This window comes from Phacochoerus africanus, chromosome X, assembly GCF_016906955.1.
Source record: "Phacochoerus africanus isolate WHEZ1 chromosome X, ROS_Pafr_v1, whole genome shotgun sequence".
In the NCBI taxonomy this organism is placed as follows: Eukaryota; Metazoa; Chordata; class Mammalia; order Artiodactyla; family Suidae; genus Phacochoerus; species Phacochoerus africanus.
The window spans coordinates 100270224-100342312 of record NC_062560.1 but is presented as its reverse complement, the minus strand read 5'-3'; the positions used below and the strand labels follow the sequence as shown (position 1 = coordinate 100342312).

Sequence of the window (72089 nt, the reverse complement as noted above, 5' to 3'; positions counted from 1 at the left end):
TTTTTTTTCTTGAAATATGAAAAATATCAGAGCTAGACCTGAAAGCTTTTAATTACATAGAAATGCTAGCACATTGTGCAAAATATACAGGAAAGTTCACTGCACTACTACATGCAATAGTGAAAAACTGAAAACAAACTATGAGTACCTGAGACTATGTAAAATACATAAGGTACTAGGAGAATACTGTGTAGCTATTTAAATGAATGAGGTAGGCATACATAAATGCACTGATAGGCTGTGATCTCTAAGACATATTGTTACATGAGAAAAGCGAGCATCCTTGCTTGTTACCGCACTTGGAGGAAAAACTTTCAGCTTTTCACAATTACATATAATAGCTGTGGGCTTGTCATATGTGGCCTTTCTATGTTGAGGTATGTTCCCTCTATACCCACTTTGTTTAGGGCTTTTAATTATAAGTGGATGTTGACTTTTGTCAAAGCTTTTGCTGATGTGGTATATCACATTTATTGATTTGCAAAAGTTGAACCACCCTTGCATCCTTAGAATAACTCCCACTTGATCATGCTGTATGATCAGTTCAAAGTATTATTTAATTTAGTTTGCTAGCCTTCTGCTGGAGATTTTTGCATCTATGTTCATCAGGGGTATTGGCCTGTAATTTTTTTTTTTTCTTGTGGTTTCTTTGTCTTGTTTTGGTATCAGGGTAATACTGGCCTCATAAAGTGAATTTGGAAGTATTCCCTCCTCTTCTATTTTTTGAAAGATTTTGAGAATGATTTGTTTTAATTCTTTGAATGTTTGCTAGAATTTACCAGTGAAGTCATCTGATCCTAGACTTGTTTGTTGGGAAGTTTTAAAATAATGATTCAATCTCTTTACTAGTAATTGTTCTGTTCACATTTTCTATTTCTTCATGATTCAATCTTGGTAGGTTTCAGGTTTCTAGGAATGTATCTGTTTCTTATAGGTTGTCCAATTTGTTTGTATATCATTGTTTAAAGTACTCTTGTGATCCTTTTATATTTCTGTTCTATAAGCTGTAATGCCTCTGCATTCATTTCTGATTTTGAGTCTTCTTTTTCTTAGGTGAGCCTAGCTAAAAGTTTGTCAATTTTGTTTATCTTTTCAAAGACCTAGCTTTTTTTTTATTGACCTTGTCTATTGTCTTTTTTTTTTTTTTAATTTATTTCCTTCCTTCTACTTTGGCATAATGTTAAGTTGTTTGAGGGGTTTGTTGTTGTTGTTTCTTGATGTAGGCATTTGTCACCTGTAGGTAGCATATAGATGAATCTTGTTTTTTAATCCACTCAGGCACTCTTTTTCAATTGTCGATATACAGTATTATGTAAGTTTCAGGTGTACAACATAGTGATTCACAAATTTTTAAAGGTTACACTCCATTTATAGTTATTGTAAGCTATTGGCTATATTCCCTGTGGTGTACAATATATTCCTGCAGCTTATTTATTTTATACATAGTACTTTTTTTTTTTTTTTTTTTTTTTTTGCTTTTTAGGGCTGCACCCTTGGCATAGGGAAGTTCCCAGGTTAGGGGTGGAATCAGAGCTGTAGCTGTAGGCCTATGCCACAGCCACAGCATTGCGGGATCAGAGCTGCCTCTGCAACCCACACCACAGCTTGGAGCAACACGGGATCCTTAACCCACTGAGCAAGGCCCGGGATTGAAAAGGAATCCTCACGGATCCTAGTCAGGCTCGTTTCTGCTGAGCTGCAATGGGAGCTACCTATACACAGTACTTTGTATCTCTTAATCTCCTACCCCTATCTTGCCCCTTCCTCTTTCTCTCTTCCCATTGGTAACCACTGGTTTATTCTATCTGTGAGTCTGCTTTTCTTTGCTTTTATTTTAATTTTTATTTTCTATTAGAGTATATATAGTTGATTTATAATTTTGTGTTAATTTCAACTGCACCACAAAGTGATTCAGTTATACATATATCCATTCTTTTTCTGCTTCTTTTCCCATATAGGTTAGTATACAATATTGAGTGTTCCCTATAATATATAGTACGTCTTTGTTAACTAACTATATAATATGTATATATATATATATATATATATATATATAAAATATATATATGCATATATGTAATAGTATGCATATGTTAATCCCAAACTCCGGATTTCTCTCTCCCTGCCCATCTTTTTCTTTTGGTAACTATGTTTTTGAAATCTGTGAGTCTGTTTCTGTTTTATAAATTAGCTCATTTGTATCATTTTTTTTTAGCTTTCACATGCAAATGATGTCATATAGTATTTGTCTTTCTTTGTCTGACTTCATTTAGTATGATAATCTCTAGGTCCATCCATTTTGCTGCAAATGGTATTTTTCATTCTTTTTATGGCTGAGTAATAGTCCATTGTGTGTACACCCCCCCCATCTTCTTTATCCATCCTTCTGTCTATGGATATTTAGCTTGTTTCCATGTCTTGGCTATTAAAAATAGTGCTGTCATCAACATTGGGGTGCAAGTATCTTTTTGAATTATGCTCTTCTTCGCATATAGGCCCATGGGTGGGATTGCTGGATCATATGGTAGTTATATTTTTAGAGTTTTGAAGACCCTTGATATTGTTTTCCATAGTGGTTGTACCAATTTACATTCCCACCAACAGTGTGGGAAGCTTCCCTTTTCCTTACACCCTCTCCAGCTTTTATTGTTTGTAGATTTTTTGACTGGTGTGAGGTGATACCTCATGGTAATTTTGATTTGCATTTCTCTATTAGTGATGTTGAACACCTCTTCATGTGCTTTTGGACTGTCTGTCTTTAGAGCAATGTCTGTTTAGATCTTTCTCCCCCTTTTTTGATTGGGTTGTTTGAGGGTTTTTTTGATAGAGCTGCAGGAGCTGTTTGTATATTTTGAAGAGTAATCCCTTGTTGGTCACTTTGTTTGCAAAGATTTTTTTTTCCCCCATTCTGTGAGTTGTCATTTTATTTATGGTTTCCTTTGCTGTACAAAGGCTTTTATGTTGAATTAGGTCTTATTTGTTCATATTTGCTTTTATTTTCATTATTCTAGGAGGTGGATCTGAAAAGATAGTGCTATGATTTATGTCAAAGAGTATTCTGCCTATGTTTCCCTCTAAGAGTTTTATACTATCCATTCTTATTTACATTTATGCCTTTAATCTATTTTGAGTTTATTTTTGTGTATGGTGTTAGAGAATGTTCTAATTCCATTCTTTTACATGTAGCTGTCCAGTTTTCCCAGCATCACTTATTGAAGAGGCTCTCTTCTCCATTGTATATTCTTGCCTCCTCTGTTGTATATTTTGTATATCACCTTTATTATGTTGAGCTGTGTTCCCTCTATGCCCACTTTCTGGAGAATTTTTATATAAAGGGATGTTGAGTGTTGTCAAAAGCTTTTTCAGCATTTAATGACATGATCTCATAGTTTTTATTTTTCCATTTGTGGATATTGAAAAATCCTTGGGTCCCTGGGATAAATCCCACTTGATTGTGGTGTATGATTCTTTGAATGTATCGTTGGAGTTGTTTTGCTAGTATTTTGTTGAGGATTTTTGGATCTATGTTCATCAGTGATATTGCTTGTAATCTTATCATGATATTTTTGTATGGTTTTGGTATCAGGGTGATGCTGGCCTCATAGAATGCATTTGGAAGCCTTCCTCTGCAGTTTTTTGATACAGTTTAAGAGTGGGTATTAACTCTTCTGTGAAAGTTTGATAGAACTCACTGAGAATTCATCTGGTCCTGGATTTTTGTTTATTCATAATTTCTATTTTAATTACTGATTCAATGACACTAGTGGCATTTGGTCTCTTCAAGTTTTCTATTTCTTCCTAGTTCAGTCTTGGGGGAGTGCACATTTCTAGGAATTTATTTCTTCTAGGTTGTCCATTTTCATTGGCATATAGTTGCTTGCAGTATCTTAGGATCCTTTGTATTTCTGTGGTGGTGGTTGTTAACTTTTCCTTTTTCATTTCTAATTTTATTGATTTGACCCCTCTCCCCACCCCTTTTCTCGGTGAGTCCAGCTAAAGTTTTATCAATCTTGTTTATCTTTTCAAAGAACAGTTCTTAGTTTCATTGATCTTTCCTATTGTCTTTTTTTAGTCTGTATTTTTTCCTGCTCTGATCTTTATGATTCCTTTCCTTCTGCTAACTTTTTTATTTTGTTTGTTGTACTTTTCCTAGTTCTTTTAGGTGTAAAGTGAGGTTGTTTATTTGAGATGTTTCATGTTTCCTGAGGCAAGCTTTTATTGCTATAAAACTTCCATTTTAGAATTGCTGTTGCTGAGTCCCAAAGATTTTGGATTGTTCTGTTTTGCTTTCATTTTTCTCTGGGTATTTTTTTTCCCTCTGATTTCTTCAGTGTGTGTGTGTGTGTGTGTATTAACCCATTCAACCACTCTTTTTTTTTTGGGGGGGGGTCTATTTTAGGGCCGCACCCGTGGCATGTGGAAGTTCCCAGGCTAGGGATGGAATCAGAGCTGTAGCTGCTGGCCTACACCACAGCCACAACCATGTCAGATCTGAGCTGCATCTGCAACCTACACCACAGCTCATGACCATGCCAGATCCTTAGCCCACTGAGCAAGGCCAGGGATTGAACCTGTATCCTCATGGATGCTAGTCAGATTCGTTTCCATTGAGGCATGTTGGGAACTCCAACCACTCTTTTTTTTTTTTTTTTTGGTCTTTTTGTCTTTCTAGGGCTGCACCCTCGGCATATGGAGGTTCCCAGGCTAGGGGTCCAATCTGAGCTGTAGCTGCTGGCCTACACCACAGCCACACCAGATCCATGCCACATCTGCGACCTCCACCACAGCTCATGGCAACACTGGATCGTTAACCCACTGAGCAAGGCCAGGGATCGAACCCAGGACATTATGGTTCCTAGTTGGATTCGTTTCCACTGTGCTACAACGGGAACTCCAACCACTCTATTTTGATTAGAGAATTCCATCTATTTACATTTCTGTGTATTTATTGGCTTTGTTCCTTGTCTCCTTGATGCTTCGTGGTTCCTCTGTTCCATTTTTCTGTACTTGCTCTCTTACATTGTGATATAATGATTTTTGCATTGGTATGCTTAGATTATCTTTTTTTAAATGATTTTTATTTTTTTCCATTATAGCTGATTTACCGTGTTCTGTCAATTTCCTACTGTACAGCAAGTTGACCCAGTCACACATACATACATACATTCTTTTTCTCACATTATCAGGCTCCATCAGATTCTTTATCTTTTGCTTATCTACTACAGGTTTTTGCTTGATGATTTACCATGAGGCTTACATACAAGACTTACATTTATAACACTGTGTTTTAAATTGGAAAAACTTAAATTTGAATTAGCAATGAGATCCTGCTGTGTAGCACTGAGGACTATGTCTAGTCACTTATGATGGCCATGATGGAGCATGATAATGGGAGAAAAAAGAATGTATACATGTATCTGTAACTGGGTCACCATGCTATACAGCAGGGAAAAAATTGTATTGGGGAAATAATTTAAAAAAAAATTTTTTTAATTTGAATGCCTCTTTTTGTTTTTTTGAGGAGCTAGTGGCAGGCATTGCTGAGAAAGGGAACCTCCTAAGTCCTCTGACCCTCCTTCTTTTAGCAGCAGCATTGTTGGCTGCACAATCCAACATGGCCTGAATGCGTCTTAATGCTTTACATTTTTCCTCTCCCTTACCCACCTACCCCATTTTATGTTCTTTATCTTGTTTATCCTCTAACTATACTTATTCCTTAATTAACTATAAGTAGTTATACTTATTTTAGTCTTCATACTAGCTTTATAAGTGATTAATCCACTACCTTTCCTATATATATTTGCCCTGAGTGTTACACACTCATGTTTTCTTGTTTTTAATTAGTGCCCTTTCTTTTTAACTTAGAGGTCCTTTTATTATTCCTTGTAAGGCTGGTTTCTTGTTGATGAAATCCTTTAGCTTTTGTTAAGCAAACTCTTTAATTCTGAATGATCATTTTGCCGGGTAGTGTATTCTCTCTCTCTCTCTTTTTTTTTTTTTTTTGCTATTTTAGGGCCACACCTGCGGCATAGGGAGGTTTCCAGGCTAGGGGTCAAATCAGAGCTACAGCTGCTGGCCTACACCACAGCCACAGTCACTAGATCTGAGCCACATCTGTGACCTATACCACAGCTCAGGGCAATACCAGATCCTTAACCCACTGAGCAAGGCCAGGGATTGAACCCTCATCCTCATGGATCCTAATCAGGTTCTTTAACTGCTCAGCCACGAAGGGAACTCCGGCCAGGTAGTGTATTCTTGATTGGAAGTTATTTTTTTTTCTTTCAGCATTTGAACGTATCATGCCATTCCCAAACTTTCTATTGAAAAATCTGCTTATAGTAATGGGTAGGTTCCCTTGTCCATAACGTGTTGTTTTTCTCTTGTGTTTAACATTTTCATTATAATGTGTCTGTGTGCATCTCTTTGGGATCATCAATTGATTGCTTTTAAGCTAGGCCCTAGGGCAGTGAGTCTGAGCACCTTATGAGTCTGAGCCATTTATGAGCTGTTTCTCAGTTCACTATAGCTCCGGGAGTCTTGTGGGCACAAGCCTTGATAGTTTTCAAAAGTAGACATTTTGAGGGTGAAGGTATTGAAATATGGAGTGCCTGATGTGAGGTTCAAATCATTCAGACCCTCCTCATTGAGGGTCACCATCATGGGTGGGATTTGTAGCAAAATTGTGTCTCTGCCTCTCTTATCCACTTTGATATGTTTTTTCTTCTTGTTTGCCTACCATCTGGGAGTTATTCAACTAGTTGATTTTTTTTTTTTCCATAGGAAACTTCCATATGTATCTGTACATTTCATGAATAGTGGGAGGTAATTTTAGGATCTTCCAGTGTCACCGTCTTGAAAAGAATCCTCTTGTTTTCTTGATGATAGCAATTCTAACAGGTATGAGGTGACAAACCATTGTGGTTTTGATTTGCAGTTTCCTGATGATTACTGATGCTGAACATCTTTTCATGTACCTGCTGGCCATGTGGATGTCTTCTTCGGAAAAATGTCTATTCAGGTCTTCTGCCCATTTTTAAGTTAAGTGTTTTTCTTAATATATTGAGTTGTATGAGCTGTTTATATATCTTGAATATTAATCCTTTATCTGATATATAGTTTGTAAAATTTTTCTCCAATTCTTTACCTTTTCATTCTGTTTCTTTTGCTATGTGGAAGCTTTTAAACTTGATGTAGTCCCAGTGGTTAGTTTTTGCTTTTGATGTCCCATCCAAAAAAAATCATTGCCAAGACCAATGTCAAGGAGCTTCTCCAGGGAGTTTTATGGTATCACTGACTCTTACGTTTAAGTCTTTGATCCATTTTGAGCAAATGTCTCTGACTGCTGCAAGACAGGGGTCCACTTTCATTGTTCTGCCCACGTTTATCTTGAGCTTGCCTTTACATAGCCAGCACATCATTTTGGTTTAAAAGTATTCTTATTCAGGGGGTAACCATCTATGTAAGGGACTCTTGGAGATTATGCAAGAGGTAATCTTTCTCCTTGGCACTGCCACTCCTTAGCTTTCTCATGTGTAACCGAGGAAGAAACTACTAGAGCTGGTTTAATTTTCCTTCTTTCCTTTATATGTCCTAAACTTTCAGTACAAAATCTCTCTCTACCCTTACTCTTTCATTTGCTTTGTTTTCTATTGTCAGGTGTAATCCATAGTTCCTCCTCCTATGTATAGTTATCCTAATCAGGTATGATTTGAAATTCAGATAAATCCTTGAACCAAAATTCTCATGGCTGAGGAAGAGGGAAGCAGGAGTTCATGTGCACTATAATTACACACATGGAAAACTAATTCTACAGAGATCAGTATATCCTCACAATTTATTTGTTGTTGTTGTTGTTTTCTCATTTGTAAAGGAAGTGTCAGAAAAAGTTAAGGAACTTGCCTAGAATCATAGTGTGGTGGAGCGCAAATTGGTCTCTTTCGAAACTCCATGTTTTTTAGGCGATACACAATACGGATGCCACACAGTCGGCACATTGTGGGAAAAACGAGGCCAGATTTGACACAGTTCTTTGAGACAAAAAGACCAGTCAGAAGAAAAAAAAAAAGTGATTGAAATCATGGGTTATTTTTCATTGTCTTTTTATAATGTCTTTTTTGAGTGCCTTGCATGAAGGAGAAGGGCCAGAAAGCCCTTTTGTCTGTTCATTAACTTATTAGCATCAATAGAAAGCTTTTGAACCATGACTAGCCGGTCTGTCTCCTACTTCTGTATTTGTTGTGTTAAAAGCTGCATGACACTGGAAGGAAGGGAAGAAGCTGCTGAGTAGGAGCTATTTCTTATGTAATGGATAGTGTTTAGTTTCTTTTATATGGACAGTAATATCAATTCCTCCATCCTCCCACAACAGAGACACGTTAACAGACACATTAATAGAGACCCCACTGTGTCTTACATCATACAGTGCCCTTTCCCAAATCCGACGTCTTCCATCAATGATTAATTGGTTCATCTGAGGCCATGTTGTGTTCAGGCACACATTTTGAATTATATGGATTCTGCAGACCCTGTTTCAAGTTACTAGCTCATCATTTTCATATAGATTAACACATCATCAAACACATCTCAAAATCATGCTAAGGGATCTGATTAGCTGAAGATAGTTAGGTTATTTGTAATTTTATTCCTCCAAAAAGATTTTCAAAGTACACCACTAATTTGAATCATTCAATAACATAACTCTCTAAAATTTAATCAGCAGCTCTCTCAAATCACTATTTTTGTCTGATCACTCTGTTTAATAATATATACTTAGCATTTCTGTAGTAGAAGGCATGGGACATGCCTATTTGTCAGAGCCACTGTATAAAAATGGCTATATAAAGTGCCACATTTTCTCAGAGACCTCCCCCTGTTTTTCTAGTTTTCTCTGGGCTAATATAGCAAATATTTACAAAAAGAAATCCAACATTTTTTATTTCATTAAATTTTGAGCCTTATAACTAGTGAAACTCCCTAAAGGGTTGGAACAAGTTACTCAATCAGCTAAATTTGAGATGACATGGTCCTAGCTTTCAAGAAAGAAATATAAGTGATGGATTTATAAATGTCGAAAAATTACTCTATGCATTGGATTTAAAAGCAGATGAGAGGAAAAAATAGCTTCCTACTACCAGGTTAATGTGCAGCCCTACAACTGAGATAAAATAATGTTTTGTGCTACAGATATGCTTACTCTGTTCCACATTGTTCTATAAACAGGCAGTGATGGCAGAGCAGTCTCTTCAGGCAAAACAATGTCCTGGCCAGAAACATCGTCTATATTTACATACCTGCCCAACTCATATCAAGCTCCAAATCATATCAATGATTTTAAAGTCAAATAAAGACTTTTGTTACATATCTCGAGGTTGATTCAGTCCTGGGTATTTTTAGAACTATTTTTCCTCAGAATGAGAACAATATTTTTTTTCTCTCTTTTTTGTTTTTTTTAGGGCTGCACCCATGGTACATGGATGTTCCCAGGCTAGGGGTCTAATCGGAGGTACAGCTGCTGGCCTGTGCCAGAGCCATAGCAACGGAGGATCCGAGCTGTGTCTGTGGCGTACACCACAGCTCACGTCAACGCGGGACCCTTAACCCACTGAGCGAGGCTAGGGATCGAACCCACAACCTCATGGTTCCTAGTCGGATTCATTTCTACTGCACCATGATAGGAACTCTTTTCTTAGTTGCTGAATTTAATTATGTATTAAAATATACACTATTCTCTCCTGTTATGAGTAATCAGGTCATGCAGATAGATGTAGGGGTTTTATCCTTACATCTAAACATGTTTCATTGGAGATAAGCAATGATACTTTTTTTTTTGTTTTCTCATATTATCTGCCTGGAGGAAAACATTTGATCCTTGATGATTAAGGACCTCAGGGTTTAGTTATTATATCATTAGGTAAGAGTACTTTTTACTAACCTATCACAAACTTAAAGGAAAAATTTAGATCATACCAATATATTCTATAAGTCAATATAGAACTTCTATATTGCATCTGCTTCATTAAGCTCCCTCCCTTCCCATCCTACCCTAGTTGGTCTCTAGCTGTTGACTCAGAAAGTAACTCTAAAATCTAAATGGACCTTTCTTCACTCCAAATTACATCAGATGCTCTTTCTGCAGCATCCTAGGCAATATATGATAATGAACTCTTGTTGAGCCTTTATATAGGTGCTAAGCATTTTATACTCATTATCTTATTTTATGTAAACTCTACCCATAATTCTCCTTTTTGAACACCAAATAAATAGATTGCTCTCAGGCAGTTTTTTTCTCAATTCATTCAGCTTGTGTTTTCTCCAGTGATAGTTTTTGTCTGAAGCACTAAAACTGGACTAGGAGGGCCTAGTTCCCATGAAATAGGCATAGGAAATGTGTCACATCAATTGTTTTATGTCATTGGGCAAAAGAACAATGTCTAGAAGCAAAAAAATACAGTAAGGCTCTATCACTTGCATATAGTGTAAAAATCTTATTATCTTCCTTCCAAATAAATCCTAAAGTTTATTAGGCAATCAAGAGTTTAAATGGAGAAAAAAATATGACAAAGGTAATACAATAGATAAATGTGGAAATAAGCATGCGAGAGGGTAATTTTACGTATTGTCTGAGGAAGTCAGGCTCGCAAAGGCTACCAAGAACAGCTTGAGTAGAGCTGGATGTCCAAGAATGGACATGATCACTGGAATGTGGAAGAAGAGTGCTAGGAAGAAAAAATTGAGAACTTAAGATGACCTTACCAATGTCATGTCCAGTTAGTACTGCTGACTCATCTCGTTGGGCCCTGAAAGATTTTTTCCCAGGCAAAGTGTACAATATAGTGGAAAGATGAGCTTTTGTGTCAGACAGACTGCAGTGTAACTTGGAAGTTGCTTAAATCTCCCATTTCCTCATCTACTGACAGTTGATAGCAGCTCCTCATGATTGTGTGAAGACGGTATGAAACAGCACACGCCCAACCTTTAGCACTATACTTGGCACACAGGGTTGCCTGCCCACTAATAGCAGCTGTCCCTCTGATTTCATAAAGTTTGCTTTCTATAGTGCTTGTCCATTGTGTCACACTGTATTATCAGACAGGAGTACTTAACAAGAGTACTAAAAGAAAGAGTCAGGAAACCTGGATTCTAGTACTGGCTTTCCTATTCGCTTGTTCATCCTTCAGCAAGTCATTCACTCTCAAAGGTTGCTTATATTATCACACCATTTTTAATAGGTTTCCTAAATCTTACATTCTGTGATTCCTCCCAAAAAAGGCATTCTAGTAGAGGAAAGATTGATTAGACATATTTCATTTTTAACAGCAGAAAATAAGCTTTAAATGAACCATGTAACAACATACTTTAACTGGATTATAAAAGAGTAACTTTTAAGAGGTAAAACTATTGCAACCCATCAATGTTCCCCCAAAATTAAATCTGCATTTCATACAAATAATTTAATTTTCTTCAAAAGTATAGCCCTCTCAGCCTAGTTAGGAACGTTCGTTATTGTGACTGTTCTTGTATAAATTCATTTGGGGTTCTCTTTTCATTGCAGGATCCCTGCGCAATTTTCAAAATATCATGAAGGCATAAACATGATTACAGCTTTCTCATTTTACAGGTGAATAACTAAACTATGATGCAGAAAAGTTAAATAAATTACCCAGTGCCCACCCATGAGGGACAGAGCTGGAGTAGAGCATCCTTATTCTGATGCCCAAAATACCATTTCTCTGCTGCATCCCCCACCATCATTACTCACTCCCAGATTCCCAAAGGACTGATTTGCTTTTGGTAAGCTCAGACATGTCATTTCCTCTCTCTAAGGTGCTGCTTCAATCTTTTGAAGGGAGAGGACATCTCTAGTTAAAATTCAGTCCAAATGACACAATCTCAAGTGAGAAGATCACTTACACCCACCCAACATGTGCACTACTTTACTTTCTAGTCCATAGTTTGGCACTTTGTGAATAAAATTGATCTTTTACAGCCACTTAGTAGCATTTTCAAAGTCCTAGGGCAGTACTGTGCTAAATGGCATCCAGCTCATCTGGATGTGTGGAGTTTCCAGATCATAAATTCCTAAAGGGCAGAGTCTACAATTATTTGGCTAGCTTTATATCACTTGCAACTGTGGATGCTTAATAAATACTCTTTCATGGTAATGAAGATGATGACAAGTTAATGCTCTTCAAAGTGCCAACCAACCAGTCAATTCAGTGAAAGTCAAACTGGTCATTTGATGCCCTGAAAAGATCTAGTTACTTGATGGGATGCATTATTCAAATTGTTGTTGGTTGCTTTTATGCTTATATAGACATAGTGTTAACATTGCTTCCATATTGAGAAGAGTTAAGAGAATGGGGCCATGTATACAGTAGTAGTCACTTTTATCTCATCAGATTAATAAATTATAAGCATATAGTGGCATGGAATCTCAGGAATTTCCTCTAGGTAGCCCTTCTCAGCCAAGAACTTATGTCACAATATTCTTGGCAGATAAATGCCCTGGGCTAAACTTCATTAATGTTGGCCTAGTGTGATTAAAATTGAGTACCTCAATACCACTCACACCGGTCATAATGGCCATCATTAAAAAGTCTACAAATAACACATGTTGGTAGGGATGTAGAGAAAAGGGACTCCTCCTACAGCATGTGTGTGAATGTAAGTTGGTACAACCACTATCGAAAACTGTATAGAGGTCCTTCAGCAAACTAAAGATAGAACTACCATATGTCCCAGTAATCCCACTCCTGAGCAGATATCCAGACAAAACTGTAATTCAAAAGGATACATGCACCCCTATGTTGTTCATAGCAGCACTATTCACAGCAGCCAAGACATGGAAACAACCTGAAATGTCTATCGACAGATGAATGGATTAAGAAAATGAGGTACATATATACAAATGCGATACTACTCAGCCACAAAGAACAAAATAATGCCATTTGCAGCAACATGGATGGAACTAGAGATTCTCATACCAAGTGAAGTCAGGCAGAAAGAGAAAGACAAATGCCATATGATATCACTTATGTGTGGAATCTAAGTGAATCTATCTACAAAACAGAAACACATTCATGGACAAAGAGAAGAGACTTGTGGTTGCCGAGGGGGAGGGATGGAATGAGAGGTTGGGTTTAGCATGTGTAAGCTATTATACACAGAGTGAATAAACAACGACAGGTTCCTGCTATTTAACACACAGAACTATATTCAATGTCCTATGATAAACCATAATGGACAAGAATATTTAAAATAACTGAACCAGTTTATTTTTGCTTTTTAGGGCCTCACCCATGGCATATGGAGGTTCCCAGGCTAGGGGTCAAATTGGAGCTACAGCTGCTGGCCTACGCCACAGACACAGCAACACGGGATCCGAGCCATGTCTGCAACCTACACCACAGCTCACAGCAACACCAGATCCTTCACCCACTGAGTGAGGCCAGGGATTGAACCTGCAACCTCACAGTTCCTAGTTGGATTCATTTCCACTGCGCCACAACAGGAACTACCTGAATCACTTTGATGTACAGTAGAAATTAACACAATATTGTAGATCAACTACAATTCAATAAAAATAAAAATTTAAAAATACAATCGAATACCTCAAGAAGGAAGCTTCCATGTACCATTTTTTGCTTTACGTAACCTTCACTTCCATATCTGTACTTGGAAAATAAAGTGGAAAAATAAGCCCACTGAAGACAATGAACGGCAGATATTATCAGAAATGGAATACTGAGGATCATCAGAATTATCTTGATAACTGCTTTAGTGTACCTCTTTACTCATATATTAATATATTATAAAATTTGAAAAAAAGGAATAAAGTTGGAGGACTTTCTGCCTGACTTCTTGACTTACTGCGGATCTGAAATATTCTTACCACAACAAGCAGCACCAATTACTGGGAACCTCCATCTGCTGTGGGTATGGCCCTGAAAAAGCAAAAGAAATGGCAATTATGTGATGTGATAGACGTATTAACTAAGGTTATGGTTAGAAATCACTTTGCACTGTATAAGTATCAAATCAGCATATTGTACACCTTAAGCTTATACAATGTTATTCTGACAAATCTCAAAAAAACTGAAAAAAGCTATAGTAATTAGGAAAATATTTTGCCTACGGATGTACAAAAACACATAGATCAATGGGACAGAAGAGATTCTATATAGAGATTTAGTCATACATAGTCAATTGAGTTTTGATAAATTTGCCAAGATAATATCTGGTGGAAAGATCTTTTGATGGTGCTGGAAATATCAGATAGACATATGCAAAAAAAAAAAAAAAAAAAAACACAAACCTTCAACCTTAATCACACCATACATAAAAATTAACAGAAATGCATCACAATCCAAATAGATGAAAACAAGGGATAGTCTTTTTTGGTGTGCGTGTGTGTTTATATGTGTTTTAGGGTTACACCACAGCATATGGAGATTCCCAGGATAGGGATCGAATAAGAGCTACAGCTGCCAGCCCTACACCACAGCCATAGCAACACCAGAACACTCATCTGTCACCTACACCACAGCTCACGACAGCACTGGATCCTCAACCGACTGAGCGAGGCCAGGGATCAAAAACTGCATCCTCATGGATGCTAGTCAGATTCCTTTCCCCTGAGCTACAACTGGAACTCCAGCAAGGGATTGTCTTAACCTTGGATATAGCAAAGATTTCTTAAGTACAACAACAAGTACATTAATTAAAAAATATACAACTAGAGGGAGTTCGTGTCATGGCTCAGTGGTTAACGGACCAAACTAGTATCCACGAGGTTGCAGTTTTGATCCCTGGCCTCGCTCAGTGGGTTTAGGATCCGGCGTTGCTGTGAGCTGTGATGTAGGTCACAGACGAGGCTCGGATCCCACGTTGCTGTGGCTGTGGTGTAAGGCTGGCAGTTGTAGCTCCGATTCGACCCCTAGCCTGGGAACCTCCATATGCCATGGTGTAACCCTAAAAGACAAAAAATATATATATACAGCTAGATATTATTCATACTAAGGGAAGTCATTTAGAAAGACAAATACCGTATCACTTATATGTGGAATCTAAAATACAAGACAAATGAACATATCTATGAAACAGAAACAAACTCACAGACATGGAGAACAGATTTGTGGTTGCCAAGGGAGAGGGATGGGCTGGTACTTTGGGGTTAATAGATGAAAACTATGATATTTAGAACAGGTAAACAAGGTCCGAATGTATATAGCACAGGAAACTATATCCAATCTTCTGGGATAGACTATGATAGAAAAGAATTTTAAAAACAATGTATGTATGTGTATATATGTATGTGTTTGTGTCTGTGTGTGTGTTGTATGACCAAGTCACTTTGCTGTACAGTACAAAGTGGCACAACATTGTATATCAACTATAATTCAATTAAAAATAATAAAGAATAAAAAAATACTAAGTAAATTATAGTTCATCAAAACTATGTCTTAAAAAGCCAATTCATGTTACAAATATGAAGAGATGAGCCACAGACTTGGGGAAAATATTTGTAAAGCAAATACCTGACAAAAAGTTTTATCTAAAATATCTAAAAACACTTTACAACTTGTTAGAATAGAAATCATTGAATTAAAAATGGGCAAAATATTTGAAAAGGTATGAAAAGAAACTCAGCAAGTAAGCATATTAATTAAGCTCAAGATCACTAGCTATAAATAATCTATTAAAACCATAATAAGATACTGCTACATATCCATTAGAAAGGCTAAAATTAAAAAGACTGAAAATACCAAGCATTGGTAAGGATGCAGAAATCAGATGCACTGCTGATGGAATGCAAAATTACACAACCACTTTGAAAACAGCAATTTATTATAATGTTAAAAAATACACCTGCCATACAAATCAGCCTTTGCTTTCCTAGGTATTTACCCAACAGAAATTAAAGCATATGTCCACACAAAGATTTGTACATAAGTGTTCACAGCAGCTCCATTTGTAACAATCTCAAACTGGAAACAACCCAAAGGTCTTGTTGACATAAGTGAATGAATGAACACATTTTCGTGTATCCATATAATGGAATGCTACTCAGCAATAACAGTAAATTATTGATGTGGGCAACAACAGAGATGAATCTTAAAATAATTCCGCTGAGTGACAAAAGCAGAAAATGAAATGTACAAACCAATCTACAGCGATAGGAAGTAGATCAGTGGTTGCTTGAGGATAGTGGTTGGCTAGGAAAGAAAGATTACAAGGGGACACCAGCAGACTTTGGGAAGTGAAGGATATATTCATTATCTTGATTGTGGTGATGGCATACATATACAACACACATTTTATACTATAAATATTCAGGATAGAGATGTGTATATTTATATATACACATATGCATACATACCTATATATTAGTAATCTGTGTACATGTGGTAATTGAAATCATGGTAAGGATTATAGAATCAGAAGCCAGTGGGAACACTCTTGATTATAACCTAACAGCAGGGTAGAAGGATTTGCAAAGGAGAAGAGAAGGAATGGGCAGAGAAGCAGAAAAGTAAAATAAGCATTGTAGAACCTAAAAGAAAAAGAGTGGTCTAGCAAGGATTAAGTATTCTAGCAACAGTAAACATTGTTAAGAGGTCAAATAAAATGAGAAATAGTAAAGTCTATTTAATTTAGAGACAGTGGTGACCTTGGCCGTATCTTTTTATGGAGGAATGGGGCAGAAAGCCAAATTGTAGAGGGTCAGTGGGAGATGATGCAATCTGGACAGTGAATAAAAGAAACTGAGAGATTTTTTGGCTGCTAAAAATTGAAGACAAATACAGATGAAAGTGGCCAGAGGGAGAAGCAGAGTTTGGGAAGGCATTTTTAAAAATGGAGGACCAGGAGTTCCCATTGTGACTCAGTGGTTCACGAACCCGACTAGCATCCATGAGGACACGGGTTTGATCCCTGGCCTTGCTCAGTGGGTTAAGGATCTGGCATTGCCTTGAGCTGTGATGTAGGTCACACAGACGTGGCTCGGATCTGGCGTGGCTGTGCGTAGCAGCTGCAGCTCCAATTAGACCCCTAGCCTGGGAACCTCCATATGCCGAAGGTATAGCCCTAAAAAGAAAAAAAATTCATGATGGAACTACACTTGCTTTTTAATTACCGGCACAGACTGCTAAGAATACACAAGTCACCAAAAGCAATGCTAGCATTCAGTAAGAATCAATTGCGTGGAGTTTATGATAAAGTGTATAGTTTATTAGTTTATTTGTAAATTGTGTGCTATACTTGTTAGTAAAATGTATAATACATCATGCACATATATGCATGAATGCATTTTTCTAGATAGCCAGGTATTAAACATTTATTAGCCCATTTATATGTCTATAAGCCATAATAAAACACATCAGCAAAATTCCATCTATATTTGTTTAATTACTCTTGAGAATGTGAAATGGCCTCAAAGCATGGACAAGACAATATGGGCCTGGTACAAGAATCAGAATAGTGTTATAAAATATATATGTGAGAGGTATCCAATATAGTAAGGGACATGGCTGGGGAAAGGTTCCGAAGACACTGAATTTACAAACCTGGATCAATAAAGTAGACTCATACCAAACCATGATTAAAACTCAAACAGTTCATTTCACTTGTCATTCAATTAAGGCTCTATAATAAAAAGTCATAAATACTTAATGTGCACCAGACACTGTGCTAAATATTTTAAGAATCCTTATGCAATAGGTATTATTAATATCGCCATTATATGAGCAAAGTGAGGCTCACGGAGATTTATTTATTTGCACAAACTAGTTAGTAGAGGAGCTAGCATTTGAACCAAGTTTTGCCTGTCACCAGTTGTAAAGTTGCTGGGACACCCAACCACTGTATACCACTGCCTCTCTAATCTTTTTTCCAGCTTTATTAAGGTATAAGTAACCAGTAAATGTTGAATATATTTAAAGTATGCAAATCAATGTTTTAATATACATATAATCACACAAGCTAATTAATGTGTCTCTCACTTCACAGTCACCATTTTATTTTCCTTTTCTTTGTAGCAAGAACAAAGATCTACTCTTTTGGCAAATTTCAACTATAAGTTACAGTATTGTTAATTATAATCACATTGCTGTATGCTAGATCTCCAGAACTTACCTTGTATAATTGAAACTTTGTACCCTTGACTAATATCTCCCCATTTCTCTCTCCTCCCAACCCCAGGCAACCAACTCTGTTTCAATGAGTTTGACTATTTTAGGTTCCATATTTAAAGGAGTTTCTATATATGTATATCGTATTTTTTTTAGCCATTTATCCCTCAGTAGATACTTAGGTTGTTTTCAGACCCTGGCTATTGTGACTAATGCTACACTGAATATGGAAGTGGAGTGCACATCTCTCTTTGACATACTGACTTCATTTCCTTTGGATATATACTCAGAATTAGAATTGCCAGATCATACTGTAGTTCTATTTTTAATTTCTCGAGGAATCTCCATTCTGCTTTCCCTAATGGCTATACTCCTTTCTCCATATCCATGCCAACACTTGCTATTTTTTGACTTTTTGATAAAAGACATCCTGACAAGTGTGACATGATTTCACACTGTGGTTTTGATTTGCATTTTCCTGATGATTACAGATGCAGAGCACCTTTTCATATACCTGTTGGTCATTTGAATATCTTTGGAAAAATGTATATTTGGGTCATTTGCTCATTATTTAGATTGGGTTATTTGTTTTTTATTTTTTTGCTTCTGGGTTGTATATGTATACTGAGTGAGGCCAGGGATCGAACCCGCAACCTCATGGTTCCTAGTCAGACTCGTTTCCACTGCGCCACAACAGGAAATCCTATATTTTTCTTTTTTTTTTTTTTTTTTTAGTTTTTAGGGCTGCACCCACAGCATATGGAGGTTCCCAGGCTAGGAGTCAAATTGGAGCTACAGCTGCCAGCCTATACCGCAGCCACAGCAATGGTTGATTCAAGCCGCATCTGGGACCTACACCACAGCTCACTGCAATGCTGGATCCTTAACCCTGAGTGAGGCCAGGGATCAAACCTGCAACCTCATGGTTACTAGTCAGATTCGTTTTCCACTGCGACACAATGGGAACTCTCCTTATATATTTTAGATATTAATCCCTTATCTGATAAATGGTATACATTTTCTCCATTCTGTAGGTCACTTCTTCACTGTTTGTTCCTTTGTTTAGCAAAAGCTTTTAGTTAGATGCAAACCCATTTTGCTGCTTTCATAGTTCTCTCATTGTCCTTGAATTCCAATAGTTTTATTGTAGTGCATTTGGGTGTAGTCTTCTCTGGATTGACGCTCTTTGTAGTCCTTAGAGCTTCATGATACTTGATGTCCATTTCCCTTCCAAGTTTTGCAAAGTTTTCAGTCATTATTATTTTTAAATAAGCTTTGTCTTTCTCTCTCTTCTCTTGCTGGGTCTCGTAATTCATGTTTGTTTGCTTGTTTGTTTCTATTTGATAGTGTCCCATAAATCTCATAGGACTTTGTTTATTCTTTTCATTTTTTTTTTCTTTTTCTTATCTGACTGAACAATTTCAATGACTTGTCTTCAAAGCTTAGTAACTTAGGATTTACTTTTGTAAAAATTTTTTAAGAAGTATTAAAATGTTGCATTTTGACGTCTATAGTAAATATAAAACACAAAACATCCAGTGTTAAACACTGGTCCCCTATGGTTGCCTTGGATTTAGATATAAGTAGTTTATTATTGTTTTGGCTTTTTAGGGCTGCACCCATGGCCTGTGGAAGTTCCCAGGCTAGGGATTGAATCAGAGCTACAGCTGCCAGCCTACACCACAGCAACGCAGGATACTTAACCCGCTGAGTGAGGCCAGGGATCGAACCTGCATCCTCATGAATACCAGTCAGGTTCTTTAACTGCTGAGCCATGACGGAAACACCCTAGATATAGGTAGTTTATATTCCATAGGAATGAATTTTCAAAGTTCTGTCAATGCTTATAGTATGTACTATTTTTCCTTATCAAAATCTTCATGCAATCTAAAAGGCCAGTATTAGAAATGGTTATTATTTTTTAAATATCCTAAAACATGCCAGTTTGGATTAGCTTTCAGATTTTCAGGGCAAAAAAGATAGACTGAGTACCCAAGAATATGTTTTAACGCATTTAGGAGAAGTTTGTTTACAGTTACAATAGAAACAGCTTCAATTTATAGATATTAAAGAGCAAACATGAAGGATATTTTGGCCCAAGCTACTTCTTAGTAAAACATCTTGTTGATCAAATTTTAAACCAAATTCTTGAAAGATTAAAAAAATGTATTTCACTGTGGCCCAGCAGTAATGCACCCAGCTAGTATCCATGAGGATGTGGGTTTGATCCCTGGCCTCGTTCAGAGATTTATGGATCTTGCATTGCTGTGGATGAGGTGTGTGCCAGCAGCTGCAACTCCAGTTTGACCCCTAGCCCGGGGAACTTCCATATGCCCCAGTTGTGGCCCTAAAAAGCAAAAAGAAGAAAAGTATTTTATAACCATCAAACTATTCTAGCTCCTATGTTTTAAATTAAGAAATTATCTTTGTTGCTTAGAGAATATGTTTAACTTTTAATCTCAAATTTTTTTTCTTTTTTAGGGCCACACTTGTGGCACATGGAAGTTCCCGGGCTAGGGGTCAAATTGGAGCTGCAGCTGCCGGCCTACACCACACCCACAGCAACACCGGATCCTTAACACCCTGAGCAAGGCCAGGGGTTAAACCTGCATCCTCACAGACAGCATGTTGGGTTCCTAACCTGCTAAGCCACAACGAGAACTCCCTCAAATTTACTTTAAATGCCTTACATAATACCTAAGATGACTCTAGCTAAATTATTTGATAATATTATAGGGTGATACTTCTCTGGGTAGACATGTTTCACAGAACAGTTTTTAATTAGTGCTTAAAAAAAAACCTTTAAATACAATTAATGATAGGCTGATTAATGGATTAACAGTTTATTTAGTAATTTAGATGGCATAAGGTCCAACAAAGAGAACAATCCGATAATTGTTCAGTGTGCAACTCTGCCCATTATTTATATCAAGTTAAGCTAAGAACTTATAGATATTTCTCTTAGTTGGATTACATATTTCCGTGTATGTGATTTGATCAACAAAACAACAGGTCCATAATGTCAAGATTTTTCATTTTTTTTATTATTATTTTTAAAGCAGTTCAGTGATTTGAGGGGTTGATCAGAGAGAATAAAGAGAATATAGGGGAAAAGTACCAAATGACACTTAAGAATCAATATCCATACCCATTTCGTTATGGTTAAAACTAAGAATATTGCTAATTTTTGTGAAATTTGCTTTCCTTTAGAAAACAAAACAAAACTATTAACGTGAATTTGAGGCATATACAAAATATATACAAAACTTTATGCAAAAATACTTTCCATAAGTAATATTAGAGGAGTTCCCATCATGGCTCAGTGGTTAACAAACCCGACTAGCAACCATGAGGATGTGGGTTCAATCCCTGACCTCACTCAGTGGGTTGCCGTGAGCTGTGGTGTAGGTCGCAGGCACATCTTGGATCTGGCATTGCTGTGGCTGTGGCGTAGGCTGGCGGCTACAGCTCCGATTCGACCTCTAGCCTGGGAACCTCCATATGCTGTGGGTGCAGCCCTAAAAAAAGGCAAAAAAAAAGATTAAACATTAGAAAATGAGTATCTGTGGTTTGTCTTTTGAATGAGAACAACAGTCAACTAGGGAGGATTATATTGATAATAAAGCTCTTAAAAGTTAAAGATGTCTTCCTCCCCCTTTCTCCCTAGCACAGGCTACACAATCTTGTGAAAGCGCTTATGGTAAGAAAGCTGTCAGTCACAGCTTTAAGACCTTGCTTTGGAAGGAGGAGCTAATGAGAAACCAGATTGGAAGGTGAGACTTTGTTTTCAAATAAGTGTTCTTAAACTTTTTCTGTAAGAAGAAACATTAGTTCATTATAAATATATCTAAATCATTAGGGGTTTTTTGTTTGTTTTTGCTTTTTAGGGCTGCATGCACAGTGTACGGAGGTTCCCAGGCTAGGGATTGAATCAGACCTACAGCTGCCGGCCTATGCCACAGTCCTAGCAACGCAGAATCCAAGCCACGTCTGTGACCTACACCACAGCTCATGGCAACGCCAGATCCCCAACCCACTGAGCAAGGCCTGCGATCAAACCCACATCCTTGTGGATCCTAATCGGATTCATTTCTGCTGAGCCACAAAGGGAACTCCATAAATGTTGGAGACCATTGAAACAGCTGAATGATGTAGTCCACAAATTTGGTGCATGTACAAAAGCACAACCACTAAGAGGGAGCTTTATCATCCCCTGACCTGATTTTGCTCGTTAACCTACGTCATCTTCCCTAATAAATTTCATGTGGGCTAAAGCCTAGGGCCTTTGTTCTGTGGAACGGAGTGCCTCCTGGTCCCCCACTTTTCGCAATGTAGGAGTCTTCCGTGATTTATTATGCTGCGCCATCCCTCTTCCTGGATCTCCCGTTGCCCTGCAGCGCTGGATGTGCACATAAATCATTACTTTTTACAGCTTTCGGGTAAGGTCCAACACTCCGTCTATACAAAGTGTATGAGAAGAGGTAAGTAGAGATCAGCTCATCTTAAAAGGTGAAATCATCCTTTCCAGTCCTTCGCATAGTCTTTTGGCAGTAAGAGCACAGCCTGCCTGGATATGCCACTGGCGAGCTCTAAGAAAAATTAGTTTCAAAAACTGGGAGATGTCTGATGCATTCTTTAACATCTTGATTATTCGCAAAAATCAGCAATCCGGTTTTCCTTAGGTTCTCATGGGCTCTCATTTTAGAGAGTTTTCCGATTAACGAACTCCTTGGTCTGTACTGTCCACAACAACTATTAGAGACTCTGTGCTAGTATAGTAAGTGTTCCAGGAAGAAAGAAGAGATTCTGGGCCACTAATATCCCACATTGGGAAACATTATTAATTGCTATCTCTTCTACATTGCTTTCTACTGTAAGGGATAGAGTTAGAATTTCATTCACTGAAAGGTGGAGACCGGGACCCTTGGGAGACCTCAATAACCCTAGCTTAGGGTGAAAGGGAGGAGAAAGATGTGCTGGAGCCCATACCTCTGCTGCTCCTGCACTGCCTGCCAACCAGCTTCTTAGGAACTAGAGAGAGGCCAAAACCCAGGGCACCCTGCCATACCCAAGGCCCAGAAGCTGCCCCTGGGGCACTCTTCTGGCTTTGGTGATGTGGCTGCCATGTTGTCTGCATTGGTCCTCATGGACCACCATTGTTCTCTAGCTCGAATGACTTGTGTTAAAATTCAATACTTTTTTTTTTTTCAGATTTTTCAGATTGATCAAGTCTGCTATTGAAGGTTTCTACTAAATTTTTAGTTCTTTATTTGCATCATATTGTTCAGCACCACAATTAGTTTGGTTCTTTTTTATGATTTCCATCTCATTGAAATTCTTGTTTTGTTCATGTGTTGTTTAATTGATAGTGTTATCTATCTTTTTTCTCTTATAGCTAACAATTTGGCAGTCTTCGTAACAATTTATAATGCATATATTGTTTCCCTCAAGAAGAATTTGTCATCCAAAAATCTCACAAGCAGGCAAAGATACAGAGAAGAGTTTTCAGTAGCCTTGTTTTCGTAGGGCAACGTTGGAGATGACTTCAGCCTTCATCAGTTTCAGAGCACTTAAATTATCATGGTTCATTTATGCCATATAGCTATTAAATAGAATACCACACAGCTGGTAAGGTGGTTTTTAACATTATATACATTGCCATAAAAAGTTACTGAAGATGTATATTAAGCAAATAAAATGTACAACACAAAACGCATGTTGTGAGGCCAGGTGGCCACATAAACAAGATAGATGGTTAGATATAGCTGCTTGTGCATGCATAGAACCATCCTCGAACTATATACATAGGCTAAAGTGAGGACTTTTGAAAAAAAAAAAGTGGACCAAAAAATGGGACTACGCTTACTTTGGACTTTGTTGCCTATGAGATACATTAAAACAAAATAGGTCTATATTTATTTCAAAAAAAATTCCTAGCCTCCACATTGTATTTGTCCCACTGCCAGAATCAATGGATATGGAGTTAATGATCAGAAGTTTCAATGTGGTTGCTATATAAAATAAGGATGAGGCAATCCCTGGGTTTATTCTTTGTCTGCAGAGCCAGATGAAGACACAATATCAGGTTCGTCAAATACATATTTAACAGGGCTCACAATGTTCTTGACATTCCCAGATGCCAGTGACAAGAGCTCTATTTGAATACTGAAATAGAAATATAGAAGATACAGCATAGTATAAGGTAATTAAATCTTCCCATTTCCATAATGGGAGGCAATTCTTTGCCATGGAGCCATGTGGAAAGGTGAGGAAAAATCATAAATAGCTTCTTAAACTCACAGAAATGTACATTAATGTTCAAACTCTGCCAGCTTCCAACATTACTACTGCTAGTGTGCAAAAATGAGAGCAAGTATAAATGTTTCTGACACATTTTGACAATTTTTTCAATGCATATAAGCAGGCAGAAAAACAGCATCCTAAAAGAGCTTCCGTGTCATGTTGGCTACTCAGCCAGCACCCACAGTCATTTCTGGATGTGATTTCTCTTGTTCTAATCTATCCTCTCATAGTTCTGTTAAAACTTGACCCCATCTTAATACTTATTTCATGATCTTTTAATTAAATCCAGTTCAAAGAAAGGACTCGGTTCCTCAACCATATGCATCACAGCTGTGGCAATGGAAATAATTCTTGATTTAATGCAATCCGTTTTTTTTTTTTTTTCTTCTCTTGAACATTTTTGGTAAGAAACATAGAAAGCTAACAGAAGGGAAGGAAAAAGATGACTATCCAGGGGAAGTTATAGCTAAATATTGAAAGGAGAATGATTTGAAAAGGAGACATAGTCATGAAAATTATACTTAGGTAGGGAGAAGAAAATTTTAATAAGAGACTTCTGAACCAATAATTTATTAGTTAAGGATTCGTTTTTGAAATGATAAGGTTGACAAAATGGATGAAGAGCTATCTTCTGCTTTACTCCATTTCAGTTAAGGTGGGCGGTCCCTAAAATGCCCCCACACACACCTCCCCTTTTTTGAGTTGATGACCTAGTGTGAACCCTCCTCCAGTGTGGAGTGGAACTAGTGACTTGCTTCGAAACAGAAGACATCAAAAAAGTGATGATGGGAAGTCATTTCTCAACGTTAGCTTACAGAAAGACTCTGGCTTTCATTTTACTTGCCTCCTCTCTCTCTCATCTCATTCATGCTCTCTTTCTGCCATTGCTCTGGTGGAAGCCAATGATCATATTCTGAGTAATTCTTTGCCCAAGTCATAAGGGACAGATATCACTAGGCATAGCCAGAGAGGAACTCAGACCAGCTAAACATCAACTGAGTGAGCTGAGAAGTGAATTTTTTCAGGTCTGCCAAAGCAAGTCCTCCCTCTTTTGAGCCGTGTTAAAGAGTTCTTCGAGCAGAGGCTTCTCCGTATTCCTGACCCACTGAAACTGTGAGATAATTGTTGGCTGTCTTAATCCCCTAAGTTTTGGGGTAACTTGCTATGTGGCAATACATAAATTATTTCTTGAATTTTTAATAATAATATTTATAAAAGTTTCTTCAGAAAAGTGAATTTTTTCTGAAAAACTATGCTTAAGTTTCATGAATCATTCCATTTTACCTGTATGAAAGGAGTAAGCTCCCTATTTAAAAATATTAGAGGTGCTTATTTTTTTGGAAAATAAAAGGTAATTTAGTAAACTGTAATAACTTCACTTACTAATTTTGTTCAATATTCTTAGAACAAGAATTCCTAAGGTATGGCATCCTTTCAGGTGCATACTGTAACCTGAGATTTGGTAGCTAGGTCATAAATGAAAATATGCTGGCTTATGTCAACTTTGCTAGTTCTTTCTGTCAGGCACTACTCAAAGTGTTTTTTTGTTTGTTTGTTTTTTGTGGTTTTTTTTGCCATTTCTTGGGCCGCTCCCGTGGCATATGAAGGTTCCCAGACTAGGGGTTGAATCAGAGCTGTAGCCACCGGCCTACGCCAGAGCCACAGCAACCCTGGATCCGAGCCGCGTCTGCAACCTACACCACAGCTCATGGCAACGCCGGATGGTTAACCAACTGAGCAAGGGCAGAGATCGAACCCGCAACCTCATGGTTCCCAGTCGGATTTGTTAACCACTGCGCCACGACGGGAACTCTTGTTTTTTGTTTTTAACATCTATTACAATATATAGTCCTCACCAGAATAAGCTAATTAAGTAGATTTTTTTTGAACTCCTATTTAACACATGAAGAAACAGGCATGGAGGGCCATGGAGGTTAAGCCACTTGGCCAAAGTCACCCAGCAAGAAGATTTAAACTCAGGCACTCAGAATCCAGAACCCACCCTCTCAACTGCAACAGTATGCCAACTCCTCCGAGAACCATGTCCACTTCTGGGACTGCATTCCTCGAAAGGAGTGTTCTCTTTGATCACAAAGCAGAGAACTTTGAGATGATCGATATAAATGTTCACCAGGACGAACTTGCGAAGAACTGGAGACTCCCTGGGCGATATTATAATGTGAGTAGGGAAGAATGAGGACTCGACAGGAGAACAGCCTAAATTCCAATTTCCCTCAGCCAATAATAGTTATGTGTGTGATTTGGGTTAAGGGACTTATCCTCTCAGATTTGTGTCATCAAATGTAAACCAGTGACCATATCAGTCCCTCCCTCCTAGAGCTGGGGTAAATGTCAAATGAGATAATACATGGAAGGGTTAGGAGTAGTCCCTGCATACAGTAAGTGCCCACTGAATATTAGCTATTATGATGATGATGATTAATACCTGTCAGAAGAGAACAGAATTTAATGCAGAGTTTTAGGGTCTGTTCTTTCCAGAGGGAAACAGCTATCCAAATTAAGTGGAGAAAGTAGGTTAAAGGAGAGATACTGTGAAAGAAAGTAGCATGCATTGACCTCCTACAATGCCACCTAAAAGGTGCTTTACACACATAATTTTCTTTCTTTTTTTTTTTTTTTTTGCTTTTTATGTTTGGCATATGGAGGTTCCCAGGCTAGGGGTCAAATCGGAGCTATAGCTGCCGGACTACACCACAGCCACAGCAATGCCGGATTCTTAACCCACTGAGTGAGGCCAGGGATCAAACCCACATCCTCACAGATACTAGTTGGATTTGTTTCCACCATGCTACAGTGAAAACTGCACATAAAATTTTCTTTAACCTTCACAGCAGACTAAGTAAATAGTACTACTCTTTTACATATGAGGAAACTTTAAGACTCTAAAAGTTCCTTTAAAGGACAAACTTATCAGGCTTTCAAAAGCTGCCAGGTAACAGGTAGCACAGCTATTAGGCACTAGTGGGTATTCAAATCAAGGCATATCTGATACATACATACAATGGAATACTACTCACTTATAAAAAAAACAAAAACAAAATAATGCCATTTGCGGCAACATGGATGCAACTAGCGATGATATCAAGTGAAGTAAGTCAGAAAGAGAAAGACAAATACCCTATGATATCATTTATATGTGGCATCGTAAATATAACCCAGATGAACGTATCTACAAAACAGAAACAGACTCACAGACATAGAGAAGACTTGTGGTTGCCAAGGGGGTGGGGTGGGGTGGGGGAGGGACGGATTGGGAGTTTGGGGTTAGCAGATGCTAACTATTATATATATAGGATGGGTATACGGGGTCCTACTGTATAGCACAGGGATCTATGTTCAATATCTTATGATAAACCAATATGAAAAAGAATGGATATATGTATACATATAGCCGAATCACTCTGAATCTACAACAAAAAGTAACAAAACACTGTAAATCAACTACAATTAAAACAAACACCAAACACAAATCGAGGCACATCTAAGTCTTTCACCATGAGAGACTTGTGGGTTTAAAAGATCAGAGGAAATGGGGAATTACCTTAAATTGTGAAGGCATGGCTTTCAATTCAGTTAAAGTGTTCCTTATATTCCAGCTGCACATATGTATCCACTGTCTGCCTGGTGCAAGCTTCTGTGCAAGATACACACAGTTGTCAGGCAGGGTTGTACTCAGCCAAGGGAGAAAAGGGGTTGAAATCCATCCCATGGTCCCCTCACTAAGCCTTGAACCTAAAAGGCATAAATATCCCACACAAGAGCTATTTTTTTTCCAGTTTACACCTTAGTGAAATATGAACTAATGGAGGCACTAAAAATACGGTGATGAATATGACCTAATCCCTGCAATCCAGTAAAAATTCAGATGGTGCCTACATGCCCAGATAGAAAGAACCTTGATTCTTTAGTATCTAAAGATGTCAAGTGAGATTCACTGGGCCTAGGGGTAAAGAAGCAGGTGGAATTGAGATATAAAATCCTGAAGAGGCAGCCAGAGGTAAGCTGCCCCCAAAAGGATCTTGGGTACAGTAAACTGTGACCTGGAAATATATCTACCTGTAGCCCAAGATTAATCACTCTGTGAGATTAATTTCTTACACTCTTCAAACTTCATACTGACGGGGAGAAATGCAGGTAGTTATGGCATGAGGGCGGGGTGGGCTTTGGATGTACAAGGCTATCACTTCAAGAGGAAACTTGGGGTTCATCTCAGTCCAGGAGTGGAAGCAGCAAAGGAATGCAGGGTGGCCTCTGCTGTTCCACCCCAATTTATTTCTTACTCCTTACTGAGTAATTTGGAGCATTGTTTTCTTCTTTAACTTTACAATTCAATTTCCTAAATGAAATTATAGCAACATAAGGCTAACTATGACTATAATTATATACTTTTTCATCTCATGGAACATGGACACAAAACTCTAATGAGGAGTGTTTCTCATGAAACAACCAAAGACTTCATGTTATATTTTAGAGAAAGCATTTGATCAGGAGTAAGAACTTTAATTTGGGATTCTGAATGATCAATAGCAATGTCATTTCAGTTGTGAAAGACTCCTTTATTTCCTGAGAACCTTTCAAGTTATATAAGAGGATCTCATCTTTAAACCTATTAATAGTTAGGGGAGAAAATGCATTTCTTCTTTATTAGCTTTGATATACAAATGATGTCACAATTATAAGAAATTATTTCCCAAGTTTTTTTTATGGCAAAGCAACAGTCGTATTTACTCCGAGGCATTTTCCAGGTGTTACAGCATTCAAAACAAGCAAAAGCCATAGCCGTATGAGAAGGTGTGGGACACAGATTTAGGCACAAAAAGAAGAATTTAAGTGCTGGCAGTCAGGCGGATCAGTTGGTTTGCAATGGAAACTCACACTGGTATTTGCAATGGGGAGGTTTTATTATAAAGATGCACTTCTTAAAGCATAATGAGCAGCAAAAAATAGAAATTGTAGAAAGCGCATGACCCTTGGGATCTAGTCCTGCTATTGAGATCACGTGCATACTTCCCTTCCCCCATCATTTCCCCCATTGCAAAGAGATAAATTGCTTCCCTGTGTATACTTTTTTGGGGCCACACCTGCGGCATGTGGAAGTTCCCAGGCCCACAGCAGTGATCCCCAACCTGGTGAACCACCAGCGAATTCCTGCCTATAATATTTTAACAAAGGCTTTTATCCACTTAGAAGTAGACAACCAGGTAATCAAGAGGTAGATATTCAAATGGTTCAGTGACAATTCCATTGAAAATTAAGAAAAAGATATAAGGTGAAGTAAAATGAAACAGAGACATTGTCCAACCAAAAGAGAAGCAGCAATGCTCTGTAATAGTCATCACTAGCCCAGTGGTTCTAAAAATTGGGCATAACCTGGAGAGAGATGTTTGAGACACAGATTACTGGACCCAGAAATTCCCAGAGTTTCTGATTTAGTAAGGAAAGGGTAGGGCACAAGAATGTGTATTTTCAGCAAATTTCCCAGGGCATGTACCAGTGTATGTGAGATGCTGTATTAGTGATACCCCTGTGTCAGCAGATTTCTCAGTGTGATGTTTGGCTGAGTGCAAATTGGCTTTCAATTTTTCTCATCCATAACTTAGAGATCCTGTGCTGTGCTGGAACCAGGCAGGCAGGCACTAATAAAGGAAGGAAAAGGAAACCACCCAGAGCTCAATTGGCTTTGTAAACTACTGACTTTCAATCCATTAAATAGCTGCTGATATTAGGTTATTTTGCCATTCCTTTCTGAACCTACTACTAGGTATTTCTGTTGCTGCAGAGAAAGGAAAATGAAAACAAGGACAAAGCAAACAAACAAAACCTGGCTTGATAAGATGCAATATTACCGAGTAGATTGCTGTGTTCCATAGAGCAATGTACCATATTGAGATATTAAAATGGAAAGAACACTTGAGATAAAAAGATAAAATGTTTGTAGCCTCACAAGGCACTGCTTTATAAAAAGATTAAAAACTAATTCACCTTCCTTTCAGCAGAATAACGTCTTGTGAGAAATAATACAGGATTTGAAATAACTGGAAGTTTATTCTTTTAAAAATGCCTTAAAGTCGTGTGTTCACTGAAAGCATCAGTTTTGAGAAATCTCTTCTCCATACCATATGACCTGGTCTTTTGTGTGTTAATATGATCAAGTGCCAAGCAGCTGCATCTATAGATACATGACCCTAGGCATTTGTCAAAATCCACAGAACTTCACAGCACAAAGAGTGAACCTTAATTCTATACATTTCTAGTAAATAATTGATGATGGACTGCAGACTATGACAAAAGAATTTGACTCTATTACAAATGTGTGCAATATCCTCAATGAGGAAAAAGGGGGAAAGAGATGCTAACAAAAGTCATTTTGGAAATGAGTGGAGATGGTGATTAAAGGGAAAAGAGATGGTATTACACACTGTCCGCTAACACTAGTTGGTAAAATTATTCCCCATGGAAATACAGGTTGACAAGTCTAAGACCTATACACACACAAACACAGTAGAGTTAAACAATTAACTAAACAAATGGTGGCAGCCAGGTTTCCTGCTACTGGAGCAGGAGGTGATAGACAATGGGAGCAGACACGAATGATCATGTGGTAAAGGATTAGAGGAGGAAACATCCGTTTGAACTCATGTTTAATTAAATCCTGATAGAGGCATATAGATCTGTATATACTCAGATTGGTATATGCACATATATCTCTTTATCAGCAGAGAGGGCCTAGAAGCAATGACACCTCAGTGGCAATGAGCATACCCAACACCCAGAGTTTGCTTTTTCCTATTAACCAATAAAAGGAACCAGGGCTTCTTGGAGAAAGGCTGATTCGTAGATTGTGGCAGGTAACATACAAGAGAAGCATGGGGCATCTTTTAGTGCCACAAATGAAGGAAATGCTCAAAGAATCAGAATGATGAGAGCCTGTGAAAGGGACATAGGAGCCAACTGGAAGAGCTCTTGACAGAGTCTGTACTGATATGACTGAGTAAAGAAAGAAATGGGAGAGAATAGACAGGTCTCCCCCTGGAAGATTTATCTACACACTCTGCTCTCAAGGAGGTGGAGCATCATGAAGGTTGTGCACAGTGATTTCCTTCCAAAGTGTAGAGCATGGAAGGGGGGAGAAACCTGACAAACACTGCCCCAGCCAGGTGGCTAACATCAGTGAGAAGAGCCGTGGAGAACACGTACCCTTGATGTGATGAGAATGGCACGCACCTCTGCGGTCTTCCTCTCCAAAACCCATCACCTCCATCTAATAGTAAAGAAAACCTCAGAAAAATCCTCCTTAAGGAGCTTTCTACAAAACACCCATCAGTAAGTCTCGAAACTGTCACAGCTATTTTGCTGCTTTGTAGGAGACACTGGCTAAAATTCTCAAGCCTTGTTTCCCCTCGCCTCAGAGACTGAGGTACTGCACATGGCAGTGGTATGGGTGGTACCCATTTTGGGGAGCTCGTTCTACTGCAAGGACACTGGTGCAGCCAAGAGTCATTTTGGAATCTTCACTCTTGTTTATTGGTGCTGTGACCACCAGCCTGTTGGCACAAGCTTAAACATTGAGGAAATCAGCTCTTTTCAGGGCCTTTCTCTTAGATTTGATCAAGTTTGGATCTATCTTGAGAGGTTAATCTGTACCTAAAGGGTGAGAATTGCCTCCTGCTCCTGAGCTGTCTTATACTGTGGCTACCAAATAAATCAATTCAACAAAAAGCTATGAGAAAACTAAAAAACACTGAAATAGAATGATGTGGGAGTGGTCAAGATGGCAGAGTAGAAAGACCCTCAGGAGTTTCCATGGTAGTGGCTCAGTGGTAATGAACCCAACTAGGATCCATGAGGATGTGGGTTCAATTCCTGGCCTCACTCAGTCGGTTAAGGATCTGGTGTTGCTGTGAGCTGTGGTATAGGTCATAGACACAGCTCAGATCTTGCATTGCTGTGACTGTGGTGTAGGCTGGCAGCTCCATCTCTGATTCAACCCCTAGCCTGGGAACTTCCATATGCCAGGGGTATGGTCCTAAAAAGACACACACACACACACAAAAAGACCCTGAGTTCACCTCCTCCCACAGGCACACCAAAATTACAACTATTTGCAGAGCAGCCAGCAATGAGAAAGACCAGAAGACCAGCAGAAAAGATCTGTAACTAAAAATATAAAGAAGGAACCACAAGGAGATGGATACAAGTGGAGACATGGTATAGTCAAGACCCATATGCCCAGGAAGGTGAGTCACAGAAGGGAGGTTAATTAGAATTGCAGAGGTTCTCCCTAAGGACCATTGGGTCTGAGCGCTACACTGGGCTCGCCAACCTGGGGATACTCCATTGGCAAGATGAGCCCCCAGAACATTTGGCTTTGAAGGCCAACACGGCTTACTTTCAGCACAGCCACAAGGCTATGGGAAACAGACTCCATTTTTTAAAGGGCACACATGAAACCTCACATTCTTCCAGCCCAGAGTAGAAGCAGCAATTTGAAAGAAGCTGAGTTAGACCCACTTGCTGATCTTTAAGGGCCTCTTAGAGGTAGGAGGCAACTAGAACTCTGGGGACACATGCTGGCAGCAGCCATTTTGGGCAGCTCGTTCTACTACAAGGACACTGGTACAGGCAAGAGTCATTTTGGCATCTTCAGTCTAGTTTGTTAGTGGGACCACCAGCCAGTTGGCACAAGTCTTTATATGATGATAGATAGTAACTATATTTATCGTAATGATCATTTTGAAATGGACATTATGTTGTTTGCCAGGAACTAACATAGTCGCTTTTGTTTTGTTTTGTTTTGTTTTTTAGTCAATTATACTATTTAAAAAAAAAAAAACTCAGAAAAAGAGATTAGATTTGTTGCTACCAGGGGTGGAGGGTCAAGAGGGAGGTCATCTGGAGAAGATAGTCAAAAGGTACAGACTTCTGGTTACAAGATAAATAAGTACTAGTGATATAAACTAAAACATGATAAAGATAATCAATACAGCTGTAAGTTATATATGAAAGTTGTTAAGAGTAAATCCTAAGGGATCCCATCGCAAGGAAGGAAAATATTTTCTCTCTTTAATTTCGTATCTATATGAGATGATGGATATTCACTAAACACGGTGATAAATCATTTCATGACTTATGCAAATGAAATCGTTTTTCTGTACATCTTAAACTTGTGCCGTGCTGTATTTCAATGATATCTCAGTAAAAAGTGAAAGAAAGAAATATGAAATGATATAATAGGGAGTGAAGTCTGAGAAGAATCACTGAAGGAGGTAACAAGTTGAATTGGGACCTAAATGGAAGTGAAGCCATGTGACAGGAGGGAGGAGCTGTTAGGGCAAAGAAACCGCAAGGGTAAAGACTCAAAAAGGGAAGGAGTCTGAAGTAATGAAAGGAACATGGTGATCTTACCTATAGAGGCTTGGGAAAGGTTGCTAGTTGAGATTAGAAAAGCCCCATTTGTGTCAAGGGCAAGGTCCATTGTTTGCCTTTATCTCTAGGCAGTGGTATCATTTGAGGATTTTAAGTACCAGAGGGGTGTGACGTGATAAGCTTTTTCTTAACCTTTTTTATTGAAGTTAACACACAAATATACATTAAACTTAATCTTATTATATACAGATTAAAGAGCTAATTCATTGATTCATCAATGACTACCCAAGTGTTTACGTCCCCCCTCATCAATATCATAACTCTGAAAGCTCTGCCTCTCCCTTTGCCTGTAAAAGAAAAATCATTTTAATTGAACCATGTTTTAAAAAAAAAAAAAAAAAACCCACATGTCATATGTGGCCTATTGGCATAGATTCTTGTCTCTGCCCCTCTACTTTCTTTTGGCACACTCAAAAGATGAAAAAGTAGAATGGCATGCAAAATAGCTTTCTCTTAATGATCTTTTTCTGCTCAGATATTTTATCCCCATTTTATAACTAGACTGCTGGGTGCCACCAATGGCAGAGAATTCTTAGGGAGAAAAATTTTCTCCAACTTTTTTTTGCTATTAATATTTTGGTATATTTTCTTTAATCTTTTGTTACATATTGGTTCCTTTTTTAATACAATTTTGCACTATGTTATAATTTGCATACAGGAGCATTAACTGCTTTATATATTTCAGTGGGTTTTGGCATATTCGCAAAGTATGAAACTATCACCACTGTCTAACTCCAGAACATTTTAGTTAACCTCCATGTGAAACTCTGTACCCTTTATCCTTCATCACCCCCTAATCCTCTCATCCCTTTCCCATCCAGCCCTAGGAGACTACTAATCTACTTTCCTTCTCTACAGATTTTTCTAGTCTGGACATTTCATATAAGTATAATCATATATGTTGCCTTTTGAGTCTGGCTTCTCTCATTGAGCATAATGTTTGCTAGGTTTGTCCATTTTATAGTATGAATTAGTACTTCATTATTTTTATGACTTAACAATATTCCATTGTATTGATATACCACATTTTATTTATCCATTCATTAACTGATGGACTTTTGAGTTGTTTCCACTCTTTGGCTTATTATGAATAATGCTGCTATAAACATTCATGGACAAGTTTTTGTATAGACATACACTTTAGATTCTCTTGGGTATATACCTAGGAGTGGAACTATTGGGTTATGTGGTTTAACATTTTAAGGAACTTCCAAACTGTTTTCCAAGAGGCAGTGCTTTTTATATTCTCAACATCAATGTATGTGGGTTTCATTTCCTCTACATTCTTGCCAAAAATTACTATTATCTATGTGTTTGATTATAGCCATTCTAGTGAGTACTGTCTCATTGAGGTTTTGGTTTGCATTTCCCTAATAAGTAATGATATTGAACATCTTTACAAATTGTATGCCCATTCACAAGATTTTTGTTATGGCTTTGTGCAACTGTTTTTTGTTTGTTTTTGCTTTTTAGGGCTGCACCCACGGCATTTGGAAGTTCTTAGGCTAGGGGTCGAATCAGAGATACAGCTGCTGGCCTACACCACAGCCACAGCAACGTGGGATCCAAGCCATGTCTGTGAGCTACACCACAGATCATGGCAACACCAAATCCTTAACCCACTAAGCAAGGCCAGGGATTGAACCCACATCTTCATGGATACTAGTTGGATTTGTTCTCACTGAGCCACGACGGGAACTCCCTGTGCAATTATTTTTAAAATCAGGTAAGTTATAAAAATACACTGATACTATTTTGTTTCCTAATATGTAGCCTTTTTGGGTGTTCCTCACTTATTCATGACAGTTTGAGTTATTGTCCATATCCCTTCATTTCAGCCCAAGGACAACTCTCTTTAGTATTTCTTATAAGGTCAATTTGCTAGCAACAAATTATCTTAATTTTTGTTAGTCCATTGTGTACCCTAACTATTATCCACCCCCTCAGACACCCCCAATGTTCAACAATTGCCTCTAGTTGCTTTCAACAAATGCTCCCAAGAGAAATACTGTTCATACTAGGCAACCATTTCTTGTGGTCTTCCTACACATCATATATCTTTTCCCTAAAATAAAAGATGGGAAGAATGATCTTCAGAATGAGTCATTCAACCACAGATTGAAACAGCACTTAGAGAAAATGGAATAAGATGGTATGGATGAAATATAATTTATGTTCAAGGAGCTCAAATATTGATCATATCTCACAAAAATAAACTAGCTCTCTTACATTTTTTCCTTAATAAGAATGAAAAATCACCCAAGATATGCTGAAAACTTTACTTACATTGAGATGAAGAATGTATGTCCCAGCCATCCATCAATAATAACATTACATGTGCTTTCTAATTCCTACACTCCAACATGTATAATTACCCTTTACAACCCAGGAAGAAAAGAGCTTGCCTGGAAGTGGTTTGTTGTTTTTCCAAGCTTAATTTAAGATAGAAAGTTGTAAGGTATCAGAAAGCACAACCTAAGGTAATTACAAATATGAAGGAAAGGGAGTTTCCGTCGTGGCTCAGTGTTTAACCAACCTGACTAGGAACCATGAGGTTGCGGGTTCGATCCCTGGCCTTGCTCAGTGGGTTAAGGATCCGGTGTTGCCGTGAGCTGTGGTGTAGGTCGCAGATGTGGCTCGGATCCTGCGTGGCTGTGGCATAGGCTGGCGGCTGCAGTTCTAAGTAGATCCCTAGTCTGGGAACCTCCATATGCCGTGGGTGCGGCCCTAGAAAAGACTATATATATATATATATATATATATATATATATATATATATATATATATATATATATATATATATGGAAAATACTGATTATGTATATGGAAGTTTGGCATCCAGAGTTCATCTCAAGTAAACTAAAGACAGCTGTTAACAGTCTGTTAAAGCTCTGTAGGCACATCTGCCAGGCATTGATGAGTAACTCTGAGTTTCTGGCAAGTTAACATTTTCTCACCTCTCAAACCATGAAAGCAGCACTTGATCCACATGCTATAATGACAAGCCTGGCTTACTGTCTCCACTGTCAGAATCTTCTGCAAAAGCCACTTCACTTCTGCCTGCAGGTTTATCCTGGTTTGCAGCTCTAGGGCAAAACCTAGCTTCTAGATGAGTTAAGTATAAGAATCACATTCATACATCCAAAGTTCTGAGGTTCAGTATCAAGTCAGACACACTGCTATTCATACTGACCACCCTCTGTTTCAGTAAGTAGCAGGATACTGCCTCTATCCCTTATGTTCAAGGCCATGCTCAAAACATTATTCATATACCATTATAGCATTATACAATCAATCAAAGAGGAAATTAAAAGAGCCGAAGAAAAGGAAATGCAAGTTTTTTCTACATCACTTTTCATCTGGTTTCAATAAAAGAATATTCATCATTATATTCCGTGTGCTTTGGTAGATCAGATACTCGTGTCAGAGAACAACTAATTAGTGAATAGAAGCCCTATGTTCAAATGGTGGCTTATCACAATTAACTGATTTTTCTCTGCTAGACTCAGCTTTCACATCTGTTTAATGAAGACAATCATTATTGTCTAGATTAAATGAAAATAGGGATTTAAAGCACTAGGCATCATTCTTGGCACCTGTTAAGCTCAGGAAATCTTACTGGTGGATGAGAAGGTAGAGGAGGAGGAGGAAAAGATGGTAGAGGAAGAAAAGACAGAAGAAAAGTAAATAGAAGGGGGAAAGAAGTAAGAGTAAGAAGTGGTGGCGGTTGTGGAATGGTGGCAAAGAACATAGGTTTCAACCACAGTGCCTGTGTGACCTCAGTCAAATTTGTTCATCACTTTTGAGCTTGCCTCAGTTTTCTAAAGCACAAATCTAGCATCTGATCATAACTGGTATGCATACTCATAGGATTGTTGTAAGAGTTAAATGAGATAATGGACATGAAAGCACTTTAATACCTACTAAATTCAATAAATGCCTAAAAGATTATTCTACAAAAAGTAGTCATGTTAGGCAAATATGTAATAAAGATCTAAATGTGGCTTAACATAAAGCTGCTTCTTAACCTCCTCCATAACATTTATATGGATCTGAATTTGGCTTAGAGAAGCAGCCAGGTGTGATCTGACCGCTCCTTAGGGTTTTTCTATAGACAAAACAGAGTCTTGCCTTTGAAGTTGGCTTGTACCTCAAAAACTGCAGAGTAGAACTGGTCCTTATATTAAATGAACACCTTTATCTGTATTCATGGATGATCTCTTCCAGATCTATTTTGAATTCTGTGGAGGATGATACGGATTGGACAAGTATATGAAACTAGATCAAATGCTCTGGGAATCCACTCATTTAAAAATTAAATGTATCAAACTGTTTTTGCTTTTTAATGAATGTATTTTTGGGTGCTAATAAATACACTTTTAGCACCCAAAGATACAGCCCATGAATGAATTGAATTACCTTTAAACATTCGATCTTTAAAGAAAACATTTTTAACAGGTTATCTAGACCCTTCTATTTTTAAGATGGAAGGGTACGTGGTGGCATGGCCCTCTTCTCCCACCCAATCCTTGACTCTGACTCTAAATAACATTTTTTAAAATTTTTTGTTATTATAGTTGATTTACAATGTTGTGTCAATTTCTACTGCACAGCAAAGTGACCCATTCATACGTATATACATTCTTTTTCTCATATTATCTTCCATCATGATCTGTCCCAAGACACTGGATATAGTTCCCTGTGCTATACAGTAGGACCTCATTGCTTACCCATTCTAAACATTATAGTTTGCATATACTAACCCCAAATAAATACCTTCTTTAAAACATAAGGGCAAGCTTTCCTTTCCATGCTCAAACCACCCAAATTCTAGGATCTTGTTTTCAGACTGATCTGCCTCATTTCTAAAGCCTCATAATTTGAGAAATTGGCACAACTGAGGTCTCAGAATTACACCCATGCTCCCTTGGTCAACCAATGACTATGGGATAGGTAGGTAGGTAGATAGAAGGACTTTCAGAAAGTTCTAAGAAGAAGTATATATAAAATCATCATTGTGTAGAATCATGTTTCCATCATTTTTCTTATGAAAAACTAAGTAGCACTGGATGATTTATGAAAAGACTACACTTTGATGTATGACAATTTTTCTGTTCTAAAATATTCTAGGTCTTCAGGCATTTGAAAGTTGGTTGAGACTACAGTTATGTATTTTTACAACAGTATTTACTTGTCAAAAAAGAAAGCCTTTAGTAGAGCAGAAATTAATGATTTATAGCAAAGGTAGAAACTTAAGAAATCCTAGGAGTCTTGGACAGGATAGCATTGTCAAATGTCACCTCACCTCTCTGGAACTCAATTTCCTCATCACAGGTTGCCATGTAAAATATACAACTCCCAGTTAAAATGGGATTTTCAATGAACAATCATTTTTTTTAATGTTTCAATAATTTTTAATATAATTAAAATATAACATAGGACACAACTATGCTAAAAAATTACTCACTCTTTACCTGAAATTCTAATTTAACTGGGAGTCCTATGTTTTTATTTGCTAAATCTAACAACCCTGTGGTAACATGGGAAGTTCAGGAGTTGACGACACAGGTAACTTCTAAAGGCTGTTCCAGCTGGTAACATCCAGATTTCCATTGCAGGACCAGCCCAGCAAACTTTCTGCATATGTGAATCAGATATGAGTATATGCTTGTAAGGCAATGGTTCTCAAACTTCACTCTCCTTTAGAATCACTTGGGGAATTTGTTAAAAATATCAAGTCCTAAGGCTTGATTGCTGATTCACCAGTTCTGCCATGAGGGTAGGGAATCAGCACCTTTAACAGGTAACCCAGGTAATTCTGATGCAGGTGTTCTAGGACCATACTTTGAAAAACACTGCAACCTTCTCTTACAAATGCAGAAATCACGACTACCTGGATGACAGAATTTCCCCACTCATCACTCATTTATGAACATAATAAAAATTGAACTATACTGTTCTAACCACACAAAAGACCCACTCTGAATTACTCTGCTAATACCTCTTTGACTAACACACATTTAATGCTAAATTGCTCATGAAATTGGGTTTCATTAATTTTTGTGAAAGTGAGGAAAATTCTACTTAATCATATTCAGATATGAATAAAAGCATTATCAAAAAAATAAATGCACTTTCTCTTAATAAAGGGAAATGACTTGTTGAATATTAGGCAAGGTAATGATAGAACAAACTAGAAGGGGGACGCAGCAGTGTGGGGAAGTGTTCTGACAAGACAAAGCTAATTATTTTAATCCAATTCAATCTGTTCTTCGGTTGCAACTCTCAAAGGTCAGCGAACACTACATAAAACTCCTATATGAAGGTCCCCTCCAGGGTGGATTCAGTACTCTGCAATAGCCTTTTTTGTCCTAATTTGGTATTTCAATACTTCCCCCTTTGGAGTGTGTCTAAAATTAACAAACACTCATAGACTGGTTTTTTTGTCTAATGAACAACCAAAATTGTTGGCTTTGGGGGTCAGAACTAGATTTCGATTGATCATGAATAGTGTAAATCCTTTGTGTGTGCAAATATCACCGAAGGACACACCCGCACATCCAAAGATAGCTAGCAGGGGGAAAAAAGTACCTTAATTGTTACAGGCAAGAAACATGTTTTTGTAAGATTTTCCCACGGTAACAACTATCTTTGATTCTCTATCCTGAATTAACTCTAGTAGGTCTGGATTTCCATCTTGTCAAAAGGAACTAAGATGAATCTGTTACAAAGTGGTGGGGTAGCATTTCCTGGGTATTGTTTTCACTATGTGGGAATGGTAGCAGTGAATTTAACAAAACAGAAGTCTCACTCTGGGAGTTCCCGTCATGGCGCAGTGGAAACGAACCTGACTAGGAACCATAAAGTTGTGGGTTCAATCCCCGGCCTTGTTCAGTGGGTTAAGGATCTGGCGTTGCTGGGAGCTGTGGTGTAGGTCACAGACATGGCTTGGATCCTATGTTGCTGTGGCTGTGATGTAGGCCGGCAGCTGTAGCTCCAATTCAACCCCTAACCTGAGAACCTCCATATGCCACAGGTGCAGCCCTAAAAAGACAAAAAGACCAAAAAAATAAAAATAAGTCTGATTTTGGAGCCAGAATTCTTGGGTTTTAATCCCAAATCTGCAACCTGTTAGCTGTATGACCCTGGAAACGTATACAGCTTCTCTTTGCCTCAATTTCTACCTGTCTAAAATGGGGCTAGAACCTTCCTCATTAGTTGTTCTGAGGATTAAATTGCAAGATGTGGGTAATGTTCTTACAATAGTGCCTGGTGCCTGGTCAGCGTAGAAGTGGAGGAGGGGGTTGTTGTTGTCCTTATGCTTCTGGTTCATGGCCTTTCCCAACATTCTCCTGGCTGGCGGCGACCCTCACCTACCATTTTATTCACGGTTCATCCTAGGCGATCCAATATTCTCTGTTGTAGCATGTTGAATTCTCAGAGTATAAACTAAGATGTAACTACAAAGTAGTCAGCTTACTTTGTGTCATTAGTTTATTGGCCTCGTCAGTACACTGGGTGGGTGGGTGTTCAAGATAACGAAAAGCACACAGTCTCACAATGCTGAAATTGGCACGGCTCTGGAAGATAGAACCATTTCCTTCCCAGTACCATGCTTAGGTCTCCAGGCTCTTTTTGGAGCCCCAATCTTTGAGACAATTTGTTTTATTTGTCTTTCAAGGCCAAGCCTACATGTTCACTGTCTGGTTATGTCTTCATTTCTAAAATTCCCTGCTTTTCATTGTTACCTGTAGTCCTAGAAAATCTGGCTTCTGCTTTGAAAAAATTCCTGACTTTTAAGTGCAAATAGGTTCTCACACAGCTCCTTTTCCTAATCTTCTCCTCCATCAATTCTGACTCAGTGTGACTTATGCTTTGAAAGAAACTTTACCAGGCTTTTCTCAAAGTTCTGTGTACCCACCTGCTTCCAGCAGTTTCACTGAGCCCATCTCATTCATAACTATGCCCCCAAGACTAATGACAATGTCTGGCACAAAATAGAAAATATGTGTCCTAAATGAATGAATAGAAACTAGTGATCTATCTCCATCAATACATATATTTCCTTTTGTTTGTGCCCTTCCCTCTTTGTTGACATTTTGCTTAATTTTATTTTATTTTTTATTATTTTAATGAACTCATTACCACCCAATCTCTCCATCAATACTGCTTTGGCCAACATTTTCTTCAATTCTGCTCTTTACACTGAGCGAGTAGCAGATCTGTTCATGCCCGGACATCCTATTTCTACCCAAGAAAATCCCATCCACATCGCCAAAGCTTGGTTTGCCATCTAGGCAGTTAACATACTAGAGAAACTCAATGCATTATACTTTATTTCTAGGTCAAATCCTCTATTTCTAACCAGATTCAAATCCATCATAACCCTTAAAGAAAAGATATTTACTTCAGAAGCCAACTCCATGATAAACAATTCCTACCTTTGTCTTGGATCTGTATTTGCCCATTAACCCATAAGGCGAAAAACACTATGAGATTAATACTTAATCATCAACATCTCCAGTAATGGCAGGAAATGCCAATGTAGTTGTATAGAGGATAGACAAAGGCACATTTGGGACACAGTGGGTGACATTTAATCAGAAAGTAGCTGGAACCTGCACAGTAGTTTGTTAGGTGATTCATATGAAAGATTGGTGCAGACTTTCAGTTTGCGTCTTGGGGAACAAGAACACCTAAATGTCACCTGGATTCAGACAAGAGATTTGTTCCATCCAATACTGAATCTCTCAAGTCTTGTGGGAGATGACCTTCAATGGATAGGCATCGTCCCAACTTGATCTGCCAGAATACCTTGCAGGGGGGCTTCTGAAAAAGGGTACTTGGCTTAGATGGCAGGCTTGGTTTGAGCGGAGAGATTTCTAATGACTAGTCTCATGAAGCAGAATCGATCAGATTTATTTATTCATCTAACATTTCCATGTGGGTTACCTATAATGCCAAATCTTTTTTTTTCTTTCAAAAACTTTTTGCTTTTTTATAATCGAGATAGTTTAAAACATCTTCTCTAACTTTGATGAAGCATTACATTCCTTTTTTAGAAAGTGAAATTGCTGTTCTCAAATGGAAACAAATTTTACATCAAAGAGCTTGAATTCAATGCGGAGGGGAAAAAAAGCCAAATATGTAAAGCATCTAGCAGCTGGCACTGATATTGGCAAAGGCTGTCTTGAAACATGCAAAATGAAGAGATATGAGGTGGTTTTAAAATAATTCCAGAAGTTTCACACCTTTATTTTAATTATCTGAACATTTAACCTCAAGTGTCCCTTATCCTGAGTTACAGGAAGACCTAACCCAAAAGTCCCCTTAACTTGATATAAGGGAGACCCAATCTATGATACCACATACCTATTTGTTTAGAAATATCTAGATAATTAACTGCATTTTGCAATCTTCCTCCAGATGCTTAGCAACATGGAGCCAAAAGTAAGGCCAGTGAGAACATGTGTAACCTTTTCCAAAGGGCAGAGAAAATTGTTCTCAAAATATTTTGTGATGGAGAGAGAAAGAATGAGATTGTGCTACTTTAATACAATTACAACAGTAGTGTACTCATAGGCTTAAAGCTGCCTGGATACCCAGAGCCTAGGCAAACTTTTAGAAATGCAGCTAAGATCCTCTTACCATAATCTGTAATCACTATTGGTTATCTCTCTGTCGGCAAACATTAGCTTGGTTAGAAGGCCACATTTTGACACAAATGCGATTAGAAAATTGAAAGATATATTAATAATGTCTCTTGAAAAATCACCTAAATTGTCACTAAAGAAGCAAAATATTAGGAAGCTGTACCTGTTAAGCAGCAAACTCTGACCTAATCATCTCAAAATAAGAAACAAAACCCAAACAACCCCTCAAACAACCAGACCCTGTGGTGATATTGATTCCACGGGCAATGAGATTTTCAAACCGTTCAACTTCAACATTCCCCATGACTAGCTCTACCAATATCATACCTCTGTATAAGTGACTGCATAGGAGAAGGAGAGAGACAGACAAGGAGGGACATGGGAGAGTGAGGGCTAGGAAGGTGGGAGGAGGGAAAAGAGAGAAGATAGAATTTTCATTCAAATAGGAGGACCTCCGTTTCAGGCTGGCAGATAATAACCAGTTTAAGATATTTTCATGTAGCTCAAGCTTCTGTTTTTGTTGTTTTTTTGTCTTTTGAGGGCCACACCCGTGGCATATGGAGGTTCCCAGGCCAGGGGTCCAATCAGAGCTGTAGCCACCTGCTTACACCACAGCCACAGCAACGCCGGGTCTGCAATCTCCACCACAGGTCATGGCAGCACCGGATCCTTAGCCCACTGAATGAGGCCAGGGATCGAACCTGTGTCCTCATGGATGCTAGTCAGGTTCATTAACTGCTGAGCCATGACAGGAACTCCTCAAGCTTCTGTTAAGGCCGTCTGCCTGGGGTTGAATCTAACTGATAGATGTGTCTGGCTCCCAGGCCCAACCTGACAGAGTTGGTGTGGGGAAGGGAGGCCTAGAAAGATCCACCCTTCTCCAAACAAGGATTGGCTAGCCATCCTTTATTCAGCAAGTTAATGGCAGACTCCAGAGTTCCAGACAACTGAATCAACCCTGTGGACTTGTACAAACAGGCCGCCCACCAAAAGTACTAATTTGACCCGAGTCTCTTTTGTCCGGTTTGCTAAGCAAGCGACTGCCACAGAATGACGACAGACTCCTTCATATGGATAAGAGATTCTCACAGCTGAGGAGGAATGAGGGGCAGAATATATCTTTTCATCTTTCACAGGGAAATAATGAGATCTCATTGGTAAGGATGAAATGGGAATCTTGCCAGTGATGAAACAGCCAATGTGGTTGAGAAAGAGTATCTGATAATAGAGAAGAAAGGAAGTAAATTAAAGAAAATGAGACTACCAGTGCAGGATCTGAGTACGAGTACAAATTAATGTTGGCAGAATGGAAGAAATAGCAGAAATCCGTGTGACAAACCACATGTATAACAGATTTCCAGTAGTCTTTTATGTGAAAATATTTGGGTGCACAATTTCCTTGTCAAACCAGCTATTCAAAATTCTAAACCAAGATTTTCTTGGTACGTGAATATGGTTTTCTATTTCCTTTGTGACATGATATATTTGACAGATGGATTAACTCCATAAGACACTTTACTTGGGCTTTTTTTTTATTCAACATACAGATTAGGGAACCTGATGTTTAAAAATATGATCCATGTGATTTCTTTCTAGTTCTATGGGTTAGTGGAAAGAAGCAAACTGGTTTTTTTCACATGGTGGTTGGTTCGAGGAAATGTCTTAAATATAATAATTATGTCTCATAGAAAAACACTTAATCCATGAGCTCTTCAACCCAGCCATCCAAAAGAAACATTAGGCTAGTTTATTGCTATGCCAAGCACACAAGCTTGTTGAATTTATTTCTTTTGATCTGCCCATCTGAAAGTCTATCTTATATGTTTCCAAGGTGAAGTTTCTTTGATCTCCTATGACCACGAGAACTCAAGTTCTCTCTATCTCTGGAAATCTCTGGCAAACAAACTTTTTATAAGGCTTTGTCTATAGGACACTTACAGGGCAAAAAACAAAAAGGCTTTTCAAACCACACTAAGACACTTCACACCCATCTATTCAATTGTACTTGTTCAAACAAATAGACAAGTTGTACTAAATGATAAAAACTAATGAGTTTGGCCTAACACTTCCCCCACATGCTGCATCTAGAAAATAATAAGCAATGAATTGATAATGAGATATAGGATGATGGATTTGCTTGTGCACAGAATGATCAACCCTCAGAAATAATAATCCATCACTACAAAGCAGGAAGATGTTATACTGTGAAGACAGTTTTTAAAGAAGAATAGAGGGAGAAAATACCAAACATGGATCTTGGATAGAAAAACATGCGTTAGGCTTTGGCTTGAGAACTTCAGCTCATTTAAATTCAAGTGAGTTGACTCTCTGCAATATAATTGTATAATTCCTAGAAATTTAAAGACTTAGACTGTCCACTGGGGAAAAGCCAATATTGCTCTCTTTGAAATCACAGAAATCTTACCTCCACTCGGGAATGTCAAATAGCTTTGAAATTGATGTGTGCAGTCATTAAGCACGAATACTTGACAAAGCTTCTTTGATTTCATAGATTGTAAATCCCTGGAACACTGCAAGAAGCCATTTATGAAATTGAGCTATTGATTGTCCTGATCTATACAGTGATTACTAGAGGCAGCCTAATGAGTAGGTGCTGCTGCTACAGTAGGCTTAAGAGGCCCCATAAAGGGCTCCAGCCAAAAAGTCTGTTCCTTTGTGCCTGAGCATCCTGGTCTGACCAAGTTCTTTATTAAAATGGCAATGTTCTTGTGTAGGGACACAGCCCCAAACATTTTTCCTTCACTAATTCATTCACTCTTAATAAATATTCCATTTCTACTCAGCCTTGCGTACTTTGAGAGGGTTCAAAAATAAATAGGATCTGATCCCCTACTTTCAAGAACCTTATCACCTTAGTAGAGGAGATATAACACGCAGACACATAAGCATGAATTCAGCAGAAAGGGGAGGGATTAGTTGGTAATTAAGATGGTGAATGAAAGCTGGAGTAGGCCCCTGCATCCTCATAGATACTAGTCAAGATGCGTTACCACTGAACCACGATGAGAACTCCTGTAACAATATTTTTTAAAAATATTTTTTCTATTATTTTTAGGGAAAAAAAATGTATTGAATACAAACTTCAGGAGGTAGGGAAGACAACATCCCAGTGAGAAGCAATTTGCTTCTGACTAGAAAGCATGCCATGCATGCATATAATCTAAGTATTATTAAGAATATAGGAGATGGCCTATTCTTTGCCTGGGTTATTCTATTTAAGCCATCTCACTAAGTGCTACATGCCCCCTCCCATTGCACATGGAAAATTGCCTAATGGGTAGCCATATTGTTTCCATCACATACTCCTGTAATAGGTCTGCTAAACCTTTTTGCCAGACATGAAAATCATGTGGTTGGATTTCACTGCTCCAGTCACTCAGAGATAGTGTTTTTTTATTTGTTGATACAGGTTACAACACTTATAACAACCTCAACACCACTGCACAATCTTAAGTATAGAATCTCAAAATAAAATATTCCAGATCCGTCTAGGATATTGCACCCCAATATCCAGCCCACTTCTGTGTCCTCATGACCACCTCACTCCTTCCCTCTCACCCCCCACACCACAAGCCCTGAATTCTACTCCATTACAACACTACCGATCTCAAATTTGGGCCTGAGGGCACGATTCATGAAAGTCTTTGTAGAGGAGGCCGCATTTATGATGAGTCCCAAAGAGTAGGTACCGATGGGAGTAAAAAGAATGGATAGTTTGTGTGGTGAAAAATGCACGTGCTAGGTGTTTTATAAACATCATAGTTGGAGTTCCCATCGTGGCGCAGTGGTTAACGAATCCGACTAGGAACCATGAGGTTGCGGGTTCGGTCCCTGCCCTTGCTCAGTGGGTTAATGATCCGGCGTTGCCGTGAGCTGTGGTGTAGGTTGCAGACGTGGCTCGGATCCCGCTTTGCTGTGGCTCTGGTGTAGGCCGGTGGCTACAGCTCCGATTCGACCCCTAGCCTGGGAACCTCCATATGCTGCGGGAGCAGCCCTAGGAAAGGCAAAAAGACAAACAAAAAACACGTCATAGTGTTTCTCCAAATACAGTGGTTTTTAAATATTGACATTTCTTTTTTTTTCTTTTTGTCTTTTGTCTTTTTTGTTGTTGTTGTTGTTGTTGCTATTTCTTGGGCCGATCCCACAGCATATGGAGGTTCCCAGGCTAGGGGTCTAATCGGAGCTGTAGCCGCTGGCCTACACCAGAGCCACAGCAACGCGGGATCCGAGCCGTGTCTGCAACCTACACCACACCTCACGGCAACGCCAGATCGTTAACCCACTGAGCAAGGGCAGGGACCGAACCCGCAACCTCACGGTTCCTAGTCGGATTTGTTAACCACTGCGCCACGACGGGAACTCCAAATATCGACATTTCTGAACTCAGCCCAAGCCCTAATGAAAAAGAACCCCCTGGGAGTCGGGGATAGGGATCTATATTGTAAAAATCTTTCTCAGGTGGTTCAGATATACTTCAGGATTCTGTATTATAGACTATAAAATCCAAGTCAAAACTTTTTGCATGCTCTCAGACATCATGACTCATGAGTTTAGAGATGATGGCAACACATCAATAGGCTCCCATCATTTCTAAGAAAAAGTTGCCTGCTCTAATATTTTCCCTGTTTTTTTCAAGACACTTTTGAGAAAGATGATTTTATTATGCAGCTGGGAAATAAAAGAGTTCGGCAGACTACCACAAAAGGAGATGGAAAGTAGCCTAGTGGGATGGTGAAAACATCTGAAAGACCAGTTTTGGATAGTTAACAGTTTTGCTGTAACTTAACTTAATGCTCAGGCTTTGATCTGAGTATGAACATTTACATTGTATATTCCCAATCTGTTTTGGAAGGACCTCTGGCAAAATGACATAAAATAGAAATTCACTATATTTACATAGAATTTGAGATAAATGAAAATTAATTGCCCTTTCAGCTAATTCATAGTGGACTCATAAAAATGCTATTTTATTCTGTAAGGCCCTTCAATATTCAGACTCCTCCAGCATACCATCTGTTCAGTCTTTCGGTGCATCTGCAAGTTCCATCTCAGTGACAGAGAGACATTGGAGAGCTGTACAGCTTTAGAATATTTAAAGAAGACTGAAGTATTTAAAAAGTATACTACTACTGAACCGTCTCATGATGCTTGTTCCTAATATGTGTGAAGTTTAGTCAATAAAGTAATATTTGTGCTGCCAATACAGACTGTTGATGTTATTTGTCTTGATTCAGAAATCAAGGATGTTACTTTTCTTCATCAGACATTCTAGTTGAAATTGATAAACCTTACAGACAGCACTGTGAATCTCATCAAAGTTTATAAACTATTAATCAAAAAATCTCAAATATGGGTTGATCTCATACTTCTATTAGGGGGCAGATTCCTTTTCTAATTTGAGATGCCAGAATTTATTTGAATGAATTTCATCATTACATGTAATAGCTCATTAGGTATTCAGGAAGCTTTTATAGTTTCAATTTTAAATGTTCATGTCAGCATTTTGAACCTCTTTTCTTTCCTCTAGAGAAAGGAGAGTAGATTTTTTCCATAGTTAAAAATTCTCTCCCCCAAAGGTTTGAAATTAATCTGAATCAGAGAAAAGTCTAGATTCTTAAGGAAAGCCATTCTCACATGCTAACTTATTAAAAATTCCAAGTGGTAAAATTCCTATTACAACATTGTCCCACAGGACACCTACAAAAAAAATTTAATGACTAACTCATTAAAATGTATTTTATTGTTAAATATTCAATATTGTGGCATTGACTTACGTATTTATAGACTGATCTTTGATTCTAAAAACAGGTAACATCAAGCTAATGTCACAGATACTTTTCTTCTTGGTGCTACCAAGGGAAGTCATGCAAATGTAACATTCTGCGATTTCAAAGGTGACTTGAGACACTAAGCACAATACGGAAGAGTGGACTTAGAAACTTCACCACGGCTTCTACTAATTGTTGACCTAATTTTTCAGTTAGCAAAATGAGTAGACGTCAGTCTTCTTGATCAATGTGATGAATGGAACCTGTGTGTTTCAGCGAACACCTACTTACAGGAAGGTCAGCAAATTCTTAAGGGAAAATGTTTGATAGATGCTATTAAATGTACAAGGCCTGGGTGTATTGCTTATTGACATGTTCTTAAACTAAATGATTTTCACTCATGCTTGAAGGTCAGTCCAGCTTCCCTCTGATAAATTACCAGTGACAAGACCATTCTTGGTGAAATGCTAAACTCTTAGTCAGAAAATTAAGAGTTTTTCATAAGCCTAAAATAGGTCTGAGGGCAAAGGAGGGAGAAATAAAAAAGGGTTGTTAGGGACCTAGAGACAGAAGCAGTTTCTAACTGCAGTTTTTCTTCTGGACAATAAAGCAGGAAATGCCTCTCTTGGTCACCTAATGAGAGTATGATAGACTCCAGCCTTCCTAATTTGCATATGCAGACATGGCATTAGAACAGAGCATCAGGGTGCTCAAACATCTCCCTGGTAGCCGAATGCTGGTTTTCAAAGTGCCCTTGGATCCCAAACAGCTAAAAAGGCATTTGTGAGCAGATGGCAATTGTGTGATGAAAAGTCTAATTGTATTTGCCTTCTCTAATGGCGAGAGAGCCAGGACAGTCAGGCAGGTCGAGGCATGTGGGTAGGGCTAACATATTGTATGTGAAGAGAAAACTTGGAACGCCCAGTTAGATAGCTAATGAGATAACTTACAGGCCCCCCGGCTGATCTTGTGCCTGCAAATCTGAGGAACGAGAGGCAAGAATTGAAGCACTAACCTAGAAAATGCAGGCCCATAAGCCACGTCTCCTGAGCACTTCATAAAACACAAGAGGTATTGAAACCAGACAGAACTGTGTTCTTGAATCCCAGTTCTACCAACCACCTAAAAACTGTGACACTAGACAAATTAGTTCACCTCTCTAAACCTTCATTTTCTCATCTACAAAATGATAATGACAACTCTACCTTAATCAGCTGTAAGGATGATGTGAAATACTATAAATACAAATAGCACATAGCACAGTGTTTGGTTCATCATAAGAACTCAATAAACATCAATTAGTTTGAGCAGTTACCTAAATGATGAAGGCAAAAAATACTTGAATGGGGGCTCTATTATGTTGGGTGTCCGACAAGCAGAGCCTGAGGTAGAGATGATTATAATGGAAGAAGTCTTCACATATTGAAACATGGGGAAGTCATTCTGGCTTATATATGATTTGGCTTGAATTTTTATGCTGACTAGAACAGCCTGTCTTATGGCCTGTCAAACACGCATCATATATCTGCTTTAACCATTAAAGAAAAGAATGCATTTAAAAACTCAAAATGGGAATTCCCAACGTGGTGCAAGGGGATCGGTGGCATCTCTATGGCACCATGAAGCAGGTTCTATCCCCAGCCCTGCACAGTGGGTTAAAGGATCCTGCGTTGCCGCAGCTGCAGTGTAGGTCGCAACTGCAGCTTGGATATGATCCCTGGCCTGGGAACGCCATAGGCCATGGGGTGGCCAAAAAACCCCCAATAAACGCTCAAAATGGAATAACTGATTCGGGCATCCAAAATGGAGAGTGGAGCTGGGTGACCATTGTGGATGTGGTTTCAGACACGTTCTGCATCACTGAGAACTTGAACATCCTGAACTCTATCAGACTCAAGGACCCCAACCAACCATTCTCAAAATAAGATCTGCTAGCAGCTGCCAGCTGCAAACTTATGGCCTCAAGGTCTCCCTTTGTAAATATGCAACCCTTCCAGACCCCAACGAATCCTTACTTAACAAGCGCACTTCCTTCTCGCGAGGTCGAATTAGAATTCTTGACAAACGACTTATGTAACTTTGCAGTTTTTGTCTATCTAAGTCCCCCCCATTTTGTAGTCTGGCGGAATACAATTCAAGTGCTTCTTGAATCTGTGTCTTCCGAGTTATAGTCCTCAGTTCGGCTTGGATAAAACTCTTTTCTATTGCTATTACAGATTGTTTATTATCAACAGTTGGAGCTAAGGACCAGTGGTCTTTTCAGGGCAATCTCCCAGGTTTCAGCAAAATCAACAGTGATCTCAAAAGCTGATTATGTACATCCCTTCCCAGGTATGTGTTTAGGGAAGGGATGTTGTGTTGTAGCTTGAAATCAGCTAAGGTGGGAGCATGTATACCACAGAAGTCAGCAAATGCTAGAATCAGCCTTCCTCACTCTGCCTTCTCCAGCGGGTTGTTAAACATGCACCAGCACACCTCTCTTTGTAGCAAAATAAGGAAAAGACATTTCAAGACCTGACCTTCACATATGATTTCTAAGGTGGGGTAAGGGCCAAACAGGGAACGGTTCCAAATGTCTAGAAACAGCCAAGATGTTTCCAGCTAATGGCTTTTTTAGGACACAAAAATAGATTTCCAGAGCCCCGAGTTCTGCATCTGGGGATTCAACCAATGGGGGATCAATTTTCCACAGATATGGAAACAGCATCTGGGGCCAACTGTACCATACTTGTTTATATAAGGGACTTGATCATCTGTGGATTTTGGTATCCATGGGAGTCCTGGAACCAGTCCCCTGCAGAAAGCAAGGGATGACTGTATGTATACTTAATTTAATCATGTTTCCTTATTTGTTTTTGTTTGTTTTTATTTGCTTTTTTTTTTTTAACTTACTTTTCCCCAACCCTCTGCTGATAAATAATCTGGCTCTAGTGATAAACTTAGCTGCCACAGCAACATGACTTTAACAATAGACTGGGAAGGAACAGCAGGACAGGAATACAGAACTGAGTCACTTAGCAACCTCAAGTCACTCAGGAGCAATGGAATCATTTATGCCACAGTGGATTTTCCCCAAAGGATGCTATATCCTGACCCAAATAGACAGTTCAAAGTTTGTGATTCTACTTACCAAACTGAGTAATCAAATTCACGAGAAGTGTTTTCAAGCCATGCCTAATATCCTTGCAAATCAGGCTAACTCCCTGTCTGGTGGACAGCAACTGTATAGGAACAACTGCAAACTGGATCAGACTGAGAATGCAGCAAAAATCAGCCCTGGGGAGTCCTTTCAGTGCTGAGATACAATAATTTAAAGTAAGAAGTTCTGTCTCCCAAATCCCGGATCATCAGATCACCCTTTGGGGAAAACAAAAACAAAGCAGAAGATAAAAACAGTGAGACATTTCCCAAATTCATATACGAGACTTAGGGAGTTAAGAGGCATTTAGAAAAAAAGGTTTGATTATACCCCTCAAGATACTACCCCCCACCTCATCTATATACCAGACATTGAAAGAATAAGAGGCTGCTCAGCTTCATCAAACAGCACATGCTATTGATGGATTGCACTGCTAGATATCCTAAATCTAATATAAAAAGCCCTGAGAAGCAGCTTTTTCAAGTTCCCCTGAAACCCTGGGAGCAACACATTCTGAGCCCACAAGCAATCTGACATGTGGCTGGGCCCTTAGGTTTATCCATGACATTACAAAGTGTCATCATTATACCTTAGAATAATAAATACCAAATATACAATAGCAAGTATGGTGAGGTCATGTTTTTTTTAATAATTATTGGTTAATGACATTTTAAATTATGCAAACAATATAAGCCCATGATAAAAAAAAAGTCAAGTCATACAAAAAATTATAATGTTCTAGAATTATTCCCATGGCCGGCCATTTCCCTTCTTTAGGACTCAGCTTCAGTGTGAACTCCTCAGAGACACCTTCCTTTTCTAAAGCAGCCCTTCCTGTTTCTTTTGTTCACTCAGTTCCCCCTTTTTCCCTTAATTTTTTTGGGGGGGTCTTTATTAGAAATTACAATATATAATTATCCATTTAACATTTCATAAAACCTAAAACACATTACGAGGTCTATTTTTTAAGAATTGATACAGGGCCTTCTTATCATGTGACTTTTAAAATGTCCCCTCTATAATGTAAACTCCATGAGGGCAGTGACTATATCTTTATCACTTTTGGAATTTCAATGTCTAGCCCAATGCCAGGTTCACTAAGTGTTTATTGAATGACTGAATCAGATCATGTTAATTATACTGCTCTGAATCTTCCCATATCAGTACATAAAAGAGTGATTGTTTTCTCTTTTTTTAACAGTTTTATTTTATACTGTTCTATTTAATGACTTTTTTTGATGGCTATCAACAATGTTTCCAATTTTCCTATTAAAAATGTTCAATGAACATCTGGTACATGTGACTTTTGGGTGATTATAATATCTTTATTTTATTTATTATTATTTTTTGTTCTTTTTTAGGGCTGCACCCATGGCATATGGAGGTTCCCAGGCTAGGGGTCAAATTGGAGCTACAGCTGCCAGCCTACACCACAGCCACAGCAACATGGGATCCAAGCTGCATCTGTGACCTACACCAGAGCTCATGGCAACACCAGATCCTTAACCCACTGAGCAAGGCCAGGGATCAAACCTGCGTCTTCATGGATGCTAGTCAGATTCGTTTCCACTGAGCCATGAAGGGAACTCCCTATCTTTAAAATAAATTCTTAGAAGTGGAATTATTAGGTCAAATATATATGCATTTTTAATCTGGATATATTGCCAAATAGAAGATTTTATTTCTGTTTTTGAACACACAGCATAGAGCACATGTTCTAGTAAGAGTTAGGATTCGAGTGACCTATTTGGAAGAGCACTCTCCCCCCCCCCCTTTTTTTTTTTTTTTACTTATAAATGGGTCCCAATTAGCAACTACTGCTCTCAATTTCTTAGAGACATTCTCCAAGATGTTTTACCAATCTCTCTGCTTTGGAAGAGATTTAACTCTTCCAAACTCACACCTCCTTCAATCTATCCTTCACACCAACCCCAGATTAACTGACCATAAACACTCTTAATCTTGCTGGAAAACCTGCATTGGTCCAGGATTATGTACAATTTTTATTTTGTTCTTCACACTTTCTGTGTTTTTCAAATGTTCTAAAACTTACATGTGGAGTTCCCGTCGTGGCGCAGTGGTTAACGAATCTGACTAGGAACCATGAGGTTGAGGGTTCGATCCCTGCCCTTGCTCAGTGGGTTAACGATCCGGCGTTGCCATGAGCTGTGCTGTAGGTTGCAGACACGGCTCGGATCCCGTGTTGCTGTGGCTGTGGGGTAGGCTGGCAGCTGCAGCTCCGATTCGACCCCTAGCCTGGGAACCTCCATATGCCATGGGAACAGCCCAAGAAATGGCAAAAAGACAAAAAATAAATAAATAAATAAATAAACTTACATGTGTTGCTTTTCGGATTGAAACATTTCATAAATAAACAGAAGAAAGTAGCAGTCTTTCTCTCTTGAAAACCAACAGCAAATCAACACAAAAATGCATTTACCTCTCTAACCAGAAAAACACTAAACCCTATTTTAAAATTTTCAATGGCTGCCCACTTTGCATAAGTTTAAAATATATCAATCTGGTATTTGAGGCTCTCCATGATTTGTCCTCAACTTAAATTCTCAAAGTTGCCATTGGTTTATCACCTTTTTGAGTTCTTTGTTAAAGACATTAATCTAAGCATGTTCTCTGAAACATACCTTTTAATTGTGGCTTTTCTCATATCATTTGCCTGACCTCCTTTTCCACATTACAAATCCTAAAAAATCCCTCAAGGCCCAAATCAAGTCTTACTTCTTTGGGAAAGACTTTTTTCATGTGCTTACTCTGAAAACTAGTTTTTCATCATGTGAGATAACACTAAATTGACTATTATTTAATACTGAATTATTCAGCTTTTCATATATTGTATGTGCAAATAATTTTAAGAACCTAGAGCTTCATTCTTCAACAGAATAGTTGCAGGTAATTATTTAGATTTAAATTAAATTGATTTATTTTAAATTAACCAATTATTAGCTGATCACTAAACCAATACAGACTTAGGATTAGTTCACAAATACCACCAAACAAGCAATGATAAACAGCAACAACAAACCCTGGGGAGGAGGGAGAATCTGATTTCCAGAGTTTCCATGTTATTTAAAATATCCAATTTTCGACAAAAATATTCTGAGACATGCAGAAAAACAAGAAAGTATTGCTCACACATAGGAAAAAAAAATCAATCAATATTGTCTCTTAGCAAGCCCAGACAATGGACTTACTAGACAAAGATTTTAAACTATTTAAAATATGGTCAAAGAACTAAAGGAAATATGTCTAAAAAACTAATGGAAAGTATTAAAACAATGTCTTACCAAATAGAAAATATCAGTAAGGAGATAGAAATTATTTTTTTTTTAAAAAGAACCAAGTAGAAATGCTAGAGCTGAAAAGTATAACTGGAGTATATATATAAAAAAAGTAATAAAAAATTACTAGAAGGGCTCAACAGCAAATGGAAGAACCCATGAAAACAGCATAATAGAGATTATGAAATATGAAGAATAGAAATAAAAAATGAAAAAAAAAATTGTGCCTCAGAGACCTGTAGGACAAGTATATGAAGATACGTACATAGGGAATTCCAGAAGAAGAGATATAGAAAGGGGAAGCATAAATGTTTGAAGATAGAATGGCCAAAAATATCCCAAATTTGATGGGAAAAAACTAATCTACACATCCAATAAGCTCAAACAACAAAGAGGATAAATTATACATGATTTAAAAATAGGTTGACCAATCATTAATCTATACATCCAAGAAACACAGCAAACTCCATGTAGGATAAATTAAATTACAATTAAAAAATAAATCCCCAGTTAAAAGCCACATTTCAAGTGCTAGATAGCCACACTGTAGATAATGGCTACCATAATGGAAATTGCAGATATAGAAAATTTCAATAATTGCTTAAAGTTCTGTTGGATAATACTGACCTAGAATATAAGGCTAATGTCTTTTTTTAAAGGGCTGCATCTGTAGCATATGGAAGTTTCCAGGCTACGGGTCAAATCAGAGCTACAGCTTCTAGCCTATGCCACACAGCAACACTGGATCCAAGTCCCACCTCTGACCTATGCAGCATGGTAGGCAACACCAGATCCTTAACCGACTGAGTGAGGCCAGATATTGAACCCACATCCTCATGGATACTAGCTGGGTTCTGCCAGTGCCTTTTATGTAGATTTTTGGTCCTTCCTAGTTCCCAACTCCTGAATCCCTTCAATTTCTTATTTAAAGCCATCCCCCACCCCATCCCCATCTATAAACTTAGTCTTATTTATAGAACAAAGCATAATCCTATAAATTAAGAGGGATTTTAGAAGCTCTAACCAGGGTCACAAGACTTGGTATTCAGTTACTCTTCCTCATAATTTCACCCTTGTTTTGCACTCTGGTTCTGATGATGGGATTTCTACCTTGTTTTTAGCCACCTTTAGTCCTTGTAGTTGGATTCCTGTTTGTATTTTTTCTCTAGGCCAGAGTACAGCTCCCTGTCTTATAACCAGCCTAGGACCCGGTTTGGGTTTTTTTTTTTTTTTTTCTTTTTTAGGGCCACACCACGGCATATGGAGATTCCCAGGCTAGGGTTGAATAGGAGCTGCAGCCGCCGGCCTATGCTGTAGCCACAGAACTCGGGATCTGAGCCACGTCTTCAACCTGCACCACGGCTCACAGCAACACCAGATCCCCGACCCACTGAGTGTGGATGGGGATCGAACCTGCATCATCATGGATACTAGCTGGATTCGTTTCTGCTGTGCCACAAAAGGAACTTGAGTACTGGTATTTTAATCATCATTTAAATATTAGTGCTATTAATTTTAAAAGGTGATAATAAGGTACCATTTATTTAGTGGTGAATATATCTAAACAATTTATGGTAAGTTCTTTACATATATTCGATTGAATCTCCCCATGTTGAAATATAGTTTAGTAAGTTATTATTATCTTTTTCTCAAAAGGAAAGTTTAAGACCTTGACCAAGGTCAAAGAATAACCTTAGAATTTTTGTAGTGGGCTGGGGTGGGGCAGGGGGGTTGGTTAGGAATGGTAAACAAAGGGAAAAGCAAAGGGACTTGTCCTGAAGTTTTGTTGGCAGAGTAAATCATTATCTTAGGTAATGATGGTGGCTCCAATTAGAGGTTAATGGGAATTATGGGCAGGGGAAGGCTGTGCTAAAGGCACTGCCACTGCTAACCTGGTAAACTGTGTGCTGACATTTGACCATAGATTGGCTGGATCCAAACTCAAAATTTAGCAACACTCTACTCCCACTTGAATCTGTAGTCCAAATGGGGACTCCAACACTCTACTCTAGGTGGTGAGCACTGGGATCTACCCGATCAAGGATTTATTCTTTTTTTTTTTTTTTTTTTTTTGTCTATTAGGGCTGCACCCTCAGCATATGGAAGTTCCCAGGATAGGGGCCAAGTCAGAGCTGCAGCTGCCAGCCTACACCACAGCCACCGCAACACCAGATCCAAGTCTCCTCTGCAACCTACACTACAGCTCATGGCAAGGCAGGATCCTTAACCCACCGATTGAGGTCAGGGATCAAACCCACATCCTCATGGATGCTAGTCTAGTTTGTTACCACTGAGCCACAACAGGAACTCCCCGAGGATTGATTCTTAAGGAACAGATTTCAGGAGGAACTTCATCTGGAGTTTTTATGCTTTAATAAAGCACTGTGTTTTGTCTTGTAAAACAGTTGACAAGGTCCTTCAGATTTATGTTTGCTGAGATTTTAGGTTGCTGTATGCAATGGTTTTTCTTGGCCGCCCATAGGCAGTGAGTGATCTTTGAGGTCTTTTTTGATCCATCAGTGTGACTTATTTCCTGTCCCCTAAAAACATCCAGCTGACCAATAACCTCCAGAAGGTACATGATTTCTGTATCTATCCAGAGTGCTCTGCAAAAGGAGAGAGAGAAATGGCTGCTAAGTTTCTTCCTTGGTAACTGACTAAATCACCCATCAATAGTGGTAACTCTCAAGGCGACTATCAAATAAGACAATGAGAATCTGGAAAAGTTTCTAAGGAGGAAAGATACTTGAAGCCCCTCACTATAGTGATTATCTCATTTTTGTCTCTCATCTTGCAAGACCTTGTGTTCTGGGAGAAACGCAAATGTCCTTAGTGAGCAAGTTATTGTGCAAGGTCTGCCCTTTAGCTGATTGCTGAACTAATGACAGGTCAGAACTCCTATGGGTTTTGGAACTGTGCTGCTATCAGCCTGCCTTTGCACTATAGCACGCAACCTAAAAAAAAAGTACATGACGACTCAGGTCATATATTCATTTTTATTTTTATATTTACTGCGTATCTAAACATAGAAAAAGCAAATGTGCAGACTCATGCCTTCTGCTTCTTTGCACCATTGCCAAATCCAACCAGTATCTACAAAGAGGTGCTAATACTTAAGGAGAAAGCGCAGAGGGTTCGAACTTAGATTGACACCAATCAATATGCTAATATATAATTCAAAATCCCTTCCTCAAATGTCTGTGGCCCTTAGTGATCCACAGTAAGAGAAAGCCACAGTCCTCCTTCAGCAGCTGTTCCTGTTCGGTGAAAGCTAGATGGCCCTGAATCTGCTATAGAGGTGCAGTCTCGCAAATGGAGAGGTTTGTGTTTCCCTGGTAGCTTCTGAGTAATAGTCATTTTCAAAATGCATAGTTAGCCCTTCAGGTCATCACGGGTCCAGTTGAACACATTTAAGTCGTTTATTGAAGGGTATCACGATGACCTGAAAGATCTAGTCATTCCCAAGCAGGAAAGTCTAGATCCAAAGGAAGATTATGGAAACTGACAAACACCGAACAACGGGACCACCAGAGCAAAGAAAATGTGGCAAACCCCTCAGCTTGCTCATGCTTGACGCTACTCCAGGCCTCCTACCCCTGTGCAAAACGACTTGCCTTGGCTGGGAAGCAGGGCTTTTCAACCCCCCAATGTCACCTCTGTTTCCTTCTGTTCCTCAAAGCTGAATTTTATAGGCTTCTATTTAGGCTCAGGTATGTCCTCAGATTCTGACTGAGAAAGTTCATCTGTAATCACAACCACAACAGTTCATGGGGCTTAAAAATAAGCTACCAACCCCAAGCTGGATCCCAGTCACAAGTTAGGGGCCCCTAAATTGTTTCCCAGTTTGACATGACTGACGCATACCTATTTTGTGCCTCAAGACATAGAGGTGCCTGGCTTGTCCCCAAACTGCAGCTTTCCCTAGCCACGGCCATCCCAGACGGAGTCCACAGATTTTACTTTGCTCCTTTAAAGTTTAAAAGCTTGAGATCTAGAATCAGATTTCCTGATTCAGATCCTAACTATCATTGAAATGCTATGAGACTTTGGGCAAAGAACTCAATTTCTTTCCATTTCAATTTTCAAAACTGGACAAGTAGGGTAATAATCATACATGCCGCATAGGATCATTGGGAAGATGAAAATGAGAAGACATATTTAATGAACAGTGTCTCAGCCTATCAAGGACATATGCTAAATGCTACCCATGGTTCCTCTTATCCTTAATCACTCACTCATCTGCTTGCTGTCCTGATCCCTCTCATGACTCACAACCTTTCCTTGGGCTTCATACCCAGCATGGTGACTGCATGGGGAGTTTTGAGGAAGAAGGTAGCTAAGGGTCTACTCTTCCCTCATCAGCCATAGTTTCTTTTTATGCACAGAGATCTACCAGAGAATGACTATGACCCGCCTATCTTCCACACCTCCTACTCAGCTTTTGTTCAACTGGATTTTCTCCACCTGATTAAAACATCAAAACCGGAGTTCCCGTCATGGTGCAGTGGTTAACGAATCCGACTAGGAACCATGAGGTTGCGGGTTCGGTCCCTGCCCTTGCTCCATGGGTTAATGATCCGGCGTTGCCGTGAGCTGTGGTGTAGGTTGTAGACGTGGCTCAGATCCCGCGTTGCTGTGGCTCTGGCGTAGGCCGGAGGCTACAGCTCCGATTCGACCCCTAGCCTGGGAACCTCCATATGCCGCGGGAGCGGCCCAAAGAAATAGCAAAAAGACAAAAAAAAAAAAAATCAAAACCATCTTTATGCTGTACTGTGACCTGGTATGCCTTGTTTTTCCCCTGTATCCTATACTCTCAGCTCCATCCACCCTGGTTGGACACTTCCATATGCCCTGGAACAAGATTTCAACCCCCTCATCTCACTACCTCTTTTAAACTGCCTCTAGTAGTCCTGAGGCAGGCCAATAAATGATAGGCCAATAGTCACCACTGGGGTTTCCTTTCTCCTTTTTAGTCAGCAGGTATAAGAAAGATGAGGTCAATAAAGCTGAACTTTCACAGAGGCACCAATTTGGTGAATATCGGAAGCATTATAATATATATATATATATATATATATATGGAGTTCTCATTGTGCGCAACAGAAACGAAATCCAACTGGGAACCACGAGGTTGCGGGTTCGATCCCTGGCCTCGCTGAGTGGGTTAAGGATCCGGCATTGCCGTGAGCTATGGTATAGGTTGCAGACGCAGCTTGGATCTGGCATTGCTGTGGCTGTGGGGTAGGCCGGCAGCTGTAGCTATCATTTGACCCCTAGCCTGGGAACCTCTATATGCTGAGGGTGTGGCCCTAAAAAGCAAAAAAAAAAAAAAAAAAATATATATATATATACACACACACACACACACACATATATATATATATATATATATACACACACACACATATACACCCTGCTCTTTTCCTATCCTTAGAATATATGTTCCTGACCCACAGGCGGATCCCAGATATTCCACAGCTAAAACTGTCCCCAATATAAGATCACAATCCTTGGTTCAGGCAAAATTCCATGGACATCAATCTATCATCCACCACATACTTTCAGCCTATCTGTTGTCTCTCTCAATACTCTTGTTCTGACAGGCCCACCTGTAAACTCAAGCCTGTCCCACTTTCTGAGCCAATCCTAATCAAGATTCATATTATCAAAATCTAGCCACACCTACCCTAGTCCCACAGAACATAAGAAAGATGGAATGGTCCTTTTGTCAATAGCACATACTCTTACACCAAGCCACCAGGCTACAGTTTCATTCATGTAGGAAACTCTAAAGTAATCTGCTAGTTTATTGACATTTTTCAACTGGAGGGGATTTGGGAATATAAAAGAAAAAAATGAAAGTCTAAGTAAGCTAATGCTGCCAACACAGACTCACAGGAGAACCAGGAAATAAATATGCACAGTTCCATGGAGATGTACATGCTTCTAAGTGTATGCACGCAGTCATACTGAAAGTGCCAAGAGTAATAGAGATGGTACGCACAAATCAAAGGGCAGGAAGAGGCAAAGTGACCTGAAGTAGAACTAATAAGTGAACATTTTAAATGATGGTTACTGAAAAATGAAGGCAATGAAATCAGGCCAACAGGGACCCATATAACGAGAAATGATAATGTCCCATAGCAGAGGGATTAGAACAAATCCATACAAACATATCTGTAGAGAAATAACTTAAAGCTTCACATGAATACATTCATGTGTTTTGAATATTAAGATATATTAGGTATAAAAGAGTTCTCATCAATGTTGACACATATCACTGACACTGCAACAATCTAGCCCAATATAGTGTTCCTATTTCTAGATAGGTAGTTCAAGGGCTTGTGGTAAGAAGAGTTTACTAAACAATGTATTACTCAACCAAAGATAATGATCATAGACTTTTTTTTTTTTGTCTTTTTGCCATTTCTTGGGCCGCTCCCTCGGCATATGGAGGTTCCCAGGCTAGGGGTCGAATCGGAGCTGTAGCCGCCGGCCTACGCCAGAGCCACAGCAATGCAGGATCCGAGCCGCATCTGCGACCTACACCACAGCTTATGACAACGCCAGATTGTTAACCCACTGAGCAAGGGCAGGGATTGAACCCACAGCCTCATGGTTCCTAGTCAGATTCGTTAACCACTGCGCCATGACGGGAACTCCCAGAATTCTTTATTCAATAGTTTTGAAAATAATCACTCACATAATGCAAAAACTAAGTGTATAAAAATGTATAAAGTTTCCCTCTCACATTTTTTTCATCTCTGTCCAGTTTCCAACCCTACTAGCAAACAGGTAAATGCCCTTTTTTGTTTCCTGTCTGGTAGTTTTTAGGCAAAAACATAACAAAACAAAACACAAACCTATAAATTATTTTTATAATTACTCTATTGCTCTTTTTTATTAAAATAGCAGCACACTGAATACAATTTTCTGCGTCTTTTTTCCCCTCCTCATTTAGTTGTATCATCTTGGAAATCTTTTTCAGTAAATGGAGAGCTTCCTCATTCGTTTTCTACATCTACATAACAGTCCATTGTATGGATATCTCACTACTTAGTCTGATCCTAATGGTAGACATTTACATTGCCTTTGGTATTATAAACAATGCTGAAATTTACTAATAGATACATACATCAATACATAATTCATTTGCACATTGTGAGAGTCAATCTGTAGATTAATTTCTTAGACGTGAATGCATTTGAATATTAAAGGCTATCACCAGATTGGACTCCATGCAGATTGTACATTTTGCACTTCCATCAGCAGTATGTTAGGAGTGGCTGTTTCCCCATGTCATAGCCTCACCATCCTTTGGATTTATTTCAATCTGACAGGTGATAAATAGCATCTTAATATAACTTTAAGTTGCAGATCTCTTACGAGTGAATAAAATTAGATTAACTACAAAGGAGAGCCATATGTATTTATTTTTCTGCAAACTATCTGTTCATATCCTTTGTCTTTTTTGATAGCTTTTCCTTATTCATTCAGGGATGCTCTTTATATATTGGGGTGATTAACCCTTTGTATATGAGGCGTCTCATGCCATCTGGTGTGCACTGGGCTATCCATTTTTTACTCTGAGCTTTTTTCACCAACTCTTGTTTTTGTGTATACACTTTCTCCAACTACAAATATTTAGTTTTCAATTTTTCATCTAACTCATTTATAAGGGAAGCTTTGCTTCTACATGTGCTAAAAGATGTCTATTGCCACATGATGGTGCAGTTCTATTTCTCTTTTATCCACATGCAACATATTTAGTCTGTGTACACTGAATATTCTTCTACCACTGTGGTGATGGTAGATATTTATAAACCACTTTTAGTGAGAAAAGGTCACTTTTCTTTAAGTATATGAGCTGAAAATGGAACCCCTTCTTTACACAGAAACATATGACAATTATGCCATTTCCTGTGACACAATATTAAAAACTCATCACCTATATTATCGCCAATGATAGCAGTTGAATATTTTATACATGACATCACAGGTAGTGTTGCCAGATAAAATTCAGTATAATTAGTTAAGTTTGAATTTCAGATAAACAGTGATTTTTTTTATTGTAAGTATGTGCGTTCCAAATATTACATGGAATAAACATATCCTAAAACAGTTTTCTTTTTTATTTGAAATTCAAATTAAACTGGGCCTCCTATATTTTAATTTGCTAAATCTGACAACATTGACTATATTTTACATTTTTCTGAGACCAAAATCCCAAGACTATAGTTTGTTGATTTTGAAACATGTACCTGGCTGACAATACATGGAATTTTCAAACATGATTATAAAAATCTTCAAAATGGATAAAGATATTTTTAAGATCACCAAATTCAGTCACACATTTGATATGTGAATGCTCTCTACAGTACCTTCCACAAGCAGTCATCCATCTTACAACTGGATACCTGCAGTTGTAGGAAACTGTCACTGCCTAAAAGATAACTTGTTTGATGCGTACATTGATTATCAAACAATTTCTCAAATTAAGCAAATTCTCCTTTCTTGACATTGTCTTCCACTCATCCTAGTCTTATTGATCACTGAAAACAAGTAAAGTTCCTCTTGCATGTATCTATCAACCCTTCAAATGTATAAGACCTCTTGAGATTCATTTTTCTCTAGTAAGTATTTTCAGTTTCTTCAACTGTCTTTTATTAAAAACTGTTTCAAATCATCTCATATACTACCAAATATTGGTTTTCGCCTTTCTATGTGCCAGGCACTGTGCTAATGAACAGCAAAACTTCCTTACCCTTCAGGATACTCTTAGTCTAATGAGGGAAAGTGATGAACAGTTAAAAAGCTCTGTGACAAGTGCTAAAATAAAATTATGAACAGTATGTTTTTAGAACATGGAGGAGAAATGGGAGAATGAATGACATGGAGAAGATTCAGAGAAGGCTTAGCATGTGATGCCTGAGCAGTCTTGAAAGTTACACAGGAATTTTCCATTTGAACAAGGGGACACAGAGAAGTAATTGCTAAATTCCATCTATACTTTATTATCTTTATCCTATAGGAACTCTGCTATATTAGATAATGAATTGGTTATTTCTTCTTGAAACCCTAGGTACCCAGCAAACTGCACACTGCTATTCCTTTTACTTTTCATGGACTCCTTCTGGTCCTGCCTCTTTCCCTTCAGTGTTATTCTTCTACGGGGTTCTGTTCTCTGAACATGGCTTTACTTATTCTCGATCTATTTATTTTTAGTAATTTCATTTACTTTTGAGATTTTCATTACTAAGTTAAATGTTGATGATTTCCAAACATATCTCCATCCTAGACTTCTCCCTTGGGGTTCACAAATTTGTGTGTGATCCACAAATACCTTGAACTCAACATGTCCAAATAAAGTCCTCTCCCCATGTTCATTACTTAGATTGAGCTAGCTCTAGCCACACAATCACCTCTATTAGAAACCCAGAGGGTATTTCTTACTTCTTTCTCTTGTTCTACACACAAAATCACCAAATCCTCAAATCTCTCTTAAACCTCTACCTTATTTCAGGGTCTCATCTGTATCTTTGATACATAACACCACCTGACTCTAGTTGTTTTCATCGCTCATCAACTTGAGTCACATCTTTCAAAATGAACTATATCAAATACTTATGGGGGATTGGCTTCCAGCATAACAGCTTGAGGAATTCCACTGATCCACTCCTTAGTGAAATTGGTGAAAACTAAAAACCAAACAAAATAAAAATTTAAGCCTCTGGAAATGGTCCTACAGGGCAAAATAGCAAGTAATGAATAATCTATTCAAGAACATCTATGAAAATTCAATAATAGAGGCAAGGGACTGTGGTATTTGAACCAAAGTAACACCTTCCCTCCCCATCATAGCTCAGTAAGGCAGAGACTCTACTCCAGACTGTTTCAGCCAAGAACATAGGACTCCCTCTCCACCTAATATTGTGACAGAGGCTTTCTTCCTACAAGGAAAAGGCTATCAGTGTTTTTCATCCTGCTCTCAGCTACCTGATACTGAGGCTAAGTCTCAGGCAAGTATTGTTAAGAGACTGGGACTTCCTTCTACCTAATCCCTGCTTGTGGAATAGCACACTGAGATATTTGGACCCTGATCACTCTGCTCTGATCTATGATGTTGTAGTTCCATGCTAGAAGAGGTAAAGTGAAGCTATGTAAGGCTGCTGCATACCCACTCCACTGAGTAGGATTGTCACTCAAAAAGAAGCTTGCCACTGACCACCCCCAGCCCCTAACCCTGCTGCAAAGCTCCAGAACACTGACTCAAAGATTTAACTTGTGGGGAAAAAAAACAAGTCATAAACAGATAAATCCTAATTTCTTTCCAAAGGAACTGATTTTATTTGCAAGAGAGAATGAAGATTTAAGGCTAAAAGACTTGCAAAAACAGAGTCTGTGGAGAAAAGCAACTGGGAAGAGAGTAAAGATACAAACTAAACTGTAGGCCAAATAGTTTGCTGGAAAGAATCAAAGAATAAAAGGAAAGGACAGAGAAAAAAATAGCCGAAAAAATATTAAAAGAAATATGGCTGAAAACATTCAATGATTATTGAAAAATAAAACCTACACATCAAGGTAGCATAATGAACTCCAAGTAGGATAAACACAAAGCAGTTCACAAACAGAAACAGTAAAAATGCTAAAAGTCAAAGACAAGGAGAAAGTCTTCAAAGCATCAAGAAAAAAATGAGTCATTATTTACGAGTCCCAATAAGATTAACACCTGAATTCTCAGCAGAAACAACTGAGTTTGGAAGGGAGTGGAATAACATAATCAAAGTGCTCAGAAGAAAACAATGTCTACCAAGAATCCTATATCGAGAAAAGAAAAGCTATCTTTAGGGAGTTTCTGTTGTGGTGCATTGGAAATGAATCCGACTAGGAACCATGAGGTTGCAGGTTCAATCCCTGGCCTCGCTCAGTGGGTTAAGGATCCTGCATTGCTGTGGCTGTGGTGTAGGCCAGCAGCTGTAGCTCTGATAATACCTCCATATGCCCTGCGTACAGCCCTAAAAAGACAAAAAGACAAAAAGAAAAGAAAGGAAAAGAAAAGGAAAGCTATCTTTAAAATATAAAGGCAGCTAAAGCAGTGCTGAGAAGGAAATCTCTATCTGTATATGCCTATAAGAAGAAAGATCTCAAATCAATAACCTAACATTTCACCTAAAGATGCTACTAGAAAAAGAAGCACAAATTAAACCTAAAGCAAACAGAAAGAAGAAACTAACAGGAATTGAGCAGAAACTCATAAAATACAGAATAGAAAATGGAGAAAATGAATAAAACCAAAAGCTAGTTTTTGTGTAGAGCAACAAAATTAACAAATCTTTAGCTAGATTGACCAAGAAAAAAAATATTATCAAGCATAGAATCAAAAATGAAAGAGGGGAATATTATTACTCACTCTACTAAATAAACAGGATTATAAATTCATATTATGAATAATTGTATGCCAAAAAATTACATAATTCAGTGGAAATGGACAAATTCCTAGAAAGACACAAACTACTAAAACTGATTCAAGAAGAAATAGGAAATCTGAATACACCTAAAACAAGTGAAGAGATTGAATTAGTAATTTTTAAAAAGCAACCTAAGGAGTTCCCGTGGTGGCGCAGTGGTTAACAAATCCAACTAGGAACCATGAGGTTGCGGGTTCGATCCCTGGCCTTGCTCAGGGGGTTAAGGATCCCACGTTGCTGTGAGCTGTGGTGTAGGTTGCAGATGCGGCTCGGATCCCGCGTTGCTGTGGCTCTGGCGTAGGCCGGTGGCTACAGCTCCGATTCAACCCCTAGCCTGGGAACCTCCATATGCCGCAGGAGCGGCCCTAGAAAAGACAAAAAGACAAAAAAAAAAAAGCAACCTAAGAAGAAAAATCCAGACCCAGATGACTTCAGCACTGCGTTCTACCCAACATTTAAAGAATACCAATACTTCACAAACCCTTCTAAATAAGAGGAGGGAAACTTTCCCAATTCATCACAAGGAAAAAAAAAATAACTACAAATATTTTGTATGTATGTGATGTAAAAATCCTCAACAAAAATACTAGGAAGCCAAATCCAGCAACATATAAAAATAATTTTACACCGTGACTAAGAGGGATGTATCCTAGCAATGTTAAACTGGTTCAACATCTGAAAATCAATTAATATGTCAAATCGATAGAATCAAAAATAAAAATCACATCATCATTTTAATAAACGTAGAAAAAGCATTTGACAAAACCCACCACCACTGAATGATAAAAACAAACTTAGAAATGGAGTGCAACTTCCTCAACCTGACAAAGGGCATCTAAAAAGCACAGCCAATTTCATACGTAATGGTGAAAGACCAGATGCTTTCCTCCTAAGATAGGAACAAAAATGTATGCTCTTACCACTGCTCTTTAATACTGTACATTAAGAGATTTTAGCCAGGACAATTAAGCTAGAAAAAGAAAAAGCAGTCATCGTAGAAAGGAAGAAGTAAATCTATCTCTATTTGCAGATAATATGATCTTATATATAGAAAATTAAGAAATCTACTTAAAAATATTAGAATAAAGATGTTCAAAAGAGTTGTAGGATACATGATCAATAATACAAAAATCAATTGCATTTCTATGTACTTTTAATGAACAGTCCAAAAATCAAATTAGGAAACTATTTCCATTTACAATAGCATCAAAAAGAATCAAATCCTTAGGAATAAATTCAATAAAGGAAGTGAAATAGATATACTCTGAAGACTACAAAACATTGCTGAAAGAAATTAGAGAACAACTCAATAACTGATAAAACATCCCATGACTGGAAGACTTAACATTGTTAAGATGGCAATACTCCCAGAATTTATCTACTCATTCAGTGCAACTCCCACCAGAATCTCAGCTTATATCTTGGTAGAAATTGTAAGCTAATCCTGAAATTCATGTGGAATTGCAAAAGACCCAGAATAGCCCAGCGATCTTGCAAGAGAAATACCAAGTGTGAAAAACACACTCTACATTTTCAAAACTTAAGGAAAGTAAATGTAATATATAAAGCATGGTACTGGGAAAAAAAGAAGCATAGAGATTAATGGAATAGTATTGAGAGTCCATGAATATACCCATGCAGCTCTGGTCAACTTAATTTCAATAAGGGCAGCAATGCCATTCCATAGTCTTTTTATCAAATGGTGCTGGGACAACTGGATAGCTATATGCAAAATAATGCAATTGGACTCAGCTCACACCCTATGCAAAAAATAACATACTATAGATCTATGGCATAAATGTAAGACTGCAAAACTATAAAACACTCAGAAGAAAACATAGTGGTAAAACTTGATGACCTGGAATTTGGCGAATGATTTTTTTAGATATGACATCAAAACACAAGCATCAAAGAAAATAATAGATAAACTCGACTTCATCAACATTAAAAACTTTTGTGCTTCAAACATCAAGAAAATGGAAAGACATAAGATCATATACCTGATCAGGGACTATATCTGGAATATATAAAGAACTCTTAATGTCACTCTGTAGGACCTATGCAGCCTTCCCGGGACAGACCACCCCTCCCAACCCCATGTCCTCTGCCTGCCTCTTGTTTGTAGAAAAGCTATAGTCTCCCAGGTCCCCCAAGTCACAAAAGCCTGACTTAAGAATTAATAACTGAAAGGGTATGAACATGTAGTGACAAAAGTAGCAGTTGGGCCAGGAGAACTGGTAACAGTTTAAACAGTAAATTAACCATATGGCAGTCACAGAATCTTCAGTTCCTCCCTGAAGCACATAGATAACAATGTGTCTGATGCACCTTCCTGAATTGTTTTGCAGATACTAAAATTGCTACCCTGGAGTTCCTGCTGTGGTGCAGTGGGTTAAGGATTTGACATTGCCACTTCTGTGGCATAGGTCACAGCTGTGGCTCACATTTCATTCCCTGGCCAGAGAACTTGCATCAGCCACCAGTGCAGCCAAAAAAAAAAAATCCACTGCCACCAGAAGGAAAAAGCTAACTGTGTGACAACCAGACTATAGCCAGGACATAAGCTGTTCCATTTTATACAATTCCAGAAACTGGCCTCAGAGAAATGGGAACAAACAGACCCTGGAGTTGAAGATTAACTGTACTTGGAGTTCCCGTCGTGGCTCAGCAGTTAATGAATCCAACTAGGAACTATGAGGTTGTGGGTTCGATCCCTGGCCTCTCTCAGTAGGTTAAGGATCTGGTGCGGCTGTGAGCTGTGGTGTGCTGTGGCTACAGCTCCGATTCAACCCCTAGCCTGGGAACCTCCATATGCTGCCGGTGCGGCCCTAGAAAAGACAGACCAAAAAAAAAAAAAACAGATTAACCGTACTTAAGACAATCAGGATGACACTGACTAGGCTGCCACATGACCAGTTTTGAGATGATTGTCAGAGCTGACTGAGCTGTTCCACACATAGCCCCTCACCTGCGCACCCTTGAAGTCTACCTTTAAAAGCTCTTGCGCCCTTATCAGCAATGGGGAGATGGTTTTCTGGACCCTAGTCCACCATCTTCCCAGGTTTCCAGCTTCTTGAATAAAGCATCTTTCTTTTTCCACCAACTGTTGCCTCTTGAACATTGACTTCTGAGCAATGAGAACCTGACTTTGGTTCTGGTTCCAGCTGGTAACATTATAATTCAATAATAAAAATAACCCAATTAATAATGGGTAAAGGATCTAAGTATTTCTCCAAGGAACATATGTAAATGGCCAATAAGAACATGAAAACATTCTCCGTATCATTAGTCATCAGGGAAATGAAAATCAAAACCATAATGAGCTACTACTTCACACTCACTAGGATGCCTATAATAAAGGAATAGAAATGAACAAGTGTTTGCAAGATGTAAAGAAATTGGAACCCTTCTATGTTCCTGGAGGGAAGGTAAAATGATGCAGCCACTTTGGAAACATTCTCGCAGTTCCTCAAAACATTAAACGCAGAGGTACAGCATGACCTAGAAATTCTACTCCTAGGTATACACTTAAGAGAAATGAAGAAATATGTCTACAAAAAATTTAGACATGAATATGCATAGAAATAATACTGTAATTAGCCAAAAAGGTTGAAGTAACCCAGATGCCCATCAACTGATAAATGAACAATGTATCAATAAAATGGATATTATTTGGCTATACAAAGGACTAAAGTACTGATACATGTTACAACATATATGGACCTTGAAAACATTATGCTAAGTCAAAGAAAGATAGTCACAAAAGACCGTACATTATATGATTCCATTTATATGAAATGTCCAAGACAGAAGAAAATCTATAGACACAGAAAGGACATTAAATGCTTGCTTAGGGCATGGACAAGACGAGGGAATAGACACATGACATCTAGAGGATAAAGGGCTCGTTTTGGAAGTGATGAGAATATTCTAAAACTGTGATGATGTTATGCATATCTGTGAATAGACTTTAAAAATTGAACTGTATATTTTACTTTATAGGGCCACACCATGGCATATAGAAGTTCCCAGGCTAGGAGTTGAATTGGAGCTACAGCTGCCAGCCTACATCACAGCCACAGCAATGCGGTATCTCAGCTGTGTCTGCGACCTACACCACAGTTCACGGCAACACCAGATCCTTAACGCTCTGAGCGAGGCCAGGGATCAAACCCGCATCCTCATGGATATTTGTTGGATTTGTTTCCACTGCACCACAACAGGAACTCCTGAATTGTATATTTTAAATGAGTGAACTGTATAGTATTTGAATTTTATCTCAGTAAGGCTGTGAAAAAAATTAATGCTAAAATATGAAACATTGTTATTAAAGACCACTGAAATTACAAGCACTGAGATAATTTCAACTTTTCCTTAATAAGATCATTTTATGAAGCAAATATATGATATCATTTATATGTGGCATCTAATAAAAAATGGTACAAATGAACTTATTTACCAAACAGAAACAGACCCACAGACTTAGAAATCAAACTTGCAATTACCAAAGGGGCAACGGGCAGGGGAAGGATAAATTAGGAGTTTGGGATTTATATACACATACTACTATATATAAAAGAAATAATCAACAGGGACCTACCATACAGCACAGGGAACTCAATACTCTAATAACTTATATGGGAAAAGAATCTGAAAAAGAATGGATATATGTATCACCAAATCACTTTGCTATATACCTAAAGCACTAAATCTACTTTATTCCAATATAAAAGTAAAAAAAAAAAAAAATCTTTTCATAGCTCACCGCTACCCACAGAATAAAACCCATGTTCCTTATCACCATACTTACACTATCAGTATTGTAAGCTGGGCCCTGCCTACTTCTTCTGTCTCAACTACAGT

At 38.4% G+C, this 72089-nt stretch overlaps 1 pseudogene; it reads right to left on the bottom strand.

The window, feature by feature from the left end:
* Nucleotides 1-22623: 22623 nt before the first annotated feature.
* Nucleotides 22624-42121, bottom strand: LOC125118106 (ADP-ribosylation factor-like protein 5A; annotated as a pseudogene).
* Between the last annotated feature and the right edge of the window lie 29968 nt (nt 42122-72089).